This window comes from Passer domesticus, chromosome W (genome assembly GCF_036417665.1).
Source record: "Passer domesticus isolate bPasDom1 chromosome W, bPasDom1.hap1, whole genome shotgun sequence".
Taxonomy (NCBI): Eukaryota; Metazoa; Chordata; class Aves; order Passeriformes; family Passeridae; genus Passer; species Passer domesticus.
Window position 1 is genome coordinate 12,703,528 of NC_087511.1, and position 69,531 is coordinate 12,773,058.

The window sequence follows — 69,531 nt, forward strand, 5'->3', positions numbered from 1 at the left end:
GGGGAGAGGCCATGGCTCATAGCCAGGGCCCGGTGGCCCGGAGTGGCCGGCTGCCTGCTGAAATTCCGCACGTATCAGGATACCTCCCAGATGCAAGGTCCCCCCACAGGCAACTGTGGCTGGTTTGACAGTGCCAAGTGCCTCCTGCAAACTGACATCAGGAACCTGGCCTGGTGACTTTTGCTTCTCTGGGGAAAGGCCATCGTTCGAGTCCAGGGCCCGTTGGCACAGAGTGGCTGGCTGCCTGCTGAAATTCTGTATGGATCAGGATGCCGCCGAGATGCAAGGTGCCCCCATAGGCAACTGTGGTTGGTTTGACAGTGCCAAGTGCCTCCTGCAAACTGACATCAGGAACCTGGCCTGGTGAGTTTTGTTTCCCCGGGGAAAGGCCATCGTTCGTGTCCAGGGCCCGGTGCCCCGGAGAGGCCAACTGCTAGCTGAAATTCCGTACGAATCAGGATAAATCCCAGATGAAAGGTGCCCCCACTGGCAACTGTGGCTGGTTTGACAGTCCCAAGTGCCTCCTGCAAACTGACATCAGGAACCTGGCCTGGTGGGTTTTGTTTCGCTGGGGAAAGGCGATGGTTCATGTCCAGAGCCCGGTGGCCCGGAGAGGCCAACTGCTAGCTGAAATTCCGCACGGATCAGGATGCCGCCGAGATGCAAGGTGGCCCCACAGGCAACTGTGGCTGGTTTGACAGTGCCAAGTGCCTCCTGCAAACTGGCATCAGGAACCTGGCCTCGTGAGTTTTGTTTCTCTGGGGAAAGGCCATCGTTCGTGTCCAGGGCCCAGTGGCCCGGAGTGGCCGGCTGCCGGCTGAAATTCCGCATGGTTCAGGGTGCCGCCGAGATGCAAGGTGCCCCCACAGGCAACTGTGGCTGCTTTGACCGTGCCAAGTGCCTCCTGCAAACTGACATCAGGAACCTGGCCTGGTGAGTTTTGCTTCTCTGGGGAAAGGCCATCGTTCTTGTCCAGGGCCCGGTGGCACAGAGCGGCTGGCTGCCTGCTGAAATTCCGCACGGATCAGGATACCCCCCAGATGAAAGGTGCCCCCACAGGCAACTGTGGCTGGTTTGACAGTGCCAAGTGCCTCCTGCAAACTGACATCAGGAACCTGGCCTGGTGAGTTTTGTTTCTCAGGGGAAAGGCCATCATTTTTGTCCAGGGCCCAGTGGCCCGGAGTGGCCGGCTGCCTGCTGAAATTCCGCACAGATCAGGATGCCTCCCAGATGAAAGGGGCCCCCACAGGCAACTGTGGCTGGTTTGACAGTGCCAAGTGCCTCCTGCAAACTGACATCAGGAACCTGGCCTGGTGAGTTTTGTTTCTCAGGGGAAAGGCCATCGTTCGTGTCCAGGGCCCGGTGACCCGGAGCGGCCAGCTGCTTGCTGAAATTCTGTATGGATCAGGGTGCCGCCGAGATGCAAGGTGCCCCCACAGGCAACTGTGGCTGGTTTGACAGTCCCAAGTGCCTCCTGCAAACTGACGTCAGGACCCTGGCCTGGTGTGTTTTGTTTCTCTGGGGAGAGGCCATGGCTCATAGCCAGGGCCCGGTGGCCCGGAGTGGCCGGCTGCCTGCTGAAATTCCGCACGGATCAGGATACCTCCCAGATGCAAGGTGCCCCCACAGGCAACTGTGGCTGGTTTGACAGTGCCAAGTGCCTCCTGCAAACTGACATCAGGAACCTGGCCTGGTGACTTTTGCTTCTCTGGGGAAAGGCCATCGTTCGAGTCCAGGGCCCGGTGGCACAGAGTGGCTGGCTGCCTGCTGAAATTCTGTATGGATCAGGATGCCGCCGAGATGCAAGGTGCCCCCATAGGCAACTGTGGTTGGTTTGACAGTGCCAAGTGCCTCCTGCAAACTGACATCAGGAACCTGGCCTGGTGAGTTTTGTTTCCCCGGGGAAAGGCCATGGCTCATAGCCAGGGCCCGGTGGCACGGAGTGGCCGGCTGCCTGCTGAAATTCCGTACCGATCAGGATACCTCCCAGATGAAATGTGCCCCCACAGGCAAATGTGGCTGGTTTGACAGTCCCAAGTGCCTCCTGCAAACTGACATCAGGAACCTGGCCTGGTGAGTTTTGTTTCTCTGGGGAAAGGCCATCATTCGTGTCCAGGGCCCGGTGCCCCGGAGAGGCCAACTGCTAGCTGAAATTCCGTACGAATCAGGATAAATCCCAGATGAAAGGTGCCCGCACAGGCAACTGTGGCTGCTTTGACATTGCAAAGTGCCTCCTGCAAACTGACATCAGGAACCTGGCCTGGTGGGTTTTGTTTCGCTGGGGAAAGGCGATGGTTCATGTCCAGAGCCCGGTGGCCCGGAGTGGCCGGCTGCTGCTGAAATTCCGCACGGATCAGGATGCCGCCGAGATGCAAGGTGGCCCCACAGGCAACTGTGGCTGGTTTGACAGTGCCAAGTGCCTCCTGCAAACTGGCATCAGGAACCTGGCCTCGTGAGTTTTGTTTCTCTGGGGAAAGGCCATCGTTCGTGTCCAGGGCCCGGTGGCCCAGAGAGGCCAGCTGCTTGCTGAAATTCCGTACCGATCAGGATGCCGCCGAGATGCAAGGTGCCCCCACAGGCAACTGTGGCTGCTTTGACAGTGCCAAGTGCCTCCTGCAAAGTGACATCAGGAACCTGGCCTGGTGAGTTTTGTTTCGCAGGGGAAAGGCCATCGTTCTTGTCCAGGGCCCGGTGGCCCAGAGTGGCCGGCTGCCTGCTGAAATTCCGCACGGATCAGGATACCTCCCTGGTGCAAGGTGCCCCCACAGGCAACTGTGGCTTGTTTGACAGTGCCAAGTGCCTCCTGCAAACTGACATCAGGAACCTGGCCTGGTGAGTTTTGTTTCATGGGGAAAGGCCATCGTTCGAGTCCAGGGCCCGGTGGCCCGGAGTGGCCGGCTGCCTCCTGAAATTCCGTACCGATCAGGATGCCTCCCAGATGAAAGGTGCCCCCACAGGCAACTGTGGCTGCTTTGACAGTTTCACGTGCCTCCTGCAAACTGACATCAGGAACCTGGCCTGGTGAGTTTTGTTTCTCTGGGGAAAGGCCATCGTTCGTGTCAAGGGCCCGGTGCCCCGGAGAGGCCAACTGCTAGCTGAAATTCCGTACGAATCAGGATAAATCCCAGATGAAAGGTGCCCCCACAGGCAACTGTGGCTGCTTTGACATTGCCAAGTGCCTCCTGCAAACTGACATCAGGAACCTGGCCTGGTGGGTTTTGTTTCGCTGGGGAAAGGCGATGGTTCATGTCCAGAGCCCGGTGGCCCGGAGTGGCCGGCTGCTGCTGAAATTCCGCACTGATCAGGATGCCGCCGAGATGCAAGGTGGCCCCACAGGCAACTGTGGCTGGTTTGACAGTGCCAAGTGCCTCCTGCAAACTGGCATCAGCAACCTGGCCTCGTGAGTTTTGTTTCTCTGGGGAAAGGCCATCGTTCGTGTCCAGGGCCCAGTGGCCCGGAGTGGCCGGCTGCCGGCTGAAATTCCGCATGGTTCAGGGTGCCGCCGAGATGCAAGGTGCCCCCACAGGCAACTGTGGCTGCTTTGACAGTGCCAAGTGCCTCCTGCAATGTGACATCAGGAACCTGGCCTGGTGAGTTTTGCTTCTCTGGGGAAAGGCCATCGTTCTAGTCCAGGGCCCGGTGCCCCGGAGAGGCCAGCTGCTTGCTGAAATTCCGTATGGATCAGGATGCCGCCGAGATACAAGGTGCCCCCACAGGCAATTGTGGCTGGTTAGACAGTGCCAAGTGCCTCCTGCAAACTGACATCAGGAACCTGGCCTGGTGAGTTTTGTTTCTCAGGGGAAAGGCCATCATTTTTGTCCAGGGCCCAGTGGCCCGGAGTGGCCGGCTGCCTGCTGAAATTCCGCACAGATCAGGATGCCTCCCAGATGAAAGGGGCCCCCACAGGCAACTGTGGCTGGTTTGACAGTGCCAAGTGCCTCCTGCAAACTGACGTCAGGACCCTGGCCTGGTGTGTTTTGTTTCTCTGGGGAGAGGCCATGGCTCATAGCCAGGGCCCGGTGGCCCGGAGTGGCCGGCTGCCTGCTGAAATTCCGCACGGATCAGGATACCTCCCAGATGCAAGGTGCCCCCACAGGCAACTGTGGCTGGTTTGACAGTGCCAAGTGCCTCCTGCAAACTGACATCAGGAACCTGGCCTGGTGACTTTTGCTTCTCTGGGGAAAGGCCATCGTTCGAGTCCAGGGCCCGTTGGCACAGAGTGGCTGGCTGCCTGCTGAAATTCTTTATGGATCAGGATGCCGCCGAGATGCAAGGTGCCCCCATAGGCAACTGTGGTTGGTTTGACAGTGCCAAGTGCCTCCTGCAAACTGACATCAGGAACCTGGCCTGGTGAGTTTTGTTTCCCCGGGGAAAGGCCATGGCTCATAGCCAGGGCCCGGTGGCCCGGAGTGGCCGGCTGCCTCCTGAAATTCCGTACGAATCAGGATACCTCCCAGATGAAAGGTGCCCCCACAGGCAACTGTGGCTGGTTTGACAGTTTCACGTGCCTCCTGCAAACTGACATCAGGAACCTGGCCTGGTGAGTTTTGTTTCTCTGGGGAAAGGCCATCGTTCGTGTCCAGGGCCCGGTGCCCCGGAGAGGCCAACTGCTAGCTGAAATTCCGTACGAATCAGGATAAATCCCAGATGAAAGGTGGCCCCACAGGCAACTGTGGCTGGTTTGACAGTCCCAAGTGCCTCCTGCAAACTGACATCAGGAACCTGGCCTGGTGGGTTTTGTTTCGCTGGGGAAAGGCGATGGTTCATGTCCAGAGCCCGGTGGCCCGGAGTGGCCGGCTGCTGCTGAAATTCCGCACGGATCAGGATGCCGCCGAGATGCAAGGTGGCCCCACAGGCAACTGTGGCTGGTTTGACAGTGCCAAGTGCCTCCTGCAAACTGGCATCAGGAACCTGGCCTCGTGAGTTTTGTTTCTCTGGGGAAAGGCCATCGTTCGTGTCCAGGGCCCAGTGGCCCGGAGTGGCCGGCTGCCGGCTGAAATTCCGCATGGTTCAGGGTGCCGCCGAGATGCAAGGTGCCCCCACAGGCAACTGTGGCTGCTTTGACCGTGCCAAGTGCCTCCTGCAATGTGACATCAGGAACCTGGCCTCGTGAGTTTTGTTTCTCTGGGGAAAGGCCATCGTTCGTGTCCAGGGCCCAGTGGCCCGGAGTGGCCGGCTGCCGGCTGAAATTCCGCATGGTTCAGGGTGCCGCAGAGATGCAAGGTGCCCCCACAGGCAACTGTGGCTGCTTTGACAGTGCCAAGTGCCTCCTGCAAACTGACATCAGGAACCTGGCCTGGTGAGTTTTGCTTCTCTGGGGAAAGACCATCGTTCTTGTCCAGGGCCCGGTGGCACAGAGCGGCTGGCTGCCTGCTGAAATTCCGCACGGATTAGGATACCCCCCAGATGCAAGGTGCCCCCACAGGCAACTGTGGCTGGTTTGACAGTGCCAAGTGCCTCCTGCAAACTGACATCAGGATCCTGGCCTGGTGAGTTTCGTTTCTCAGGGGAAAGGCCATCATTTTTGTCCAGGGCCCAGTGGCCCGGAGTGGCCGGCTGCCTGCTGAAATTCCGCACAGATCAGGATGCCTCCCAGATGAAAGGGGCCCCCACAGGCAACTGTGGCTGGTTTGACAGTGCCAAGTGCCTCCTGCAAACTGACATCAGGAACCTGGCCTGGTGAGTTTTGTTTCTCAGGGGAAAGGCCATCGTTCGAGTCCAGGGCCCGGTGCCCCGGAGCGGCCAGCTGCTTGCTGAAATTCTGTATGGATCAGGATGCCGCCGAGATGCAAGGTGCCCCCACAGGCAACTGCGGCTGGTTTGACAGTCCCAAGTGCCTCCTGCAAACTGACGTCAGGACCCTGGCCTGGTGTGTTTTGTTTCTCTGGGGAGAGGCCATGGCTCATAGCCAGGGCCCGGTGGCCCGGAGTGGCCGGCTGCCTGCTGAAATTCCGCACGGATCAGGATACCTCCCAGATGCAAGGTGCCCCCACAGGCAACTGTGGCTGGTTTGACAGTGCCAAGTGCCTCCTGCAAACTGACATCAGGAACCTGGCCTGGTGACTTTTGCTTCTCTGGGGAAAGGCCATCGTTCGAGTCCAGGGCCCGGTGGCACAGAGTGGCTGGCTGCCTGCTGAAATTCTGTATGGATCAGGATGCCGCCGAGATGCAAGGTGCCCCCATAGGCAACTGTGGTTGGTTTGACAGTGCCAAGTGCCTCCTGCAAACTGACATCAGGAACCTGGCCTGGTGAGTTTTGTTTCCCCGGGGAAAGGCCATGGCTCATAGCAAGGGCCCGGTGGCCCGGAGTGGCCGGCTGCCTGCTGAAATTCCGTACCGATCAGGATACCTCCCAGATGAAACGTGCCCCCACAGGCAACTGTGGCTGGTTTGACAGTACCAAGTGCCTCCTGCAAACTGACATCAGGAACCTGGCCTGGTGAGTTTTGTTTCTCTGGGGAAAGGCCATCGTTCGTGTCCAGGGCCCGGTGGCCCGGAGAGGCCAACTGTTAGCTGAAATTCCGTACGAATCAGGATAAATCCCAGATGAAAGGTGCCCCCACAGGCAACTGTGGCTGCTTTGACATTGCAAAGTGCCTCCTGCAAACTGACATCAGGAACCTGGCCTCGTGAGTTTTGTTTCTCTGGGGAAAGGCCATCGTTCGTGTCCAGGGCCCAGTGGCCCGGAGTGGCCGGCTGCCGGCTGAAATTCCGCATGGTTCAGGGTGCCGCCGAGATGCAAGGTGCCCCCACAGGCAACTGTGGCTGCTTTGACCGTGCCAAGTGCCTCCTGCAAACTGATATCAGGAACCTGGCCTGGTGAGTTTTGTTTCTCTGGGGAAAGGCCATCATTTTTGTCCAGGGCCCAGTGGCCCGGAGTGGCCGGCTGCCGGCTGAAATTCCGCATGGTTCAGGGTGCCGCCGAGATGCAAGGTGCCCCCACAGGCAACTGTGGCTGCTTTGACCGTGCCAAGTGCCTCCTGCAAACTGATATCAGGAACCTGGCCTGGTGAGTTTTGTTTTTCTGGGGAAAGGCCATCGTTCGTGTCCAGGGCCCGGTGGCCCAGAGAGGCCAGCTGCTTGCTGAAATTCCGTACCGATCAGGATGCCTCCCAGATGAAAGGTGCCCCCACAGGCAACTGTGGCTGTTTTGACAGTTTCACGTGCCTCCTGCAAACTGACATCAGGAACCTGGCCTGGTGAGTTTTGTTTCTCTGGGGAAAGGCCATCGTTCGTGTCCAGGGCCCGGTGCCCCGGAGAGGCCAACTGCTAGCTGAAATTCCGTACGAATCAGGATAAATCCCAGATGAAAGGTGCCCCCACAGGCAACTGTGGCTGCTTTGACATTGCCAAGTGCCTCCTGCAAACTGACATCAGGAACCTGGCCTCGTGAGTTTTGTTTCTCAGGGGAAAGGCCATCATTTTTGTCCAGGGCCCAGTGGCCCGGAGTGGCCGGCTGCCTGCTGAAATTCCGCACAGATCAGGACGCCTCCCAGATGAAAGGGGCCCCCACAGGCAACTGTGGCTGGTTTGACAGTGCCAAGTGCCTCCTGCAAACTGACATCAGGAACCTGGCCTGGTGAGTTTTGTTTCTCAGGGGAAAGGCCATCGTTCGTGTCGAGGGCCCGGTGACCCGGAGTGGCCGGCTGCCGGCTGAAATTCCGCACCGATCAGGGTGCCACCGAGATGCAAGGTGCCCCCACAGGCAACTGTGGCTGGTTTGACAGTGCCAAGTGCTTCCTGCAAACTGACATCAGGAACCTGGCCTGGTGAGTTTTGTTTCTCTGGGGAAAGGCCATCATTCGTGTCCAGGGCCCGGTGCCCCGGAGAGGCCAACTGCTAGCTGAAATTCCGTACGAATCAGGATAAATCCCAGATGAAAGGTGCCCGCACAGGCAACTGTGGCTGCTTTGACATTGCAAAGTGCCTCCTGCAAACTGACATCAGGAACCTGGCCTGGTGGGTTTTGTTTCGCTGGGGAAAGGCGATGGTTCATGTCCAGAGCCCGGTGGCCCGGAGTGGCCGGCTGCTGCTGAAATTCCGCACGGATCAGGATGCCGCCGAGATGCAAGGTGGCCCCACAGGCAACTGTGGCTGGTTTGACAGTGCCAAGTGCCTCCTGCAAACTGACATCAGGAACCTGGCCTCGTGAGTTTTGTTTCTCTGGGGAAAGGCCATCGTTCGTGTCCAGGGCCCAGTGGCCCGGAGTGGCCGGCTGCCGGCTGAAATTCCGCATGGTTCAGGGTGCCGCCGAGATGCAAGGTGCCCCCACAGGCAACTGTGGCTGCTTTGACCGTGCCAAGTGCCTCCTGCAAACTGACATCAGGAACCTGGCCTGGTGAGTTTTGTTTCTCTGGGGAAAGGCCATCATTTTTGTCCAGGGCCCAGTGGCCCGGAGTGGCCGGCTGCCTGCTGAAATTCCGCACAGATCAGGATGCCTCCCAGATGAAAGGTGCCCCCACAGGCAACTGTGGCTGGTTTGACAGTGCCAAGTGCCTCCTGCAAACTGGCATCAGGAACCTGGCCTCGTGAGTTTTGTTTCTCAGGGGAAAGGCCATCGTTCGTGTCCAGGGCCCAGTGGCCCGGAGTGGCCGGCTGCCGGCTGAAATTCCGCATGGTTCAGGGTGCCGCCGAGATGCAAGGTGCCCCCACAGGCAACTGTGGCTGGTTTGACAGTCCCAAGTGCCTCCTGCAAACTGACGTCAGGACCCTGGCCTGGTGTGTTTTGTTTCTCTGGGGAGAGGCCATGGCTCATAGCCAGGGCCCGGTGGCCCGGAGTGGCCGGCTGCCTGCTGAAATTCCGCACGGATCAGGATACCTCCCAGATGCAAGGTGCCCCCACAGGCAACTGTGGCTGGTTTGACAGTGCCAAGTGCCTCCTGCAAACTGACATCAGGAACCTGGCCTGGTGACTTTTGCTTCTCTGGGGAAAGGCCATCGTTCGAGTCCAGGGCCCGGTGGCACAGAGTGGCTGGCTGCCTGCTGAAATTCTGTATGGATCAGGATGCCGCCGAGATGCAAGGTGCCCCCATAGGCAACTGTGGTTGGTTTGACAGTGCCAAGTGCCTCCTGCAAACTGACATCAGGAACCTGGCCTGGTGAGTTTTGTTTCCCCGGGGAAAGGCCATGGCTCATAGCAAGGGCCCGGTGGCCCGGAGTGGCCGGCTGCCTGCTGAAATTCCGCTCGGATCAGGGTGCCGCCGAGATGCAAGGTGGCCCCACAGGCAGCTGTGGCTGGTTTGACAGTGCCAAGTGCCTCCTGCAAACTGACATCAGGACCCTGGCCTGGTGAGTTTTGTTTCTCTGGGGAAAGGCAATCGTTCGAGTCCAGGACCCGGTGCCCCGGAGAGGCCAACTGTTAGCTAAAATTCCGTACAAATCAGGATAAATCCCAGATGAAAGGTGCCCCCACAGGCAACTGTGGCTGCTTTGACATTGCAAAGTGCCTCCTGCAAACTGACATCAGGAACCTGGCCTCGTGAGTTTTGTTTCTCTGGGGAAAGGCCATCGTTCGTGTCCAGGGCCCAGTGGCCCGGAGTGGCCGGCTGCCGGCTGAAATTCCGCATGGTTCAGGGTGCCGCCGAGATGCAAGGTGCCCCCACAGGCAACTGTGGCTGCTTTGACCGTGCCAAGTGCCTCCTGCAAACTGATATCAGGAACCTGGCCTGGTGAGTTTTGTTTCTCTGGGGAAAGGCCATCATTTTTGTCCAGGGCCCAGTGGCCCGGAGTGGCCGGCTGCCTGCTGAAATTCCGCACGGATCAGGATACCCCCCAGATGAATGGTGCCCCCACAGCCAACTGTGGATGGTTTGACAGTGCCAAGTGCCTCCTGCAAACTGACATCAGGAAACTGGCCTGGTGCGTTTTGTTTCTCAGGGGAAAGGCCATCGTTCGTGTCCAGGGCCCGGTGGCCCAGAGAGGCCAGCTGCTTGCTGAAATTCCGTACCGATCAGGATGCCTCCCAGATGAAAGGTGCCCCCACAGGCAACTGTGGCTGCTTTGACAGTTTCACGTGCCTCCTGCAAACTGACATCAGGAACCTGGCCTGGTGAGTTTTGTTTCTCTGGGGAAAGGCCATCGTTCGTGTCCAGGGCCCGGTGCCCCGGAGAGGCAAACTGCTAGCTGAAATTCCGTACGAATCAGGATAAATCCCAGATGAAAGGTGCCCCCACAGGCAACTGTGGCTGCTTTGACATTGCCAAGTGCCTCCTGCAAACTGACATCAGGAACCTGGCCTCGTGAGTTTTGTTTCTCTGGGGAAAGGCCATCGTTCGTGTCCAGGGCCCAGTGGCCCGGAGTGGCCGGCTGCCGGCTGAAATTCCGCATGGTTCAGGGTGCCGCCGAGATGCAAGGTGCCCCCACAGGCAGCTGTGGCTGCTTTGACAGTGCCAAGTGCCTCCTGCAATGTGACATCAGGAACCTGGCCTGGTGAGTTTTGCTTCTCTGGGGAAAGGCCATCGTTCGAGTCCAGGGCCCGGTGCCCCGGAGAGGCCAGCTGCTTGCTGAAATTCCGTATGGATCAGGATGCCGCCGAGATACAAGGTGACCCCACAGGCAATTGTGGCTGGTTAGACAGTGCCAAGTGCCTCCTGCAAACTGACATCAGGAACCTGGCCTGGTGAGTTTTGTTTCTCAGGGGAAAGGCCATCATTTTTGTCCAGGGCCCAGTGGCCCGGAGTGTCCGGCTGCCTGCTGAAATTCCGCACAGATCAGGACGCCTCCCAGATGAAAGGGGCCCCCACAGGCAACTGTGGCTGGTTTGACAGTGCCAAGTGCCTCCTGCAAACTGACATCAGGAACCTGGCCTGGTGAGTTTTGTTTCTCAGGGGAAAGGCCATCGTTCGTGTCGAGGGCCCGGTGACCCGGAGTGGCCGGCTGCCGGCTGAAATTCCGCACGGATCAGGGTGCCACCGAGATGCAAGGTGCCCCCACAGGCAACTGTGGCTGGTTTGACAGTGCCAAGTGCTTCCTGCAAACTGACATCAGGAACCTGGCCTGGTGAGTTTTGTTTCTCTGGGGAAAGGCCATCATTCGTGTCCAGGGCCCGGTGCCCCGGAGAGGCCAACTGCTAGCTGAAATTCCGTACGAATCAGGATAAATCCCAGATGAAAGGTGCCCGCACTGGCAACTGTGGCTGCTTTGACATTGCAAAGTGCCTCCTGCAAACTGACATCAGGAACCTGGCCTGGTGGGTTTTGTTTCGCTGGGGAAAGGCGATGGTTCATGTCCAGAGCCCGGTGGCCCGGAGTGGCCGGCTGCTGCTGAAATTCCGCACGGATCAGGATGCCGCCGAGATGCAAGGTGGCCCCACAGGCAACTGTGGCTGGTTTGACAGTGCCAAGTGCCTCCTGCAAACTGACATCAGGAACCTGGCCTCGTGAGTTTTGTTTCTCTGGGGAAAGGCCATCGTTCGTGTCCAGGGCCCAGTGGCCCGGAGTGGCCGGCTGCCGGCTGAAATTCCGCATGGTTCAGGGTGCCGCCGAGATGCAAGGTGCCCCCACAGGCAACTGTGGCTGCTTTGACCGTGCCAAGTGCCTCCTGCAAACTGACATCAGGAACCTGGCCTGTTGCGTTTTGTTTCTCTGGGGAAAGGCCATCGTTCGTGTCCAGGGCCCGGTGCCCCGGAGAGGCCAGCTGCTTGCTGAAATTCCGTACCGATCAGGATGCCTCCCAGATGAAAGGTGCCCCCACAGGCAACTGTGGCTGCTTTGACAGTTTCACGTGCCTCCTGCAAACTGACATCAGGAACCTGGCCTGGTGAGTTTTGTTTCTCTGGGGAAAGGCCATCGTTCGTGTCCAGGGCCCGGTGCCCCGGAGAGGCCAACTGCTAGCTGAAATTCCGTACGAATCAGGATAAATCCCAGATGCAAGGTGCCCCCACAGGCAACTGTGGCTGCTTTGACATTGCCAAGTGCCTCCTGCAAACTGACATCAGGAACCTGGCCTGGTGAGTTTTGTTTCTCTGGGGAAAGGCCATCGTTCGTGTCCAGGGCCCAGTGGCCCGGAGTGGCCGGCTGCCGGCTGAAATTCCGCATGGTTCAGGGTGCCGCCGAGATGCAAGGTGCCCCCACAGGCAGCTGTGGCTGCTTTGACAGTGCCAAGTGCCTCCTGCAATGTGACATCAGGAACCTGGCCTGGTGAGTTTTGCTTCTCTGGGGAAAGGCCATCGTTCGAGTCCAGGGCCCGGTGCCCCGGAGAGGCCAGCTGCTTGCTGAAATTCCGTATGGATCAGGATGCCGCCGAGATACAAGGTGCCCCCACAGGCAATTGTGGCTGGTTAGACAGTGCCAAGTGCCTCCTGCAAACTGACATCAGGAACCTGGCCGCGTGAGTTTTGTTTCTCTGGGGAAAGGCCATCGTTCGTGTCCAGGGCCCGGTGGCCCAGAGTGGCCGGCTGCCTGCTGAAATTCCGTACGAATCAGGATAAATCCCAGATGAAAGGTGCCCGCACTGGCAACTGTGGCTGCTTTGACATTGCAAAGTGCCTCCTGCAAACTGACATCAGGAACCTGGCCTGGTGGGTTTTGTTTCGCTGGGGAAAGGCGATGGTTCATGTCCAGAGCCCGGTGGCCCGGAGTGGCCGGCTGCTGCTGAAATTCCGCACGGATCAGGATGCCGCCGAGATGCAAGGTGGCCCCACAGGCAACTGTGGCTGGTTTGACAGTGCCAAGTGCCTCCTGCAAACTGACATCAGGAACCTGGCCTCGTGAGTTTTGTTTCTCTGGGGAAAGGCCATCGTTCGTGTCCAGGGCCCAGTGGCCCGGAGTGGCCGGCTGCCGGCTGAAATTCCGCATGGTTCAGGGTGCCGCCGAGATGCAAGGTGCCCCCACAGGCAACTGTGGCTGCTTTGACCGTGCCAAGTGCCTCCTGCAAACTGACATCAGGAACCTGGCCTGTTGCGTTTTGTTTCTCTGGGGAAAGGCCATCGTTCGTGTCCAGGGCCCGGTGCCCCGGAGAGGCCAGCTGCTTGCTGAAATTCCGTACCGATCAGGATGCCTCCCAGATGAAAGGTGCCCCCACAGGCAACTGTGGCTGCTTTGACAGTTTCACGTGCCTCCTGCAAACTGACATCAGGAACCTGGCCTGGTGAGTTTTGTTTCTCTGGGGAAAGGCCATCGTTCGTGTCCAGGGCCCGGTGCCCCGGAGAGGCCAACTGCTAGCTGAAATTCCGTACGAATCAGGATAAATCCCAGATGCAAGGTGCCCCCACAGGCAACTGTGGCTGCTTTGACATTGCCAAGTGCCTCCTGCAAACTGACATCAGGAACCTGGCCTGGTGAGTTTTGTTTCTCTGGGGAAAGGCCATCGTTCGTGTCCAGGGCCCAGTGGCCCGGAGTGGCCGGCTGCCGGCTGAAATTCCGCATGGTTCAGGGTGCCGCCGAGATGCAAGGTGCCCCCACAGGCAGCTGTGGCTGCTTTGACAGTGCCAAGTGCCTCCTGCAATGTGACATCAGGAACCTGGCCTGGTGAGTTTTGCTTCTCTGGGGAAAGGCCATCGTTCGAGTCCAGGGCCCGGTGCCCCGGAGAGGCCAGCTGCTTGCTGAAATTCCGTATGGATCAGGATGCCGCCGAGATACAAGGTGCCCCCACAGGCAATTGTGGCTGGTTAGACAGTGCCAAGTGCCTCCTGCAAACTGACATCAGGAACCTGGCCGCGTGAGTTTTGTTTCTCTGGGGAAAGGCCATCGTTCGTGTCCAGGACCCAGTGGCCCGGAGTGGCCGGCTGCCTGCTGAAATTCCGCACAGATCAGGATGCCTCCCAGATGAAAGGGGCCCCCACAGGCAACTGTGGCTGGTTTGACAGTGCCAAGTGCCTCCTGCAAACTGACATCAGGAACCTGGCCTGGTGAGTTTTGTTTCTCTGGGGAAAGGCAATCGTTCGTAGCCAGGGCCCGGTGGCCCGGAGTGGCTGGCTGCTTGCTGAAATTCCGCACGGATCAGCATACCCCCCAGATGAAAGGTGCCCCCACAGGCAACTGTGGCTGGTTTGACAGTGCCAAGTGCCTCCTGCAAACTGACATCAGGAACCTGGCCTGGTGAGTTTTGTTTCGCAGGGGAAAGGCCATCGTTCGTGTCCAGGGCCCGGTGGCCCAGAGAGGCCAGCTGCTTGCTGAAATTCCGTACCGATCAGGATGCCGCCGAGATGCAAGGTGCCCCCACAGGCAACTGTGGCTGCTTTGACAGTGCCAAGTGCCTCCTGCAAACTGACATCAGGAACCTGGCCTGGTGAGTTTTGTTTCTCTGGGGAAAGGCCATCGTTCTTGTCCAGGGCCCGGTGGCCCAGAGTGGCCGGCTGCCTGCTGAAATTCCGCACGGATCAGGATACCTCCCTGGTGCAAGGTGCCCCCACAGGCAACTGTGGCTGGTTTGACAGTGCCAAGTGCCTCCTGCAAACTGACATCAGGAACCTGGCCTGGTGAGTTTTGTTTCATGGGGAAAGGCCATCGTTCGAGTCCAGGGCCCGGTGGCCCGGAGTGGCCGGCTGCCTCCTGAAATTCCGTACCGATCAGGATGCCTCCCAGATGAAAGGTGCCCCCACAGGCAACTGTGGCTGCTTTGACAGTTTCACGTGCCTCCTGCAAACTGACATCAGGAACCTGGCCTGGTGAGTTTTGTTTCTCTGGGGAAAGGCCATCGTTCGTGTCCAGGGCCCGGTGCCCCGGAGAGGCCAACTGCTAGCTGAAATTCCGTACGAATCAGGATAAATCCCAGATGAAAGGTGCCCCCACAGGCAACTGTGGCTGCTTTGACATTGCCAAGTGCCGCCTGCAAACTGACATCAGGAACCTGGCCTGGTGGGTTTTGTTTCGCTGGGGAAAGGCGATGGTTCATGTCCAGAGCCCGGTGGCCCGGAGTGGCCGGCTGCTGCTGAAATTCCGCACTGATCAGGATGCCGCCGAGATGCAAGGTGGCCCCACAGGCAACTGTGGCTGGTTTGACAGTGCCAAGTGCCTCCTGCAAACTGGCATCAGCAACCTGGCCTCGTGAGTTTTGTTTCTCTGGGGAAAGGCCATCGTTCGTGTCCAGGGCCCAGTGGCCCGGAGTGGCCGGCTGCCGGCTGAAATTCCGCATGGTTCAGGGTGCCGCCGAGATGCAAGGTGCCCCCACAGGCAACTGTGGCTGCTTTGACAGTGCCAAGTGCCTCCTGCAATGTGACATCAGGAACCTGGCCTGGTGAGTTTTGCTTCTCTGGGGAAAGGCCATCGTTCGTGTCCAGGGCCCGGTGACCCGGAGAGGCCAGCTGCTTGCTGAAATTCCGTATGGATCAGGATGCCGCCGAGATACAAGGTGCCCCCACAGGCAATTGTGGCTGGTTAGACAGTGCCAAGTGCCTCCTGCAAACTGACATCAGGAACCTGGCCTGGTGAGTTTTGTTTCTCAGGGGAAAGGCCATCATTTTTGTCCAGGGCCCAGTGGCCCGGAGTGGCCGGCTGCCTGCTGAAATTCCGCACAGATCAGGATGCCTCCCAGATGAAAGGTGCCCCCACAGGCAACTGTGGCTGGTTTGACAGTGCCAAGTGCCTCCTGCAAACTGACATAAGGAACCTGGCCTGGTGAGTTTTGTTTCTCAGGGGAAAGGCCATCGTTCGTGTCCAGGGCCCGGTGACCCGGAGCGGCCAGCTGCTTGCTGAAATTCTGTATGGATCAGGATGCCGCCGAGATGCAAGGTGCCCCCACAGGCAACTGTGGCTGGTTTGACAGTGCCAAGTGCCTCCTGCAAACTGACATCAGGACCCTGGCCTGGTGTGTTTTGTTTCTCTGGGGAGAGGCCATGGCTCATAGCCAGGGCCCGGTGGCCCGGAGTGGCCGGCTGCCTGCTGAAATTCCGCACGGATCAGGATGCCGCCCAGAGGCAAGGTGCCCCCACAGGCAACTGTGGCTGCTTTGACAGTGCCAAGTGCCTCCTGCAAACTGACATCAGGAACCTGGCCTGGTGACTTTTGCTTCTCTGGGGAAAGGCCATCGTTCGAGTCCAGGGCCCGTTGGCACAGAGTGGCTGGCTGCCTGCTGAAATTCTGTATGTATCAGGATGCCGCCGAGATGCAAGGTGCCCCCATAGGCAACTGTGGTTGGTTTGACAGTGCCAAGTGCCTCCTGCAAACTGACATCAGGAACCTGGCCTGGTGGGTTTTGTTTCGCTGGGGAAAGGCGATGGTTCATGTCCAGAGCCCGGTGGCCCGGAGTGGCCGGCTGCTGCTGAAATTCCGCACGGATCAGGATGCCGCCGAGATGCAAGGTGGCCCCACAGGCAACTGTGGCTGGTTTGACAGTGCCAAGTGCCTCCTGCAAACTGGCATCAGGAACCTGGCCTGGTGAGTTTTGTTTCTCTGGGGAAAGGCCATCGTTCGTGTCCAGGGCCCAGTGGCCCGGAGTGGCCGGCTGCCGGCTGAAATTCCGCATGGTTCAGGGTGCCGCCGAGATGCAAGGTGCCCCCACAGGCAACTGTGGCTGCTTTGACAGTGCCAAGTGCCTCCTGCAAACTGACATCAGGAACCTGGCCTCGTGAGTTTTGTTTCTCTGGGGAAAGGCCATCGTTCGTGTCCAGGGCCCAGTGGCCCGGAGTGGCCGGCTGCCGGCTGAAATTCCGCATGGTTCAGGGTGCCGCCGAGATGCAAGGTGCCCCCACAGGCAACTGTGGCTGCTTTGACAGTGCCAAGTGCCTCCTGCAAACTGACATCAGGAACCTGGCCTGGTGAGTTTTGCTTCTCTGGGGAAAGGCCATCGTTCTTGTCCAGGGCCCGGTGGCACAGAGCGGCTGGCTGCCTGCTGAAATTCCGCACGGATCAGGATACCCCCCAGATGAAAGGTGCCCCCACAGGCAACTGTGGCTGGTTTGACAGGGCCAAGTGCCTCCTGCAAACTGACATCAGGAACCTGGCCTGGTGAGTTTTGTTTCTCAGGGGAAAGGCCATCATTTTTGTCCAGGGCCCAGTGGCCCGGAGTGGCCGGCTGCCTGCTGAAATTCCGCACAGATCAGGATGCCGCCGAGATGCAAGGTGCCCCCATAGGCAACTGTGGTTGGTTTGACAGTGCCAAGTGCCTCCTGCAAACTGACATCAGGAACCTGGCCTGGTGAGTTTTGTTTCTCAGGGGAAAGGCCATCGTTCGTGTCCAGGGCCCGGTGACCCGGAGCGGCCAGCTGCTTGCTGAAATTCTGTATGGATCAGGATGCCGCCGAGATGCAAGGTGCCCCCACAGGCAACTGTGGCTGGTTTGACAGTGCCAAGTGCCTCCTGCAAACTGACATCAGGACCCTGGCCTGGTGTGTTTTGTTTCTCTGGGGAGAGGCCATGGCTCATAGCCAGGGCCCGGTGGCCCGGAGTGGCCGGCTGCCTGCTGAAATTCCGCACGGATCAGGATGCCGCCCAGAGGCAAGGTGCCCCCACAGGCAACTGTGGCTGCTTTGACAGTGCCAAGTGCCTCCTGCAAACTGACATCAGGAACCTGGCCTGGTGACTTTTGCTTCTCTGGGGAAAGGCCATCGTTCGAGTCCAGGGCCCGTTGGCACAGAGTGGCTGGCTGCCTGCTGAAATTCTGTATGTATCAGGATGCCGCCGAGATGCAAGGTGCCCCCATAGGCAACTGTGGTTGGTTTGACAGTGCCAAGTGCCTCCTGCAAACTGGCATCAGGAACCTGGCCTCGTGAGTTTTGTTTCTCTGGGGAAAGGCCATCGTTCGTGTCCAGGGCCCAGTGGCCCGGAGTGGCCGGCTGCCGGCTGAAATTCCGCATGGTTCAGGGTGCCGCCGAGATGCAAGGTGCCCCCACAGGCAACTGTGGCTGCTTTGACCGTGCCAAGTGCCTCCTGCAAACTGACATCAGGAACCTGGCCTCGTGAGTTTTGTTTCTCTGGGGAAAGGCCATCGTTCGTGTCCAGGGCCCAGTGGCCCGGAGTGGCCGGCTGCCGGCTGAAATTCCGCATGGTTCAGGGTGCCGCCGAGATGCAAGGTGCCCCCACAGGCAACTGTGGCTGCTTTGACAGTGCCAAGTGCCTCCTGCAAACTGACATCAGGAACCTGGCCTGGTGAGTTTTGCTTCTCTGGGGAAAGGCCATCGTTCTTGTCCAGGGCCCGGTGGCACAGAGCGGCTGGCTGCCTGCTGAAATTCCGCACGGATCAGGATACCCCCCAGATGAAAGGTGCCCCCACAGGCAACTGTGGCTGGTTTGACAGGGCCAAGTGCCTCCTGCAAACTGACATCAGGAACCTGGCCTGGTGAGTTTTGTTTCTCAGGGGAAAGGCCATCATTTTTGTCCAGGGCCCAGTGGCCCGGAGTGGCCGGCTGCCTGCTGAAATTCCGCACAGATCAGGATGCCGCCGAGATGCAAGGTGCCCCCATAGGCAACTGTGGTTGGTTTGACAGTGCCAAGTGCCTCCTGCAAACTGACATCAGGAACCTGGCCTGGTGAGTTTTGTTTCTCTGGGGAGAGGCCATCGTTCTTGTCCAGGGCCCGGTGGCCCGGAGTGGCCGGCTGCCTGCTGAAATTCCGTACCGATCAGGATACCTCCCAGATGAAAGGTGCCCCCACAGGCAACTGTGGCTGGTTTGACAGTTTCACGTGCCTCCTGCAAACTGACATCAGGAACCTGGCCTGGTGAGTTTTGTTTCTCTGGGGAAAGGCCATCGTTCGTGTCCAGGGCCCGGTGGCCCGGAGAGGCCAACTGTTAGCTGAAATTCCGTACGAATCAGGATAAATCCCAGATGAAAGGTGCCCCCACAGGCAACTGTGGCTGCTTTGACATTGCAAAGTGCCTCCTGCAAGCTGACATCAGGAACCTGGCCTCGTGAGTTTTGTTTCTCTGGGGAAAGGCCATCGTTCGTGTCCAGGGCCCAGTGGCCCGGAGTGGCCGGCTGCCGGCTGAAATTCCGCATGGTTCAGGGTGCCGCCGAGATGCAAGGTGCCCCCACAGGCAACTGTGGCTGCTTTGACCGTGCCAAGTGCCTCCTGCAAACTGACATCAGGAACCTGGCCTGGTGAGTTTTGTTTCTCTGGGGAAAGGCCATCATTTTTGTCCAGGGCCCAGTGGCCCGGAGTGGCCGGCTGCCTGCTGAAATTCCGCACGGATCAGGATACCCCCCAGATGAAAGGTGCCCCCACAGCCAACTGTGGATGGTTTGACAGTGCCAAGTGCCTCCTGCAAACTGACATCAGGAAACTGGCCTGGTGAGTTTTGTTTCTCAGGGGAAAGGCCGTCGTTCGTGTCCAGGGCCCGGTGGCCCAGAGAGGCCAGCTGCTTGCTGAAATTCCGTACCGATCAGGATGCCTCCCAGATGAAAGGTGCCCCCACAGGCAACTGTGGCTGCTTTGACAGTTTCACGTGCCTCCTGCAAACTGACATCAGGAACCTGGCCTGGTGAGTTTTGTTTCTCTGGGGAGAGGCCATCGTTCTTGTCCAGGGCCCGGTGGCCCGGAGTGGCCGGCTGCCTGCTGAAATTCCGTACCGATCAGGATACCTCCCAGATGAAAGGTGCCCCCACAGGCAACTGTGGCTGGTTTGACAGTTTCACGTGCCTCCTGCAAACTGACATCAGGAACCTGGCCTGGTGAGTTTTGTTTCTCTGGGGAAAGGCCATCGTTCGTGTCCAGGGCCCGGTGGCCCGGAGAGGCCAACTGTTAGCTGAAATTCCGTACGAATCAGGATAAATCCCAGATGAAAGGTGCCCCCACAGGCAACTGTGGCTGCTTTGACATTGCAAAGTGCCTCCTGCAAACTGACATCAGGAACCTGGCCTCGTGAGTTTTGTTTCTCTGGGGAAAGGCCATCGTTCGTGTCCAGGGCCCAGTGGCCCGGAGTGGCCGGCTGCCGGCTGAAATTCCGCATGGTTCAGGGTGCCGCCGAGATGCAAGGTGCCCCCACAGGCAACTGTGGCTGCTTTGACCGTGCCAAGTGCCTCCTGCAAACTGACATCAGGAACCTGGCCTGGTGAGTTTTGTTTCTCTGGGGAAAGGCCATCATTTTTGTCCAGGGCCCAGTGGCCCGGAGTGGCCGGCTGCCTGCTGAAATTCCGCACGGATCAGGATACCCCCCAGATGAAAGGTGCCCCCACAGCCAACTGTGGATGGTTTGACAGTGCCAAGTGCCTCCTGCAAACTGACATCAGGAAACTGGCCTGGTGCGTTTTGTTTCTCTGGGGAAAGGCCGTCGTTCGTGTCCAGGGCCCGGTGGCCCAGAGAGGCCAGCTGCTTGCTGAAATTCCGTACCGATCAGGATGCCTCCCAGATGAAAGGTGCCCCCACAGGCAACTGTGGCTGCTTTGACAGTTTCACGTGCCTCCTGCAAACTGACATCAGGAACCTGGCCTGGTGAGTTTTGTTTCTCTGGGGAAAGGCCATCGTTCGTGTCCAGGGCCCGGTGCCCCGGAGAGGCCGGCTGCTTGCTGAAATTCCGTACGAATCAGGATAAATCCCAGATGAAAGGTGCCCCCACAGGCAACTGTGGCTGCTTTGACATTGCCAAGTGCCTCCTGCAAACTGACATCAGGAACCTGGCCTCGTGAGTTTTGTTTCTCTGGGGAAAGGCCATCGTTCGTGTCCAGGGCCCAGTGGCCCGGAGTGGCCGGCTGCCGGCTGAAATTCCGCATGGTTCAGGGTGCCGCCGAGATGCAAGGTGCCCCCACAGGCAGCTGTGGCTGCTTTGACAGTGCCAAGTGCCTCCTGCAATGTGACATCAGGAACCTGGCCTGGTGAGTTTTGCTTCTCTGGGGAAAGGCCATCGTTCGAGTCCAGGGCCCGGTGCCCCGGAGAGGCCAGCTGCTTGCTGAAATTCCGTATGGATCAGGATGCCGCCGAGATACAAGGTGCCCCCACAGGCAATTGTGGCTGGTTAGACAGTGCCAAGTGCCTCCTGCAAACTGACATCAGGAACCTGGCCTGGTGAGTTTTGTTTCTCAGGGGAAAGGCCATCATTTTTGTCCAGGGCCCAGCGGCCCGGACTGGCCGGCTGCCTGCTGAAATTCCGCACAGATCAGGACGCCTCCCAGATGAAAGGGGCCCCCACAGGCAACTGTGGCTGGTTTGACAGTGCCAAGTGCCTCCTGCAAACTGACATCAGGAACCTGGCCTGGTGAGTTTTGTTTCTCAGGGGAAAGGCCATCGCTCGTGTCGAGGGCCCGGTGACCCGGAGTGGCCGGCTGCCGGCTGAAATTCCGCACGGATCAGGGTGCCACCGAGATGCAAGGTGCCCCCACAGGCAACTGTGGCTGGTTTGACAGTGCCAAGTGCTTCCTGCAAACTGACATCAGGAACCTGGCCTGGTGACTTTTGCTTCCCTGGGGAAATGCCATCGTTCGAGTCCAGGGCCCGGTGCCCCGGAGAGGCCAGCTGCTTGCTGAAATTCCGTATGGATCAGGATGCCGCCGAGATACAAGGTGCCCCCACAGGCAACTGTGGCTGGTTAGACAGTGCCAAGTGCCTCCTGCAAAGTGACATCAGGAACCTGGCCGGGTGAGTTTTGTTTCTCAGGGGAAAGGCCATCGTTCTTGTCCAGGGCCCGGTGGCCCAGAGTGGCCGGCTGCCTGCTGAAATTCCGCACGGATCAGGATACCTCCCTGATGCAAGGTGCCCCCACAGGCAACTGTGGCTGGTTTGACAGTACCAAGTGCCTCCTGCAAACTGACATCAGGAACCTGGCCTGGTGAGTTTTGTTTCCCTGGGGAAAGGCCATGGCTCATAGCCAGGGCTCGGTGGCCCGGAGTGGCCGGCTGCCTCCTGAAATTCCGAACGAATCAGGATAAATCCCAGATGAAAGGGGCCCCCACAGGCAACTGTGGCTGGTTTGACAGTGCCAAGTGCCTCCTGCAAACTGACATCAGGAACCTGGCCTGGTGAGTTTTGTTTCTCAGGGGAAAGGCCATCGTTCGTGTCGAGGGCCCGGTGACCCGGAGCGTCCAGCTGCTTGCTGAAATTCTGTATGGATCAGGATGCCGCCGAGATGCAAGGTGCCCCCACAGGCAACTGTGGCTGGTTTGACAGTGCCAAGTGCCTCCTGCAAACTGACGTCAGGACCCTGGCCTGGTGTGTTTTGTTTCTCTGGGGAGAGGCCATGGCTCATAGCCAGGGCCCGGTGGCCCGGAGTGGCCGGCTTCCTGCTGAAATTCCGCACGGATCAGGATACCTCCCAGATGCAAGGTGCCCCCACCGGCAACTGTGGCTGGTTTGACAGTGCCAAGTGCCTCCTGCAAACTGACATCAGGAACCTGGCCTGGTGAGTTTTGTTTCCCCGGGGAAAGGCCATGGCTCATAGCCAGGGCCCGGTGGCCCGGAGTGGACAGCTGCCTGCTGAAATTCCGTACCGATCAGGATACCTCCCAGATGAAAGGTGCCCCCACAGGCAACTGTGGCTGGTTTGACAGTACCAAGTGCCTCCTGCAAACTGACATCAGGAACCTGGCCTGGTGAGTTTTGTTTCTCTGGGGGAAGGCCATGGCTCATAGCCAGGGCTCGGTGGCCCGGAGTGGCCGGCTGCCTGCTGAAATTCCGCACAGATCAGGACGCCTCCCAGATGAAAGGGGCCCCCACAGGCAACTGTGGCTGGTTTGACAGTGCCAAGTGCCTCCTGCAAACTGACATCAGGAACCTGGCCTGGTGAGTTTTGTTTCTCAGGGGAAAGGCCATCGTTCGTGTCCAGGGCCCGGTGACCCGGAGCGGCCAGCTGCTTGCTGAAATTCTGTATGGATCAGGATGCCGCCGAGATGCAAGGTGCCCCCACAGGCAACTGTGGCTGGTTTGACAGTGCCAAGTGCCTCCTGCAAACTGACGTCAGGACCCTGGCCTGGTGTGTTTTGTTTCTCTGGGGAGAGGCCATCGTTCTTGTCCAGGGCCCGGTGGCCCAGAGTGGCCGGCTGCCTGCTGAAATTCCGCACGGATCAGGATACCTCCCAGATGCAAGGTGCCCCCACAGGCAACTGTGGCTGGTTTGACAGTGCCAAGTGCCTCCTGCAAACTGACATCAGGAACCTGGCCTGGTGACTTTTGCTTCTCTGGGGTAAGGCAATCGTTCGTGTCGAGGGCCCGGTGGCACAGAGTGGCTGGCTGCCTGCTGAAATTCTGTATGGATCAGGATGCCGCCGAGATGCAAGGTGCCCCCACAGGCAACTGTGGCTGCTTTGACATTGCAAAGTGCCTCCTGCAAACTGACATCAGGAACCTGGCCTCGTGAGTTTTGTTTCTCTGGGGAAAGGCCATCGTTCGTGTCCAGGGCCCAGTGGCCCGGAGTGGCCGGCTGCCGGCTGAAATTCCGCATGGTTCAGGGTGCCGCCGAGATGCAAGGTGCCCCCACAGGCAACTGTGGCTGCTTTGACCGTGCCAAGTGCCTCCTGCAAACTGACATCAGGAACCTGGCCTGGTGAGTTTTGTTTCTCTGGGGAAAGGCCATCATTTTTGTCCAGGGCCCAGTGGCCCGGAGTGGCCGGCTGCCTGCTGAAATTCCGCACGGATCAGGATACCCCCCAGATGAAAGGTGCCCCCACAGCCAACTGTGGATGGTTTGACAGTGCCAAGTGCCTCCTGCAAACTGACATCAGGAAACTGGCCTGGTGCGTTTTGTTTCTCTGGGGAAAGGCCGTCGTTCGTGTCCAGGGCCCGGTGGCCCAGAGAGGCCAGCTGCTTGCTGAAATTCCGTACCGATCAGGATGCCTCCCAGATGAAAGGTGCCCCCACAGGCAACTGTGGCTGCTTTGACAGTTTCACGTGCCTCCTGCAAACTGACATCAGGAACCTGGCCTGGTGAGTTTTGTTTCTCTGGGGAAAGGCCATCGTTCGTGTCCAGGGCCCGGTGCCCCGGAGAGGCCGGCTGCTTGCTGAAATTCCGTACGAATCAGGATAAATCCCAGATGAAAGGTGCCCCCACAGGCAACTGTGGCTGCTTTGACATTGCCAAGTGCCTCCTGCAAACTGACATCAGGAACCTGGCCTCGTGAGTTTTGTTTCTCTGGGGAAAGGCCATCGTTCGTGTCCAGGGCCCAGTGGCCCGGAGTGGCCGGCTGCCGGCTGAAATTCCGCATGGTTCAGGGTGCCGCCGAGATGCAAGGTGCCCCCACAGGCAGCTGTGGCTGCTTTGACAGTGCCAAGTGCCTCCTGCAATGTGACATCAGGAACCTGGCCTGGTGAGTTTTGCTTCTCTGGGGAAAGGCCATCGTTCGAGTCCAGGGCCCGGTGCCCCGGAGAGGCCAGCTGCTTGCTGAAATTCCGTATGGATCAGGATGCCGCCGAGATACAAGGTGCCCCCACAGGCAATTGTGGCTGGTTAGACAGTGCCAAGTGCCTCCTGCAAACTGACATCAGGAACCTGGCCTGGTGAGTTTTGTTTCTCAGGGGAAAGGCCATCATTTTTGTCCAGGGCCCAGCGGCCCGGACTGGCCGGCTGCCTGCTGAAATTCCGCACAGATCAGGACGCCTCCCAGATGAAAGGGGCCCCCACAGGCAACTGTGGCTGGTTTGACAGTGCCAAGTGCCTCCTGCAAACTGACATCAGGAACCTGGCCTGGTGAGTTTTGTTTCTCAGGGGAAAGGCCATCGCTCGTGTCGAGGGCCCGGTGACCCGGAGTGGCCGGCTGCCGGCTGAAATTCCGCACGGATCAGGGTGCCACCGAGATGCAAGGTGCCCCCACAGGCAACTGTGGCTGGTTTGACAGTGCCAAGTGCTTCCTGCAAACTGACATCAGGAACCTGGCCTGGTGACTTTTGCTTCCCTGGGGAAATGCCATCGTTCGAGTCCAGGGCCCGGTGCCCCGGAGAGGCCAGCTGCTTGCTGAAATTCCGTATGGATCAGGATGCCGCCGAGATACAAGGTGCCCCCACAGGCAACTGTGGCTGGTTAGACAGTGCCAAGTGCCTCCTGCAAAGTGACATCAGGAACCTGGCCGGGTGAGTTTTGTTTCTCAGGGGAAAGGCCATCGTTCTTGTCCAGGGCCCGGTGGCCCAGAGTGGCCGGCTGCCTGCTGAAATTCCGCACGGATCAGGATACCTCCCTGATGCAAGGTGCCCCCACAGGCAACTGTGGCTGGTTTGACAGTACCAAGTGCCTCCTGCAAACTGACATCAGGAACCTGGCCTGGTGAGTTTTGTTTCCCTGGGGAAAGGCCATGGCTCATAGCCAGGGCTCGGTGGCCCGGAGTGGCCGGCTGCCTCCTGAAATTCCGAACGAATCAGGATAAATCCCAGATGAAAGGGGCCCCCACAGGCAACTGTGGCTGGTTTGACAGTGCCAAGTGCCTCCTGCAAACTGACATCAGGAACCTGGCCTGGTGAGTTTTGTTTCTCAGGGGAAAGGCCATCGTTCGTGTCGAGGGCCCGGTGACCCGGAGCGTCCAGCTGCTTGCTGAAATTCTGTATGGATCAGGATGCCGCCGAGATGCAAGGTGCCCCCACAGGCAACTGTGGCTGGTTTGACAGTGCCAAGTGCCTCCTGCAAACTGACGTCAGGACCCTGGCCTGGTGTGTTTTGTTTCTCTGGGGAGAGGCCATGGCTCATAGCCAGGGCCCGGTGGCCCGGAGTGGCCGGCTTCCTGCTGAAATTCCGCACGGATCAGGATACCTCCCAGATGCAAGGTGCCCCCACCGGCAACTGTGGCTGGTTTGACAGTGCCAAGTGCCTCCTGCAAACTGACATCAGGAACCTGGCCTGGTGAGTTTTGTTTCCCCGGGGAAAGGCCATGGCTCATAGCCAGGGCCCGGTGGCCCGGAGTGGACAGCTGCCTGCTGAAATTCCGTACCGATCAGGATACCTCCCAGATGAAAGGTGCCCCCACAGGCAACTGTGGCTGGTTTGACAGTACCAAGTGCCTCCTGCAAACTGACATCAGGAACCTGGCCTGGTGAGTTTTGTTTCTCTGGGGGAAGGCCATGGCTCATAGCCAGGGCTCGGTGGCCCGGAGTGGCCGGCTGCCTGCTGAAATTCCGCAAAGATCAGGACGCCTCCCAGATGAAAGGGGCCCCCACAGGCAACTGTGGCTGGTTTGACAGTGCCAAGTGCCTCCTGCAAACTGACATCAGGAACCTGGCCTGGTGAGTTTTGTTTCTCAGGGGAAAGGCCATCGTTCGTGTCCAGGGCCCGGTGACCCGGAGCGGCCAGCTGCTTGCTGAAATTCTGTATGGATCAGGATGCCGCCGAGATGCAAGGTGCCCCCACAGGCAACTGTGGCTGGTTTGACAGTGCCAAGTGCCTCCTGCAAACTGACGTCAGGACCCTGGCCTGGTGTGTTTTGTTTCTCTGGGGAGAGGCCATCGTTCTTGTCCAGGGCCCGGTGGCCCAGAGTGGCCGGCTGCCTGCTGAAATTCCGCACGGATCAGGATACCTCCCAGATGCAAGGTGCCCCCACAGGCAACTGTGGCTGGTTTGACAGTGCCAAGTGCCTCCTGCAAACTGACATCAGGAACCTGGCCTGGTGACTTTTGCTTCTCTGGGGTAAGGCAATCGTTCGTGTCGAGGGCCCGGTGGCACAGAGTGGCTGGCTGCCTGCTGAAATTCTGTATGGATCAGGATGCCGCCGAGATGCAAGGTGCCCCCACAGGCAACTGTGGCTGGTTTGACAGTGCCAAGTGCCTCCTGCAAACTGACATCAGGAACCTGGCCTGGTGAGTTTTGTTTCCCTGGGGAAAGGCCATGGCTCATAGCCAGGGCTCGGTGGCCCGGAGTGGCCGGCTGCCTCCTGAAATTCCGAACGAATCAGGATAAATCCCAGATGAAAGGTGCCCCCACAGGCAACTGTGGCTGCTTTGACAGTGTCACGTGCCTCCTGCAAACTGACATCAGGAACCTGGCCTGGTGAGTTTTGTTTCTCAGGGGAAAGGCCATCGTTCTTGTCCAGGGCCCGGTGGCACAGAGTGGCTGGCTGCCTGCTGAAATTCCGCACGGATCAGGATACCCCCCAGATGAAAGGTGCCCCCACAGGCAACTGTGGCTGGTTTGACAGCGCCAAGTGCCTCCTGCAAACTGACGTCAGGACCCTGGCCTGGTGTGTTTTGTTTCTCTGGGGAAAGGCCATGGCTCATAGCCAGGGCCCGGTGGCCCGGAGTGGCCGGCTGCCTGCTGAAATTCCGCACGGATCCGGATACCTCCCAGATGCAAGGTGCCCCCACAGGCAACTGTGGCTGGTTTGACAGTGCCAAGTGCCTCCTGAAAACTGACATCAGGAACCTGGCCTGGTGAGTTTTGTTTCTCTGGGGAAAGGCAATCGTTCGTGTCCAGGGCCCAGTGGCCCGGTGTGGCCGGCTGCCGGCTGAAATTCCGCATGGATCAGGGTGCCGCCGAGATGCACGGTGCCCCCACAGGCAATTGTGGCTGGTTTGACAGTGCCAAGTGCCTCCTGCAAACTGACATCAGGAACCTGGCCTGGTGAGTTTTGCTTCTCTGGGGAAAGGCCATCGTTCGAGTCCAGGGCCCGGTGCCCCGGAGAGGCCAGCTGCTTGCTGAAATTCCGTATGGATCAGGATGCCGCCGAGATGCAAGGTGCCCCCACAGGCAACTGTGGCTGGTTTGACAGTGCCAAGTGCCTCCTGCAAACAGACATCAGGAACCTGGCCTGGTGAGTTTTGTTTCTCTGGGGAAAGGCCATCGTTTTTGTCCAGGGCCCAGTGGCCCGGAGTGGCCGGCCGCCTGCTTAAATTCCACACGGATCAGGGTGCCCCCGAGATGCAAGGTGCCCCCACAGGCAACTGTGGCTGCTTTGATAGTGCCAAGTGCCTCCTGCAAACTGACATCAGGAACCTGGCCGGGTGAGTTTTGTTTCTCAGGGGAAAGGCCATCGTTCTTGTCCAGGGCCCGGTGGCCCGGAGTGGCCGGCTGCCTGCTGAAATTCCGCACAGATCAGGATGCCGCTGAGATGCGAGGTGGCCCCACAGGCAACTGTGGCTGGTTTGACAGTGCCAAGTGCCTCCTGCAAACTGACATCAGGAACCTGGCCTGTTGAGTTTTGTTTCCCTGGGGAAAGGCGATGGTTCATATCCAGGGCCCGGTAGCCCGGAGTGTCCGGCTGCCTGCTGAAATTCCGCACGGATCAGGATGCCGCTGAGATGCGAGGTGGCCCCACAGGCAACTGTGGCTGGTTTGACAGTGCCAAGTGCCTCCTGCAAACTGACATCAGGACCATGGCCTGCTGAGTTTTGTTTCTCTGGGGAAAGGCCATCGTTCGTGTCCAGAGCCCAGTGGCCCGGAGTGGCCGGCTGCCTGCTGAAATTCCGCACAGATCAGGATGCCACCGAGATGCAAGGTGCCCCCACAGGCAACTGTGGCTGCTTTGACAGTGTCACGTGCCTCCTGCAAACTGACATCAGGAACCTGGCCTGGTGAGTTTTGTTTCTCAGGGGAAAGGCCGTCGTTCTTGTCCAGGGCCCGGTGGCACAGAGTGGCTGGCTGCCTGATGAAATTCCGCACGGATCAGGATACCCCCCAGATAAAAGGGGCCCCAACAGGCAACTGTGGCTGGTTTGACAGTGCCAAGTGCCTCCTGCAAACTGACATCAGGAACCTGGCCTGGTGAGTTTTGTTTCTCTGGGGAAAGGCCATCGTTCGTGTCCAGGGCCCAGTGCCCCGGAGAGGCCAGCTGCTTGCTGAAATTCCGTACGGATCAGGATGCCGCCGAGATGCAAGGTGCCCCCACAGGCAACTGTGGCTGGTTTGACAGTGCCAAGTGCCTCCTGCAAACTGACATCAGGAACCTGGCCTGGTGAGTTTTGTTTCTCTGGGGAAAGGCCATCGTTTGTGTCCAGGGCCCGGTGCCCCGGAGGGGCCGGCTGCCTGCTGAAATTCCGAACGAATCAGGATACCTCCCAGATGCAAGGAGCCCCCACAGGCAACTGTGGCTGCTTTGACAGTGTCAAGTGCCTCCTGCAAACTGACATCAGGAACCTGGCCTGTTGACTTTTGTTTCGCTGGGGAAAGGCGATGGTTCATGTCCAGAGCACGGTGGCCCGGAGTGTCCGGCTGCCTGCTGCAATTCCGCACGGATCAGGATGCCGCCGAGATGCAAGGTGGCCCCACAGGCAACTGTGGCTGCTTTGACAGTGCCAAGTGCCTCCTGCAAACTGACATCAGGAACCTGGCCTGGTGACTTTTGCTTCTCTGGGGTAAGGCAATCGTTCGTGTCGAGGGCCCGGTGGCACAGAGTGGCTGGCTGCCTGCTGAAATTCTGTATGGATCAGGATGCCGCCGAGATGCAAGGTGCCCCCACAGGCAACTGTGGCTGGTTTGACAGTGCCAAGTGCCTCCTGCAAACTGACATCAGGAACCTGGCCTGGTGAGTTTTGTTTCCCTGGGGAAAGGCCATGGCTCATAGCCAGGGCTCGGTGGCCCGGAGTCGCCGGCTGCCTCCTGAAATTCCGAACGAATCAGGATAAATCCCAGATGAAAGGTGCCCCCACAGGCAACTGTGGCTGCTTTGACAGTGTCACGTGCCTCCTGCAAACTGACATCAGGAACCTGGCCTGGTGAGTTTTGTTTCTCAGGGGAAAGGCCATCGTTCTTGTCCAGGGCCCGGTGGCACAGAGTGGCTGGCTGCCTGCTGAAATTCCGCACGGATCAGGATACCCCCCAGATGAAAGGTGCCCCCACAGGCAACTGTGGCTGGTTTGACAGTGCCAAGTGCCTCCTGCAAACTGACATCAGGAACCTGGCCTGGTGAGTTTTGTTTCTCAGGGGAAAGGCCATCGTTCGTGTCCAGGGCCCGGTGACCCGGAGAGGCCAGCTGCTTGCTGAAATTCTGTATGGATCAGGATGCCGCCGAGATGCAAGGTGCCCCCACAGGCAACTGTGGCTGGTTTGACAGCGCCAAGTGCCTCCTGCAAACTGACGTCAGGACCCTGGCCTGGTGTGTTTTGTTTCTCTGGGGAAAGGCCATGGCTCATAGCCAGGGCCCGGTGGCCCGGAGTGGCCGGCTGCCTGCTGAAATTCCGCACGGATCCGGATACCTCCCAGATGCAAGGTGCCCCCACAGGCAACTGTGGCTGGTTTGACAGTGCCAAGTGCCTCCTGAAAACTGACATCAGGAACCTGGCCTGGTGAGTTTTGTTTCTCTGGGGAAAGGCAATCGTTCGTGTCCAGGGCCCAGTGGCCCGGTGTGGCCGGCTGCCGGCTGAAATTCCGCATGGATCAGGGTGCCGCCGAGATGCACGGTGCCCCCACAGGCAATTGTGGCTGGTTTGACAGTGCCAAGTGCCTCCTGCAAACTGACATCAGGAACCTGGCCTGGTGAGTTTTGCTTCTCTGGGGAAAGGCCATCGTTCGAGTCCAGGGCCCGGTGCCCCGGAGAGGCCAGCTGCTTGCTGAAATTCCGTATGGATCAGGATGCCGCCGAGATGCAAGGTGCCCCCACAGGCAACTGTGGCTGGTTTGACAGTGCCAAGTGCCTCCTGCAAACAGACATCAGGAACCTGGCCTGGTGAGTTTTGTTTCTCTGGGGAAAGGCCATCGTTTTTGTCCAGGGCCCAGTGGCCCGGAGTGGCCGGCCGCCTGCTTAAATTCCACACGGATCAGGGTGCCCCCGAGATGCAAGGTGCCCCCACAGGCAACTGTGGCTGCTTTGATAGTGCCAAGTGCCTCCTGCAAACTGACATCAGGAACCTGGCCGGGTGAGTTTTGTTTCTCAGGGGAAAGGCCATCGTTCTTGTCCAGGGCCCGGTGGCCCGGAGTGGCCGGCTGCCTGCTGAAATTCCGCACAGATCAGGATGCCGCTGAGATGCGAGGTGGCCCCACAGGCAACTGTGGCTGGTTTGACAGTGCCAAGTGCCTCCTGCAAACTGACATCAGGAACCTGGCCTGTTGAGTTTTGTTTCCCTGGGGAAAGGCGATAGTTCATATCCAGGGCCCGGTAGCCCGGAGTGTCCGGCTGCCTGCTGAAATTCCGCACGGATCAGGATGCCGCTGAGATGCGAGGTGGCCCCACAGGCAACTGTGGCTGGTTTGACAGTGCCAAGTGCCTCCTGCAAACTGACATCAGGACCATGGCCTGGTGAGTTTTGTTTCTCTGGGGAAAGGCCATCGTTCGTGTCCAGAGCCCAGTGGCCCGGAGTGGCCGGCTGCCGGCTGAAATTCCGCACGGATCAGGGTGCCGCCGTGATGCAAGGTGCCCCCACAGACAACTTTGGCTGGTTTGACAGTGCCAAGTGCCTCCTGCAAACTGACATCAGGAACCTGGCCTGGTGAGTTTTGCTTCTCTGGGGAAAGGCCATCGTTCGAGTCCAGGGCCCCGTGGCCCGGAGTGGCCGGCTGCCTGCTGAAATTCCGCACAGATCAGGATGCCACCGAGATGCAAGGTGCCCCCACAGGCAACTGTGGCTGCTTTGACAGTGTCACGTGCCTCCTGCAAACTGACATCAGGAACCTGGCCTGGTGAGTTTTGTTTCTCAGGGGAAAGGCCGTCGTTCTTGTCCAGGGCCCGGTGGCACAGAGTGGCTGGCTGCCTGATGAAATTCCGCACGGATCAGGATACCCCCCAGATAAAAGGGGCCCCAACAGGCAACTGTGGCTGGTTTGACAGTGCCAAGTGCCTCCTGCAAACTGACATCAGGAACCTGGCCTGGTGAGTTTTGTTTCTCTGGGGAAAGGCCATCGTTCGTGTCCAGGGCCCAGTGCCCCGGAGAGGCCAGCTGCTTGCTGAAATTCCGTACGGATCAGGATGCCGCCGAGATGCAAGGTGCCCCCACAGGCAACTGTGGCTGGTTTGACAGTGCCAAGTGCCTCCTGCAAACTGACATCAGGAACCTGGCCTGGTGAGTTTTGTTTCTCTGGGGAAAGGCCATCGTTTGTGTCCAGGGCCCGGTGCCCCGGAGGGGCCGGCTGCCTGCTGAAATTCCGAACGAATCAGGATACCTCCCAGATGCAAGGAGCCCCCACAGGCAACTGTGGCTGCTTTGACAGTGTCAAGTGCCTCCTGCAAACTGACATCAGGAACCTGGCCTGTTGACTTTTGTTTCGCTGGGGAAAGGCGATGGTTCATGTCCAGAGCACGGTGGCCCGGAGTGTCCGGCTGCCTGCTGCAATTCCGCACGGATCAGGATGCCGCCGAGATGCAAGGTGGCCCCACAGGCAACTGTGGCTGCTTTGACAGTGCCAAGTGCCTCCTGCAAACTGACATCAGGAACCTGGCCTGGTGACTTTTGTTTCTCTGGGGAAAGGCCATCGTTCGTGTCCAGGGCCCAGTGCCCCGGAGAGGCCAGCTGCTTGCTGAAATTCCGTACGGATCAGGATGCCGCCGCGATGCAAGGTGCCCCCACAGGCAACTGTGGCTGGTTTGACAGTGCCAAGTGCCTCCTGCAAACTGACATCAGGAACCTGGCCTGGTGAGTTTTGTTTCGCTGGGGAAAGGCCATCGTTCGTGTCCAGGGCCCGGTGACCCGGAGAGGCCAGCTGCTTGCTGAAATTCTGTATGGATCAGGATGCCGCCGAGATGCAAGGTGCCCCCACAGGCAACTGTGGCTGCTTTGACAGCGCCAAGTGCCTCCTTCAAACTGACGTCAGGACCCTGGCCTGGTGTGTTTTGTTTCTCTGGGGAAAGGCCATGGCTCATAGCCAGGGCCCGGTGGCCCGGAGTGGCTGGCTGCCTGCTGAAATTCCGCATGGATTAGGAAACCTCCCAGATGCAAGGTGCCCCCACAGGCAACTGTGGCTGGTTTGACAGTGCCAAGTGCCTCCTGCAAACTGGCATCAGGAACCTGCCCTGCTGAGTTTTGTTTCTCTGGGGAATGGCCATCGTTCGTGTCCAGGGCCCAGTGGCCCGGAGTGGCCGGCTGCCGGCTGAAATTCCTCACGGATCAGGGTGCCGCCGAGATGCAAGGTGCCCCCACAGGCAACTGTGGCTGGTTTGACAGTGTCACGTGCCTCCTGCAAACTGACATCAGGAACCTGGCCTGGTGAGTTTTGCTTCTCTGGGGAAAGGCCATCGTTCGAGTCCAGGGCCCGGTGCCCCGTAGAGGCCAGCTGCTTGCTGAAATTCCGTATGGATCAGGATGCCGCAGAGATACAAGGTGCCCCCACAGGCAACTGTGGCTGGTTTGACAGCGCCAAGTGCCTCCTGCAAACTGACGTCACGACGCTGGCCGGGTGGGTTTTGTTTCTCTGGGGAAAGGCCATGGCTCATAGCCAGGGCCCGGTGGCTCGGAGTGGCCGGCTGCCTGCTGAAATTCCGCACGGATCAGGATACCTCCCAGATGCAAGGTGCCCCCACAGGCAACTGTGGCTGGTTTGACAGTGCCAAGTGCCTCCTGCAAACTGACATCAGGAACCTGGCCTGGTGGGTTTTGTTTCTCTGGGGAAAGGCGATGGTTCATGTCCAGAGCCCGGTGGCCCCGAGTGGCCGGCTGCTGCTGAAATTCCGCACGGATCAGGATACCCCCCAGATGCAAGGTGCCCCCACAGGCAACTGTGGCTGGTTTGACACTGCCAAGTGCCTCCTGCAAACTGACATCAGGACCCTGGCCTGGTGAGTTTTGTTTCGCTGGGGAAAGGCCATCGTTTTTGTCCAGGGCCCGGGGGCCCGCAGTGGCCGGCTGCCTGCTGAAATTCCGAACGAATCAGGATACCTCCCAGGAGCAAGGAGCCCCCACAGGCAACTGTGGCTGGTTTGACAGTGCCAAGTGCCTCCTGCAAACTGACATCAGGAACCTGGCCTGTTGAGTTTTGTTTCCCTGGGGAAAGGCGATGGTTCATGTCCAGGGCCCGGTAGCCCGGAGTGTCCGGCTGCCTGCTGAAATTCCGCACGGATCAGGATGCCGCTGAGATGCGAGGTGGCCCCACAGGCAACTGTGGCTGGTTTGACAGTGCCAAGTGCCTCCTGCAAACTGACATCAGGACCATGGCCTGCTGAGTTTTGTTTCTCTGGGGAAAGGCCATCGTTCGTGTCCAGAGCCCAGTGGCCCGGAGTGGCCGGCTGCCGGCTGAAATTCCGCACGGATCAGGGTGCCGCCGTGATGCAAGGTGCCCCCACAGACAACTTTGGCTGGTTTGACAGTGCCAAGTGCCTCCTGCAAACTGACATCAGGAACCTGGCCTGGTGAGTTTTGCTTCTCTGGGGAAAGGCCATCGTTCGAGTCCAGGGCCCCGTGGCCCGGAGTGGCCGGCTGCCTGCTGAAATTCCGCACAGATCAGGATGCCACCGAGATGCAAGGTGCCCCCACAGGCAACTGTGGCTGCTTTGACAGTGTCACGTGCCTCCTGCAAACTGACATCAGGAACCTGGCCTGGTGAGTTTTGTTTCTCAGGGGAAAGGCCGTCGTTCTTGTCCAGGGCCCGGTGGCACAGAGTGGCTGGCTGCCTGATGAAATTCCGCACGGATCAGGATGCCGCCGAGATGCAAGGTGGCCCCACAGGCAACTGTGGCTGGTTTGACAGTGCCAAGTGCCTCCTGCAAACTGGCATCAGGAACCTGGCCTGGTGAGTTTTGTTTCTCTGGGGAAAGGCCATCGTTTGTGTCCAGGGCCCGGTGCCCCGGAGGGGCCGGCTGCCTGCTGAAATTCCGAACGAATCAGGATACCTCCCAGATGCAAGGAGCCCCCACAGGCAACTGTGGCTGCTTTGACAGTGTCAAGTGCCTCCTGCAAACTGACATCAGGAACCTGGCCTGTTGACTTTTGTTTCGCTGGGGAAAGGCGATGGTTCATGTCCAGAGCACGGTGGCCCGGAGTGTCCGGCTGCCTGCTGCAATTCCGCACGGATCAGGATGCCGCCGAGATGCAAGGTGGCCCCACAGGCAACTGTGGCTGCTTTGACAGTGCCAAGTGCCTCCTGCAAACTGACATCAGGAACCTGGCCTGGTGACTTTTGTTTCTCTGGGGAAAGGCCATCGTTCGTGTCCAGGGCCCAGTGCCCCGGAGAGGCCAGCTGCTTGCTGAAATTCCGTACGGATCAGGATGCCGCCGCGATGCAAGGTGCCCCCACAGGCAACTGTGGCTGGTTTGACAGTGCCAAGTGCCTCCTGCAAACTGACATCAGGAACCTGGCCTGGTGAGTTTTGTTTCGCTGGGGAAAGGCCATCGTTCGTGTCCAGGGCCCGGTGACCCGGAGAGGCCAGCTGCTTGCTGAAATTCTGTATGGATCAGGATGCCGCCGAGATGCAAGGTGCCCCCACAGGCAACTGTGGCTGCTTTGACAGCGCCAAGTGCCTCCTTCAAACTGACGTCAGGACCCTGGCCTGGTGTGTTTTGTTTCTCTGGGGAAAGGCCATGGCTCATAGCCAGGGCCCGGTGGCCCGGAGTGGCTGGCTGCCTGCTGAAATTCCGCATGGATTAGGAAACCTCCCAGATGCAAGGTGCCCCCACAGGCAACTGTGGCTGGTTTGACAGTGCCAAGTGCCTCCTGCAAACTGGCATCAGGAACCTGCCCTGCTGAGTTTTGTTTCTCTGGGGAATGGCCATCGTTCGTGTCCAGGGCCCAGTGGCCCGGAGTGGCCGGCTGCCGGCTGAAATTCCTCACGGATCAGGGTGCCGCCGAGATGCAAGGTGCCCCCACAGGCAACTGTGGCTGGTTTGACAGTGTCACGTGCCTCCTGCAAACTGACATCAGGAACCTGGCCTGGTGAGTTTTGCTTCTCTGGGGAAAGGCCATCGTTCGAGTCCAGGGCCCGGTGCCCCGTAGAGGCCAGCTGCTTGCTGAAATTCCGTATGGATCAGGATGCCGCAGAGATACAAGGTGCCCCCACAGGCAACTGTGGCTGGTTTGACAGCGCCAAGTGCCTCCTGCAAACTGACGTCACGACGCTGGCCGGGTGGGTTTTGTTTCTCTGGGGAAAGGCCATGGCTCATAGCCAGGGCCCGGTGGCTCGGAGTGGCCGGCTGCCTGCTGAAATTCCGCACGGATCAGGATACCTCCCAGATGCAAGGTGCCCCCACAGGCAACTGTGGCTGGTTTGACAGTGCCAAGTGCCTCCTGCAAACTGACATCAGGAACCTGGCCTGGTGGGTTTTGTTTCTCTGGGGAAAGGCGATGGTTCATGTCCAGAGCCCGGTGGCCCCGAGTGGCCGGCTGCTGCTGAAATTCCGCACGGATCAGGATACCCCCCAGATGCAAGGTGCCCCCACAGGCAACTGTGGCTGGTTTGACACTGCCAAGTGCCTCCTGCAAACTGACATCAGGACCCTGGCCTGGTGAGTTTTGTTTCGCTGGGGAAAGGCCATCGTTTTTGTCCAGGGCCCGGGGGCCCGCAGTGGCCGGCTGCCTGCTGAAATTCCGAACGAATCAGGATACCTCCCAGGAGCAAGGAGCCCCCACAGGCAACTGTGGCTGGTTTGACAGTGCCAAGTGCCTCCTGCAAACTGACATCAGGAACCTGGCCTGTTGAGTTTTGTTTCCCTGGGGAAAGGCGATGGTTCATGTCCAGGGCCCGGTAGCCCGGAGTGTCCGGCTGCCTGCTGAAATTCCGCACGGATCAGGATGCCGCTGAGATGCGAGGTGGCCCCACAGGCAACTGTGGCTGGTTTGACAGTGCCAAGTGCCTCCTGCAAACTGACATCAGGACCATGGCCTGCTGAGTTTTGTTTCTCTGGGGAAAGGCCATCGTTCGTGTCCAGAGCCCAGTGGCCCGGAGTGGCCGGCTGCCGGCTGAAATTCCGCACGGATCAGGGTGCCGCCGTGATGCAAGGTGCCCCCACAGACAACTTTGGCTGGTTTGACAGTGCCAAGTGCCTCCTGCAAACTGACATCAGGAACCTGGCCTGGTGAGTTTTGCTTCTCTGGGGAAAGGCCATCGTTCGAGTCCAGGGCCCCGTGGCCCGGAGTGGCCGGCTGCCTGCTGAAATTCCGCACAGATCAGGATGCCACCGAGATGCAAGGTGCCCCCACAGGCAACTGTGGCTGCTTTGACAGTGTCACGTGCCTCCTGCAAACTGACATCAGGAACCTGGCCTGGTGAGTTTTGTTTCTCAGGGGAAAGGCCGTCGTTCTTGTCCAGGGCCCGGTGGCACAGAGTGGCTGGCTGCCTGATGAAATTCCGCACGGATCAGGATACCCCCCAGATAAAAGGGGCCCCAACAGGCAACTGTGGCTGGTTTGACAGTGCCAAGTGCCTCCTGCAAACTGACATCAGGAACCTGGCCTGGTGAGTTTTGTTTCTCTGGGGAAAGGCCATCGTTCGTGTCCAGGGCCCAGTGCCCCGGAGAGGCCAGCTGCTTGCTGAAATTCCGTACGGATCAGGATGCCGCCGAGATGCAAGGTGCCCCCACAGGCAACTGTGGCTGGTTTGACAGTGCCAAGTGCCTCCTGCAAACTGACATCAGGAACCTGGCCTGGTGAGTTTTGTTTCTCTGGGGAAAGGCCATCGTTTGTGTCCAGGGCCCGGTGCCCCGGAGGGGCCGGCTGCCTGCTGAAATTCCGAACGAATCAGGATACCTCCCAGATGCAAGGAGCCCCCACAGGCAACTGTGGCTGCTTTGACAGTGTCAAGTGCCTCCTGCAAACTGACATCAGGAACCTGGCCTGTTGACTTTTGTTTCGCTGGGGAAAGGCGATGGTTCATGTCCAGAGCACGGTGGCCCGGAGTGTCCGGCTGCCTGCTGCAATTCCGCACGGATCAGGATGCCGCCGAGATGCAAGGTGGCCCCACAGGCAACTGTGGCTGGTTTGACAGTGCCAAGTGCCTCCTGCAAACTGACATCAGGACCCTGGCCTCGTGAGTTTTGTTTCTCTGGGGAAAGGCCATCGTTCGTGTCCAGGGCCCGGTGGCCCAGAGTGGCCGGCTGCCTGCTGAAATTCCACACGGATCAGGGTGCCCCCGAGATGCAAGGTGCCCCCACAGGCAACTGTGGCTGCTTTGACAGTGCCAAGTGCCTCCTGCAAACTGACATCAGGAACCTGGCCTGGTGACTTTTGTTTCTCTGGGGAAAGGCCATCGTTCGTGTCCAGGGCCCAGTGCCCCGGAGAGGCCAGCTGCTTGCTGAAATTCCGTACGGATCAGGATGCCGCCGCGATGCAAGGTGCCCCCACAGGCAACTGTGGCTGGTTTGACAGTGCCAAGTGCCTCCTGCAAACTGACATCAGGAACCTGGCCTGGTGAGTTTTGTTTCGCTGGGGAAAGGCCATCGTTCGTGTCCAGGGCCCGGTGACCCGGAGAGGCCAGCTGCTTGCTGAAATTCTGTATGGATCAGGATGCCGCCGAGATGCAAGGTGCCCCCACAGGCAACTGTGGCTGGTTTGACAGCGCCAAGTGCCTCCTTCAAACTGACGTCAGGACCCTGGCCTGGTGTGTTTTGTTTCTCTGGGGAAAGGCCATGGCTCATAGCCAGGGCCCGGTGGCCCGGAGTGGCTGGCTGCCTGCTGAAATTCCGCATGGATTAGGAAACCTCCCAGATGCAAGGTGCCCCCACAGGCAACTGTGGCTGGTTTGACAGTGCCAAGTGCCTCCTGCAAACTGGCATCAGGAACCTGGCCTGGTGAGTTTTGTTTCTCTGGGGAATGGCCATCGTTCGTGTCCAGGGCCCAGTGGCCCGGAGTGGCCGGCTGCCGGCTGAAATTCCTCACGGATCAGGGTGCCGCCGAGATGCAAGGTGCCCCCACAGGCAACTGTGGCTGGTTTGACAGTGTCACGTGCCTCCTGCAAACTGACATCAGGAACCTGGCTTGGTGAGTTTTGCTTCTCTGGGGAAAGGCCATCGTTCGAGTCCAGGGCCCGGTGCCCCGTAGAGGCCAGCTGCTTGCTGAAATTCCGTATGGATCAGGATGCCGCAGAGATACAAGGTGCCCCCACAGGCAACTGTGGCTGGTTTGACAGCGCCAAGTGCCTCCTGCAAACTGACGTCACGACGCTGGCCGGGTGGGTTTTGTTTCTCTGGGGAAAGGCCATGGCTCATAGCCAGGGCCCGGTGGCTCGGAGTGGCCGGCTGCCTGCTGAAATTCCGCACGGATCAGGATACCTCCCAGATGCAAGGTGCCCCCACAGGCAACTGTGGCTGGTTTGACAGTGCCAAGTGCCTCCTGCAAACTGACATCAGGAACCTGGCCTGGTGGGTTTTGTTTCTCTGGGGAAAGGCGATGGTTCATGTCCAGAGCCCGGTGGCCCCGAGTGGCCGGCTGCTGCTGAAATTCCGCACGGATCAGGATACCCCCCAGATGCAAGGTGCCCCCACAGGCAACTGTGGCTGGTTTGACAGTGCCAAGTGCCTCCTGCAAACTGACATCAGGACCCTGGCCTGGTGAGTTTTGTTTCGCTGGGGAAAGGCCATCGTTTTTGTCCAGGGCCCAGGGGCCCGCAGTGGCCGGCTGCCTGCTGAAATTCCGAACGAATCAGGATACCTCCCAGGAGCAAGGAGCCCCCACAGGCAACTGTGGCTGGTTTGACAGTGCCAAGTGCTTCCTGCAAACTGACATCAGGAACCTGGCCTGGTGACTTTTGCTTCTCTGGGGAAATGCCATCGTTCGAGTCCAGGGCCCGGTGCCCCGGAGAGGCCAGCTGCTTGCTGAAATTCCGTATGGATCAGGATGCCGCCGAGATACAAGGTGCCCCCACAGGCAACTGTGGCTGGTTAGACAGTGCCAAGTGCCTCCTGCAAAGTGACATCAGGAACCTGGCCGGGTGAGTTTTGTTTCTCAGGGGAAAGGCCATCGTTCTTGTCCAGGGCCCGGTGGCCCAGAGTGGCCGGCTGCCTGCTGAAATTCCGCACGGATCAGGATACCTCCCTGATGCAAGGTGCCCCCACAGGCAACTGTGGCTGGTTTGACAGTACCAAGTGCCTCCTGCAAACTGACATCAGGAACCTGGCCTGGTGAGTTTTGTTTCCCTGGGGAAAGGCCATGGCTCATAGCCAGGGCTCGGTGGCCCGGAGTGGCCGGCTGCCTCCTGAAATTCCGAACGAATCAGGATAAATCCCAGATGAAAGGGGCCCCCACAGGCAACTGTGGCTGGTTTGACAGTGCCAAGTGCCTCCTGCAAACTGACATCAGGAACCTGGCCTGGTGAGTTTTGTTTCTCAGGGGAAAGGCCATCGTTCGTGTCGAGGGCCCGGTGACCCGAAGCGGCCAGCTGCTTGCTGAAATTCTGTATGGATCAGGATGCCGCCGAGATGCAAGGTGCCCCCACAGGCAACTGTGGCTGGTTTGACAGTGCCAAGTGCCTCCTGCAAACTGACGTCAGGACCCTGGCCTGGTGTGTTTTGTTTCTCTGGGGAGAGGCCATGGCTCATAGCCAGGGCCCGGTGGCCCGGAGTGGCCGGCTTCCTGCTGAAATTCCGCACGGATCAGGATACCTCCCAGATGCAAGGTGCCCCCACCGGCAACTGTGGCTGGTTTGACAGTGCCAAGTGCCTCCTGCAAACTGACATCAGGAACCTGGCCTGGTGAGTTTTGTTTCCCCGGGGAAAGGCCATGGCTCATAGCCAGGGCCCGGTGGCCCGGAGTGGCCAGCTGCCTGCTGAAATTCCGTACCGATCAGGATACCTCCCAGATGAAAGGTGCCCCCACAGGCAACTGTGGCTGGTTTGACAGTACCAAGTGCCTCCTGCAAACTGACATCAGGAACCTGGCCTGGTGAGTTTTGTTTCTCTGGGGAAAGGCCATGGCTCATAGCCAGGGCTCGGTGGCCCGGAGTGGCCGGCTGCCTGCTGAAATTCCGCACAGATCAGGACGCCTCCCAGATGAAAGGGGCCCCCACAGGCAACTGTGGCTGGTTTGACAGTGCCAAGTGCCTCCTGCAAACTGACATCAGGAACCTGGCCTGGTGAGTTTTGTTTCTCAGGGGAAAGGCCATCGTTCGTGTCCAGGGCCCGGTGACCCGGAGCGGCCAGCTGCTTGCTGAAATTCTGTATGGATCAGGATGCCGCCGAGATGCAAGGTGCCCCCACAGGCAACTGTGGCTGGTTTGACAGTGCCAAGTGCCTCCTGCAAACTGACGTCAGGACCCTGGCCTGGTGTGTTTTGTTTCTCTGGGGAGAGGCCATCGTTCTTGTCCAGGGCCCGGTGGCCCAGAGTGGCCGGCTGCCTGCTGAAATTCCGCACGGATCAGGATACCTCCCAGATGCAAGGTGCCCCCACAGGCAACTGTGGCTGGTTTGACAGTGCCAAGTGCCTCCTGCAAACTGACATCAGGAACCTGGCCTGGTGACTTTTGCTTCTCTGGGGAAAGGCAATCGTTCGTGTCGAGGGCCCGGTGGCACAGAGTGGCTGGCTGCCTGCTGAAATTCTGTATGGATCAGGATGCCGCCGAGATGCAAGGTGCCCCCACAGGCAACTGTGGCTGGTTTGACAGTGCCAAGTGCCTCCTGCAAACTGACATCAGGAACCTGGCCTGGTGAGTTTTGTTTCCCTGGGGAAAGGCCATGGCTCATAGCCAGGGCTCGGTGGCCCGGAGTGGCCGGCTGCCTCCTGAAATTCCGAACGAATCAGGATAAATCCCAGATGAAAGGTGCCCCCACAGGCAACTGTGGCTGCTTTGACAGTGTCACGTGCCTCCTGCAAACTGACATCAGGAACCTGGCCTGGTGGGTTTTGTTTCGCTGAGGAAAGGCCATCGTCCGTTTCCAGGGCCCAGTGGCCCGGAGTGGCCGGCTGCCGGCTGAAATTCCGCATGGATCAGGGTGCCGCCGAGATGCAAGGTGCCCCCACAGGCAACTGTGGCTGCTTTGACATTGCCAAGTGCCTCCTGCAAAGTGACATCAGGAACCTGGCCTGGTGAGTTTTGTTGCTCTGGGGGAAAGCCATCGATCGTGTCCATAGCCCGGTGGCCCGGAGTGGCCGGCTGCCGGCTGAAATTCCGCACGGATCAGGGTGCCGCCGAGATGTAAGGTGCCCCCACAGGCAACTGTGGCTGGTTGGACAGTGCCAAGTGCCTCCTGCAAACTGACATCAGGAACCTGGCCTGGTGAGTTTTGCTTCTCTGGGGAAAGGCCATCGTTCGAGTCCAGGGCCCGGTGGCACAGAGTGGCTGGCTGCCTGCTGAAATTCCGTACCGATCAGGATGCCGCCGAGATGCAAGGTGCCCCCATAGGCAACTGTGGTTGGTTTGACAGTGCCAAGTGCCTCCTGCAAACTGACATCAGGAACCTGGCCTGGTGAGTTTTGTTTCCCCGGGGAAAGGCCATGGCTCATAGACAGGGCCCGGTGGCCCGGAGTGGCCGGCTGCCTGCTGAAATTCCGCACGGATCAGGATGCCGCCGTGATGCAAGGTGCCCCCACAGGCGACTGTGGCTGGTTTGACAGTGCCAAGTGCCTCCTGCAAACTGACATCAGGAACCTGGCCTGGTGAGTTTTGTTTCTCTGGGGAAAGGCCATCATTTTTGTCCAGGGCCCAGTGGCCCGGAGTGGCCGGCTGCCTGCTGAAATTCCGTACAGATCAGGATATCTCCCAGATGAAAGGGGCCCCCACAGGCAACTGTGGCTGGTTTGACAGTGCCAAGTGCCTCCTGCAAACTGACATCAGGAACCTGGCCTGGTGAGTTTTGTTTCTCAGGGGAAAGGCCATCGTTCTTGTCCAGGGCCCGGTGGCACAGAGTGGCTGGCTGCCTGCTGAAATTCCGCACGGATCAGGATACCCCCCAGATGAAAGGTGCCCCCACAGGCAACTGTGGCTGGTTTGACAGTGCCAAGTGCCTCCTGCAAACTGACATCAGGAACCTGGCCTGGTGAGTTTTGTTTCTCAGGGGAAAGGCCATCGTTCGTGTCCAGGGCCCGGTGACCCGGAGAGGCCAGCTGCTTGCTGAAATTCTGTATGGATCAGGATGCCGCCGAGATGCAAGGTGCCCCCACAGGCAACTGTGGCTGGTTTGACAGCGCCAAGTGCCTCCTGCAAACTGACGTCAGGACCCTGGCCTGGTGTGTTTTGTTTCTCTGGGGAAAGGCCATGGCTCATAGCCAGGGCCCGGTGGCCCGGAGTGGCCGGCTGCCTGCTGAAATTCCGCACGGATCCGGATACCTCCCAGATGCAAGGTGCCCCCACAGGCAACTGTGGCTGGTTTGACAGTGCCAAGTGCCTCCTGAAAACTGACATCAGGAACCTGGCCTGGTGAGTTTTGTTTCTCTGGGGAAAGGCAATCGTTCGTGTCCAGGGCCCAGTGGCCCGGAGTGGCCGGCTGCCGGCTGAAATTCCGCATGGATCAGGGTGCCGCCGAGATGCACGGTGCCCCCACAGGCAATTGTGGCTGGTTTGACAGTGCCAAGTGCCTCCTGCAAACTGACATCAGGAACCTGGCCTGGTGAGTTTTGCTTCTCTGGGGAAAGGCCATCGTTCGAGTCCAGGGCCCGGTGCCCCGGAGAGGCCAGCTGCTTGCTGAAATTCCGTATGGATCAGGATGCCGCCGAGATGCAAGGTGCCCCCACAGGCAACTGTGGCTGGTTTGACAGTGCCAAGTGCCTCCTGCAAACTGACATCAGGAACCTGGCCTGGTGAGTTTTGTTTCTCTGGGGAAAGGCCATCGTTTTTGTCCAGGGCCCAGTGGCCCGGAGTGGCCGGCCGCCTGCTTAAATTCCACACGGATCAGGGTGCCCCCGAGATGCAAGGTGCCCCCACAGGCAACTGTGGCTGCTTTGACAGTGCCAAGTGCCTCCTGCAAACTGACATCAGGAACCTGGCCGGGTGAGTTTTGTTTCTCAGGGGAAAGGCAATCGTTCTTGTCCAGGGCCCGGTGGCCCGGAGTGGCCGGCTGCCTGCTGAAATTCCGCACAGATCAGGATGCCGCTGAGATGCGAGGTGGCCCCACAGGCAACTGTGGCTGGTTTAACAGTGCCAAGTGCCTCCTGCAAACTGACATCAGGAACCGGGCCTGTTGAGTTTTGTTTCCCTGGGGAAAGGCGATGGTTCATGTCCAGGGCCCGGTAGCCCGGAGTGTCCGGCTGCCTGCTGAAATTCCGCACGGATCAGGATGCCGCTGAGATGCGAGGTGGCCCCACAGGCAACTGTGGCTGGTTTGACAGTGCCAAGTGCCTCCTGCAAACTGACATCAGGACCATGGCCTGGTGAGTTTTGTTTCTCTGGGGAAAGGCCATCGTTCGTGTCCAGAGCCCAGTGGCCCGGAGTGGCCGGCTGCCGGCTGAAATTCCGCACGGATCAGGGTGCCGCCGTGATGCAAGGTGCCCCCACAGACAACTTTGGCTGGTTTGACAGTGCCAAGTGCCTCCTGCAAACTGACATCAGGAACCTGGCCTGGTGAGTTTTGCTTCTCTGGGGAAAGGCCATCGTTCGAGTCCAGGGCCCCGTGGCCCGGAGTGGCCGGCTGCCTGCTGAAATTCCGCACAGATCAGGATGCCACCGAGATGCAAGGTGCCCCCACAGGCAACTGTGGCTGCTTTGACAGTGTCACGTGCCTCCTGCAAACTGACATCAGGAACCTGGCCTGGTGAGTTTTGTTTCTCAGGGGAAAGGCTGTCGTTCTTGTCCAGGGCCCGGTGGCACAGAGTGGCTGGCTGCCTGATGAAATTCCGCACGGATCAGGATACCCCCCAGATAAAAGGGGCCCCAACAGGCAACTGTGGCTGGTTTGACAGTGCCAAGTGCCTCCTGCAAACTGACATCAGGAACCTGGCCTGGTGAGTTTTGTTTCTCTGGGGAAAGGCCATCGTTCGTGTCCAGGGCCCAGTGCCCCGGAGAGGCCAGCTGCTTGCTGAAATTCCGTACGGATCAGGATGCCGCCGAGATGCAAGGTGCCCCCACAGGCAACTGTGGCTGGTTTGACAGTGCCAAGTGCCTCCTGCAAACTGACATCAGGAACCTGGCCTGGTGAGTTTTGTTTCTCTGGGGAAAGGCCATCGTTTGTGTCCAGGGCCCGGTGCCCCGGAGGGGCCGGCTGCCTGCTGAAATTCCGAACGAATCAGGATACCTCCCAGATGCAAGGAGCCCCCACAGGCAACTGTGGCTGCTTTGACAGTGTCAAGTGCCTCCTGCAAACTGACATCAGGAACCTGGCCTGTTGACTTTTGTTTCGCTGGGGAAAGGCGATGGTTCATGTCCAGAGCACGGTGGCCCGGAGTGTCCGGCTGCCTGCTGCAATTCCGCACGGATCAGGATGCCGCCGAGATGCAAGGTGGCCCCACAGGCAACTGTGGCTGGTTTGACAGTGCCAAGTGCCTCCTGCAAACTGACATCAGGACCCTGGCCTCGTGAGTTTTGTTTCTCTGGGGAAAGGCCATCGTTCGTGTCCAGGGCCCGGTGGCCCAGAGTGGCCGGCTGCCTGCTGAAATTCCACACGGATCAGGGTGCCCCCGAGATGCAAGGTGCCCCCACAGGCAACTGTGGCTGCTTTGACAGTGCCAAGTGCCTCCTGCAAACTGACATCAGGAACCTGGCCTGGTGACTTTTGTTTCTCTGGGGAATGGCCATCGTTTGTGTCCAGGGCCCAGTGGCCCGGAGTGGCCGGCTGCCGGCTGAAATTCCTCACGGATCAGGGTGCCGCCGAGATGCAAGGTGCCCCCACAGGCAACTGTGGCTGGTTTGACAGTGTCACGTGCCTCCTGCAAACTGACATCAGGAACCTGGCCTGGTGAGTTTTGCTTCTCTGGGGAAAGGCCATCGTTCGAGTCCAGGGCCCGGTGCCCCGTAGAGGCCAGCTGCTTGCTGAAATTCCGTATGGATCAGGATGCCGCAGAGATACAAGGTGCCCCCACAGGCAACTGTGGCTGGTTTGACAGCGCCAAGTGCCTCCTGCAAACTGACGTCACGACGCTGGCCGGGTGGGTTTTGTTTCTCTGGGGAAAGGCCATGGCTCATAGCCAGGGCCCGGTGGCTCGGAGTGGCCGGCTGCCTGCTGAAATTCCGCACGGATCAGGATACCTCCCAGATGCAAGGTTCCCCCACAGGCAACTGTGGCTGGTTTGACAGTGCCAAGTGCCTCCTGCAAACTGACATCAGGAACCTGGCCTGGTGGGTTTTGTTTCTCTGGGGAAAGGCGATGGTTCATGTCCAGAGCCCGGTGGCCCCGAGTGGCCGGCTGCTGCTGAAATTCCGCACGGATCAGGATACCCCCCAGATGCAAGGTGCCCCCACAGGCAACTGTGGCTGGTTTGACACTGCCAAGTGCCTCCTGCAAACTGACATCAGGAACCTGGCCTGGTGAGTTTTGTTTCTCTGGGGAAAGGCCATCGTTTGTGTCCAGGGCCCGGTGCCCCGGAGGGGCCGGCTGCCTGCTGAAATTCCGAACGAATCAGGATACCTCCCAGATGCAAGGAGCCCCCACAGGCAACTGTGGCTGCTTTGACAGTGTCAAGTGCCTCCTGCAAACTGACATCAGGAACCTGGCCTGTTGACTTTTGTTTCGCTGGGGAAAGGCGATGGTTCATGTCCAGAGCACGGTGGCCCGGAGTGTCCGGCTGCCTGCTGCAATTCCGCACGGATCAGGATGCCGCCGAGATGCAAGGTGGCCCCACAGGCAACTGTGGCTGGTTTGACAGTGCCAAGTGCCTCCTGCAAACTGACATCAGGACCCTGGCCTCGTGAGTTTTGTTTCTCTGGGGAAAGGCCATCGTTCGTGTCCAGGGCCCGGTGGCCCAGAGTGGCCGGCTGCCTGCTGAAATTCCACACGGATCAGGGTGCCCCCGAGATGCAAGGTGCCCCCACAGGCAACTGTGGCTGCTTTGACAGTGCCAAGTGCCTCCTGCAAACTGACATCAGGAACCTGGCCTGGTGACTTTTGTTTCTCTGGGGAAAGGCCATCGTTCGTGTCCAGGGCCCAGTGCCCCGGAGAGGCCAGCTGCTTGCTGAAATTCCGTATGGATCAGGATGCCGCCGCGATGCAAGGTGCCCCCACAGGCAACTGTGGCTGGTTTGACAGTGCCAAGTGCCTCCTGCAAACTGACATCAGGAACCTGGCCTGGTGAGTTTTGCTTCTCTGGGGAAAGGCCATCGTTCGAGTCCAGGGCCCGGTGCCCCGTAGAGGCCAGCTGCTTGCTGAAATTCCGTATGGATCAGGATGCCGCAGAGATACAAGGTGCCCCCACAGGCAACTGTGGCTGGTTTGACAGCGCCAAGTGCCTCCTGCAAACTGACGTCACGACGCTGGCCGGGTGGGTTTTGTTTCTCTGGGGAAAGGCCATGGCTCATAGCCAGGGCCCGGTGGCTCGGAGTGGCCGGCTGCCTGCTGAAATTCCGCACGGATCAGGATACCTCCCAGATGCAAGGTGCCCCCACAGGCAACTGTGGCTGGTTTGACAGTGCCAAGTGCCTCCTGCAAACTGACATCAGGAACCTGGCCTGGTGGGTTTTGTTTCTCTGGGGAAAGGCGATGGTTCATGTCCAGAGCCCGGTGGCCCCGAGTGGCCGGCTGCTGCTGAAATTCCGCACGGATCAGGATACCCCCCAGATGCAAGGTGCCCCCACAGGCAACTGTGGCTGGTTTGACACTGCCAAGTGCCTCCTGCAAACTGACATCAGGACCCTGGCCTGGTGAGTTTTGTTTCGCTGGGGAAAGGCCATCGTTTTTGTCCAGGGCCCAGGGGCCCGCAGTGGCCGGCTGCCTGCTGAAATTCCGAACGAATCAGGATACCTCCCAGGAGCAAGGAGCCCCCACAGGCAACTGTGGCTGCTTTGACAGTGTCAAGTCCCTCCTGCAAACTGACATCAGGAACCTGGCCTGGTGAGTTTTGTTTCTCTGGGGAAAGGCCATCGTTCGTGTCCAGGGCCCAGTGCCCCGGAGAGGCCAGCTGCTTGCTGAAATTCCGTACGGATCAGGATGCCACCGAGATGCAAGGTGCCCCCACAGGCAACTGTGGCTGGTTTGACAGTGCCAAGTGCCTCCTGCAAACTGACATCAGGAACCTGGCCTGGTGAGTTTTGTTTCGCTGGGGAAAGGCCATCGTTCGTGTCCATGGCCCAGTGGCCCGGAGGGGCCGGCTGCCTGCTGAAATTCCGAACGAATCAGGATGCCGCTGAGATGCAAGGTGCCCCCACAGGCAACTGTGGCTGGTTTGACAGTGCCAAGTGCCTCCTGCAAACTGACATGAGGACCCTGGCCTGGTGAGTTTTGTTTCTCTGGGGAAAGGCCATCGTTCGTTTCCAGAGCCCAGTGGCCCGGAGTGGCCAGCTGCCTGCTGAAATTCCGCATGGATCAGGATACCTCCCAGATGCAAGGTGCCCCCACAGGCAACTGTGGCTGCTTTGACAGTGTCACGTGCCTCCTGCAAACTGGCATCAGGAACCTGGCCTGGTGAGTTTTGTTTCTCTGGGGAAAGGCCATCGTTCCTGTCCATGGCCCGGTGGCACAGAGTGGCTGGCTTCCTGCTGAAATTCCGCACGGATCAGGATACCCCCCAGATGCAAGGTGCCCCCACAGGCCACTGTGGCTGGTTTGACAGTGGCAAGTGCCTCCTGCAAACTGGCATCAGGAACCTGGCCTGGTGAGTTTTGTTTCTCTGGGGAAAGGCCATCGTTCGTGTCCAGGACCCAGTGGCCCGGAGTGGCCGGCTGCCGGCTGAAATTCTGCACGGATCAGGGTGCCGCCGAGATGCAAGGTGGCCCCACAGGCAACTGTGGCTGGTTTGACAGTGCCATGTGCCTCCTGCAAACTGACATCAGGACGCTGGCCTGGTGAGTTTTGTTTCTCAGGGGAAAGGCAATCGTTCGTGTCCAGGGCCCAGTGGCCCGGAGTGGCCGGCTGCCGGCTGAAATTCCGCGTGGATAAGGGTGCCGCCGAGATGCAAGGTGCCCCCACAGGCAACTGTGGCTGGTTTGACAGTGCCAAGTGCCTCCTGCAAACTGACATCAGGAACCTGGCCTGGTGTGTTTTGTTTCTCTGGGGAAAGGCCATCATTTGTGTCCAGGGCCCAGTGGCCCGGAGTGGCCGGCTGCCTGCTGAAATTCCGCTCAGATCAGGATGCCTCCCAGATGCAAGGTGCCCCCACAGGCAACTGTGGCTGGTTTGACTTTGCCAAGTGCCTCCTGCAAACTGACATCAGGAACCTGGCCGGGTGAGTTTTGTTTCTCAGGGGAAAGGCCATCGTTCGTGTCCAGGGCCCAGTGGCCCGGAGTGGCCGGCTGCCGGCTGAAATTCCGCACGGATCAGGGTGCCGCCGAGATGCAAGGTGCCCCCACAGGCAACTGTGGCTGGTTTAACAGTGTCACGTGCCTCCTGCAAACTGACATCAGGAACCTGGCCTGGTGAGTTTTGCTTCTCTGGGGAAAGGCCATCGTTCGAGTCCAGGGCCCGGTGCCCCGGAGAGGCCAGCTGCTTGCTGAAATTCCGTATGGATCAGGATGCCGCAGAGATACAAGGTGCCCCCACAGGCAACTGTGGCTGGTTTGACAGTGCCAAGTGCCTCCTGCAAACTGACATGAGGACCCTGGCCTGGTGAGTTTTGTTTCTCCGGGGAAAGGCCATCGTTTTTGTCCAGGGCCCAGTGGCCCGCAGTGGCCGGCTGCCTGCTGAAATTCCGCACAGATCAGGATGCCTCCCAGATGAAAGGTGCCCCCACAGGCAACTGTGGCTGGTTTGACAGTGCCAAGTGCCTCCTGCAAACTGACATCAGGACCCTGGCCTGGTGAGTTTTGTTCCTCAGGGGAAAGGCTGCCGTTCGTGTCCAGGGCCCGGTGGCACAGAGTGGCTGGCTTCCTCCTGAAATTCCGCACGGATCAGGATACCCCCCAGATGAAAGGTGCCCCCACAGGCAACTGTGGCTGGTTTGACAGTGCCAAGTGCCTCCTGCAAACTGACATCAGGAACCTGGCCTGGTGAGTTTTGTTTCTCTGGGGAAAGGCCATCGTTCTTGTCCAGGGCCCAGTGCCCCGGAGAGGCCAGCTGCTTGCTGAAATTCCGTACGGATCAGGATGCCGCCGAGATGCAAGGTGCCCCCAAAAGCAACTGTGGCTGGTTTGACAGTGCCAAGTGCCTCCTGCAAACTGACATCAGGAACCAGGCCTGGTGAGTTTTGTTTCGCTGGGGAAAGGCCATCGTTCGTGTCCAGGGCCCGGTGGCCCGGATTGGCCGGCTGCCTGCTGAAATTCCGCACGGATCAGGATGCCGCCGAGATGCAAGGTGCTCCCACAGGCAACTGTGGCTGGTTTGACAGTGCCAAGTGCCTCCTGCAAACTGACATCAGGACCCTGGCCTGGTGAGTTTTGTTTCTCTGGGGAAAGGCAATCGTTCGTGTCCAGGGCCCGGTGCCCCGGAGAGGACAGCTGCTTGCTGAAATTCCGTATGGATCAGGATGCTGCCGAGATGCAAGGTGCCCCCACAGGCAACTGTGGCTGCTTTGACGGTACCAAGTGCCTCCTGCAAACTGACATCAGGACCCTGGCCTGGTGAGTTTTGTTTCTCTGGGGAAAGGCCATCGTTCGTGTCCAGGGCCCGGTGGCACAGAGTGGCTGGCTTCCTGCTGAAATTCCGCACGGATCAGGATACCCCCCAGATGAAAGGTGCCCCCACAGGCAACTGTGGCTGGTTTGACAGTGCCAAGTGCCTCCTGCGAACTGACATCAGGAACCTGGCCTGGTGAGTTTTGTTTCGCTGGGGAAAGGCCATCGTTCGTGTCCAGGGCCCGGTGGCCCGGATTGGCCGGCTGCCTGCTGAAATTCCGCACGGATCAGGATGCCGCCGAGATGCAAGGTGCTCCCACAGGCAACTGTGGCTGGTTTGACAGTGCCAAGTGCCTCCTGCAAACTGACATCAGGACCCTGGCCTGGTGAGTTTTGTTTCTCTGGGGAAAGGCAATCGTTCGAGTCCAGGGCCCGGTGCCCCGGAGAGGACAGCTGCTTGCTGAAATTCCGTATGGATCAGGATGCTGCCGAGATGCAAGGTGCCCCCACAGGCAACTGTGGCTGCTTTGACGGTACCAAGTGCCTCCTGCAAACTGACATCAGGACCCTGGCCTGGTGAGTTTTGTTTCTCTGGGGAAAGGCCATCGTTCGTGTCCAGGGCCCGGTGGCACAGAGTGGCTGGCTTCCTGCTGAAATTCCGCACGGATCAGGATACCCCCCAGATGAAAGGTGCCCCCACAGGCAACTGTGGCTGGTTTGACAGTGCCAAGTGCCTCCTGCGAACTGACATCAGGAACCTGGCCTGGTGAGTTTTGTTTCTCTGGGGAAAGGCCATCGTTCTTGTCCAAGGTCCAGTGCCCCGGAGAGGCCAGCTGCTTGCTGAAATTCCGTACGGATCAGGATGCCGCCGAGATGCAAGGTGCCCCCACAGGCAACTGTGGCTGGTTTGACAGTGCCAAGTGCCTCCTGCAAACTGACATCAGGACCCTGGCCTGGTGAGTTTTGTTTCTCTGGGGAAAGGCAATCGTTCGAGTCCAGGGCCCGGTGCCCCGGAGAGGACAGCTGCTTGCTGAAATTCCGTACGGACCAGGATGCTGCCGAGATGCAAGGTGCCCCCACAGGCAACTGTGGCTGCTTTGACAGTGCCAAGTGCCTCCTGCAAACTGGCATCAGGAACCTGGCCTGGTGAGTTTTGTTTCTCTGGGGAAAGGCCATCGTTCGTGTCCAGGGCCCAGTGGCCCGGAGTGGCCGGCTGCCTGCTGAAATTCCACACGGATCAGGGTGCCCCCGAGATGCAAGGTGGCCCCACAGGCAACTGTGGCTGGTTTGACAGTGCCAAGTGCCTCCTGCAAACTGACATCAGGACCCTGGCCTGGTGAATTTTGTTTCTCTGGGGAAAGGCCATCGTTCGTGTCCAGGGCCCAGTGCCCCGGAGAGGCCAGCTGCCTGCTGAAATTCCGTACGGATCAGGATGCCGCCGCGATGCAAGATGCCCCCACAGGCAACTGTGGCTGGTTTGACAGTGCCAAGTGCCTCCTGCAAACTGACATCAGGAACCTGGCCTGGTGAGTTTTGTTTCGCTGGGGAAAGGCCATCGTTCGTGTCCAGGGCCCGGTGACCCGGAGAGGCCAGCTGCTTGCTGAAATTCTGTATGGATCAGGATGCCGCCGAGATGCAAGGTGCCCCCACAGGCAACTGTGGCTGGTTTGACAGCGCCAAGTGCCTCCTGCAAACTGACGTCAGGACCCTGGCCTGGTGTGTTTTGTTTCTCTGGGGAAAGGCCATGGCTCATAGCCAGGGCCCGGTGGCCCGGAGTGGCTGGCTGCCTGCTGAAATTCCGCATGGATCAGGAAACCTCCCAGATGCAAGGTGCCCCCACAGGCAACTGTGGCTGGTTTGACAGTGTCACGTGCCTCCTGCAAACTGACATCAGGAACCTGGCCTGGTGAGTTTTGTTTCTCTGGGGAAAGGCGATGGTTCATGTCCAGAGCCCGGCGGCCCGGAGTCGCCGGCTGCTGCTGAAATTCCGCACGGATCAGGATGCCGCCGAGATGCAAGGTGCCCCCACAGGCAACTGTGGCTGGTTTGACACTGCCAAGTGCCTCCTGCAAACTGGCATCAGGAACCTGGCCTGGTGAGTTTTGTTTCTCTGGGGAATGGCCATCGTTCGTGTCCAGGGTCCAGTGGCCCGGAGTGGCCGGCTGCCGGCTGAAATTCCTCACGGATCAGGGTGCCGCCGAGATGCAAGGTGCCCCCACAGGCAACTGTGGCTGGTTTGACAGTGTCACGTGCCGCCTGCAAACTGACATCAGGAACCTGGCCTGGTGAGTTTTGCTTCTCTGGGGAAAGGCCATCGTTCGAGTCCAGGGCCCGGTGCCCCGGAGAGGCCAGTTGCTTGCTGAAATTCCGTATGGATCAGGATGCCGCAGAGATACAAGGTGCCCCCACAGGCAACTGTGGCTGGTTTGACAGTGCCAAGTGCCTCCTGCAAACTGACATCAGGAACCTGGCCTGGTGAGTTTTGTTTCTCAGGGGAAAGGCAATCGTTCGTGTCCAGGGCCCGGTGGCCCGGAGGGGCCGGCTGCCTGCTGAAATTCCGAACGAATCAGGATGCCGCTGAGATGCAAGGTGCCCCCACAGGCAACTGTGGCTGGTTTGACAGTGCCAAGTGCCTCCTGCAAACTGACATCAGGACCCTGGCCTGGTGAGTTTTGTTTCTCAGGGGAAAGGCAATCGTTCGTGTCCAGGGCCCAGTGGCCCGGAGTGGCCGGCTGCCGGCTGAAATTCCGCATGGATAAGGGTGCCGCCGAGATGCAAGGTGCCCCCACAGGCAACTGTGGCTGGTTTGACAGTGCCAAGTGCCTCCTGCAAACTGACATCAGGAACCTGGCCTGTTGAGTTTTGTTTCTCTGGGGAAAGGCCATCGTTTGTGTCCAGGGCCCAGTGGCCCGGAGTGGCCGGCTGCCTGCTGAAATTCCGCACAGATCAGGATGCCTCCCAGATGCAAGGTGCCCCCACAGGCAACTGTGGCTGCTTTGACAGTGTCACGTGCCTCCTGCAAACTGGCATCAGGAACCTGGCCTGGTGAGTTTTGTTTTTCTGGGGGAAGGCGATGGTTCATGTCCAGAGCCCGGTGGGCCGGAGTGGCCGGCTGCTGCTGAAATTCCGTACGGATCAGGATGCCGCCGAGATGGAAGGTGCCCCCACAGGCAACTGTGGCTGGTTTGACAGTGCCAAGTGCCTCCTGCAAACTGACATCAGGACCCTGGCCTGGTGAGTTTTGTTTCTCTGGGGAAAGGCAGTCGTTCGAGTCCAGGGCCCGGTGCCCCGGAGAGGACAGCTGCTTGCTGAAATTCCGTACGGACCAGGATGCTGCCGAGATGCAAGGTGCCCCCACAGGCAACTGTGGCTGGTTTGACAGTGCCAAGTGCCTCCTGCAAACTGGCATCAGGAACCTGGCCTGGTGAGTTTTGTTTCTCTGGGGAAAGGCCATCGTTCGTGTCCAGGGCCCAGTGGCCCGGAGTGGCCGGCTGCCGGCTGAAATTCCGCACGGATCAGGGTGCCGCCGAGATGAAAGGTGCCCCCACAGGCAACTGTGGCTGGTTTGACTGTGCCAAGTGCCTCCTGCAAACTGACATCAGGAACCTGGCCGGGTGAGTTTTGTTTCTCAGTGGAAAGGCCATCGTTCGTGTCCATGGCCCGGTGGCACAGAGTGGCTGGCTTCCTGCTGAAATTCCGCACGGATCAGGATACCCCCCAGATGAAAGGTGCCCCCACAGGCAACAGTGGCTGGTTTGACAGTGCCAAGTGCCTCCTGCAAACTGACATCAGGAACCTGGCCTGGTGAGTTTGGTTTCTCTGGGGAAAGGCCATCGTTCTTGTCCAGGGCCCAGTGCCCCGGAGAGGCCAGCTGCTTGCTGAAATTCCGTACGGATCAGGATGCCGCCGAGATGCAAGGTGCCCCCACAGGCAACTGTGGCTGGTTTGACAGTGCCAAGTGCCTCCTGCAAACTGGCATCAGGAACCTGGCCTGGTGAGTTTTGTTTCTCTGGGGAAAGGCCATCGTTCGTGTCCAGGACCCAGTGGCCCGGAGTGGCCGGCTGCCTGCTGAAATTCCGCACGGATCAGGGTGCCGCCGAGATGCAAGGTGGCCCCACAGGCAACTGTGGCTGCTTTGACAGTGCCAAGTGCCTCCTGCAAACTGACATCAGGAACCTGGCCTGGTGAGTTTTGTTTCTCTGGGGAAAGGCCATCGTTCGTGTCCAGGGCCCAGTGGCCGGGAGTGGCCGGCTGCCGGCTGAAATTCCGCACGGATCAGGGTGCCGCCGAGATGCAAGGTGCCCCCACAGGCAAATGTGGCTGGTATGACAGTGTCACGTGCCTCCTGCAAACTGACATCAGGAACCTGGCCTGGTGAGTTTTGCTTCTCTGGGGAAAGGCCATCGTTCGAGTCCAGGGCCCGGTGCCCCGGAGAGGCCAGCTGCTTGCTGAAATTCCGTACAGATCAGGATGCCGCCGCGATGCAAGATGCCCCCACAGGCAACTGTGGCTGGTTTGACAGTGCCAAGTGCCTCCTGCAAACTGACATCAGGACCCTGGCCTGGTGTGTTTTGTTTCTCTGGGGAAAGGCCATGGCTCATAGCCAGGGCCCGGTGGCCCGGAGAGGCCAGCGGCTTGCTGAAATTCCTCACGGATCAGGGTGCCGCCGAGATGCAAGGTGCCCCCACAGGCAACTGTGGCTGGTTTGACAGTGTCACGTGCCTCCTGCAAACTGACATCAGGAACCTGGCCTGGTGAGTTTTGCTTCTCTGGGGAAAGGCCATCGTTCGAGTCCAGGGCCCGGTGCCCCGGAGAGGCCAGCTGCTTGCTGAAATTCCGTATGGATCAGGATGCCGCAGAGATACAAAGTGCCCCCACAGGCAACTGTGGCTGGTTTGACAGTGCCAAGTGCCTCCTGCAAACTGACATCAGGAACCTGGCCTGGTGAGTTTTGTTTCTCAGGGGAAAGGCAATCGTTCGTGTCCAGGGCCCGGTGGCCCGGAGGGGCCGGCTGCCTGCTGAAATTCCGAACGAATCAGGATGCCGCTGAGATGCAAGGTGCCCCCACAGGCAACTGTGGCTGGTTTGACACTGCCAAGTGCCTCCTGCAAACTGGCATCAGGAACCTGGCCTGGTGAGTTTTGTTTCTCTGGGGAATGGCCATCGTTCGTGTCCAGGGTCCAGTGGCCCGGAGTGGCCGGCTGCCGGCTGAAATTCCTCACGGATCAGGGTGCCGCCGAGATGCAAGGTGCCCCCACAGGCAACTGTGGCTGGTTTGACAGTGTCACGTGCCTCCTGCAAACTGACATCAGGAACCTGGACTGGTGAGTTTTGCTTCTCTGGGGAAAGGCCATCGTTCGAGTCCAGGGCCCGGTGCCCCGGAGAGGCCAGTTGCTTGCTGAAATTCCGAACGAATCAGGATGCCGCAGAGATACAAGGTGCCCCCACAGGCAACTGTGGCTGGTTTGACAGTGCCAAGTGCCTCCTGCAAACTGACATCAGGAACCTGGCCTGGTGAGTTTTGTTTCTCAGGGGAAAGGCAATCGTTCGTGTCCAGGGCCCGGTGGCCCGGGGGGGCCGGCTGCCTGCTGAAATTCCGAACGAATCAGGATGCCGCTGAGATGCAAGGTGCCCCCACAGGCAACTGTGGCTGGTTTGACAGTGCCAAGTGCCTCCTGCAAACTGACATCAGGACCCTGGCCTGGTGAGTTTTGTTTCTCAGGGGAAAGGCAATCGTTCGTGTCCAGGGCCCAGTGGCCCGGAGTGGCCGGCTGCCGGCTGAAATTCCGCATGGATAAGGGTGCCGCCGAGATGCAAGGTGCCCCCACAGGCAACTGTGGCTGGTTTGACAGTGCCAAGTGCCTCCTGCAAACTGACATCAGGAACCTGGCCTGTTGAGTTTTGTTTCTCTGGGGAAAGGCCATCGTTTGTGTCCAGGGCCCAGTGGCCCGGAGTGGCCGGCTGCCTGCTGAAATTCCGCACAGATCAGGATGCCTCCCAGAGGCAAGGTGCCCCCACAGGCAACTGTGGCTGCTTTGACAGTGTCACGTGCCTCCTGCAAACTGGCATCAGGAACCTGGCCTGGTGAGTTTTGTTTTTCTGGGGGAAGGCGATGGTTCATGTCCAGAGCCCGGTGGGCCGGAGTGGCCGGCTGCTGCTGAAATTCCGTACGGATCAGGATGCCGCCGAGATGGAAGGTGCCCCCACAGGCAACTGTGGCTGGTTTGACAGTGCCAAGTGCCTCCTGCAAACTGACATCAGGACCCTGGCCTGGTGAGTTTTGTTTCTCTGGGGAAAGGCAATCGTTCGAGTCCAGGGCCCGGTGCCCCGGAGAGGACAGCTGCTTGCTGAAATTCCGTACGGACCAGGATGCTGCCGAGATGCAAGGTGCCCCCACAGGCAACTGTGGCTGGTTTGACAGTGCCAAGTGCCTCCTGCAAACTGGCATCAGGAACCTGGCCTGGTGAGTTTTGTTTCTCTGGGGAAAGGCCATCGTTCGTGTCCAGGGCCCAGTGGCCCGGAGTGGCCGGCTGCCGGCTGAAATTCCGCACGGATCAGGGTGCCGCCGAGATGAAAGGTGCCCCCACAGGCAACTGTGGCTGGTTTGACTGTGCCAAGTGCCTCCTGAAAACTGACATCAGGAACCTGGTCGGGTGAGTTTTGTTTCTCAGTGGAAAGGCCATCGTTCGTGTCCATGGCCCGGTGGCACAGAGTGGCTGGCTTCCTGCTGAAATTCCGCACGGATCAGGATACCCCCCAGATGAAAGGTGCCCCCACAGGCAACAGTGGCTGGTTTGACAGTGCCAAGTGCCTCCTGCAAACTGACATCAGGAACCTGGCCTGGTGAGTTTGGTTTCTCTGGGGAAAGGCCATCGTTCTTGTCCAGGGCCCAGTGCCCCGGAGAGGCCAGCTGCTTGCTGAAATTCCGTACGGATCAGGATGCCGCCGAGATGCAAGGTGCCCCCACAGGCAACTGTGGCTGGTTTGACAGTGCCAAGTGCCTCCTGCAAACTGACATCAGGAACCTGGCCTGGTGAGTTTTGTTTCGCTGGGGAAAGGCCATCGTTCGTGTCCAGGGCCCGGTGACCCGGAGAGGCCAGCTGCTTGCTGAAATTCTGTATGGATCAGGATGCCGCCGAGATGCAAGGTGCCCCCACAGGCAACTGTGGCTGGTTTGACAGCGCCAAGTGCCTCCTGCAAACTGACGTCAGGACCCTGGCCTGGTGTGTTTTGTTTCTCTGGGGAAAGGCCATGGCTCATAGCCAGGGCCCGGTGGCCCGGAGAGGCCAGCTGCTTGCTGAAATTCCTCACGGATCAGGGTGCCGCCGAGATGCAAGGTGCCCCCACAGGCAACTGTGGCTGGTTTGACAGTGTCACGTGCCTCCTGCAAACTGACATCAGGAACCTGGCCTGGTGAGTTTTGTTTCTCAGGGGAAAGGCAATCGTTCGTGTCCAGGGCCCGGTGGCCCGGAGGGGCCGGCTGCCTGCTGAAATTCCGAACGAATCAGGATGCCGCTGAGATGCAAGGTGCCCCCACAGGCAACTGTGGCTGGTTTGACAGTGCCACGTGCCTCCTGCAAACTGACATCAGGACCCTGGCCTGGTGAGTTTTGTTTCTCAGGGGAAAGGCAATCGTTCGTGTCCAGGGCCCAGTGGCCCGGAGTGGCCGGCTGCCGGCTGAAATTCCGTATGGATCAGGATGCCGCCGAGATACAAGGTGCCCCCACAGGCAACTGTGGCTGGTTTGACAGTGCCAAGTGCCTCCTGCAAACTGACATCAGGAACCTGGCCTGGTGAGTTTGGTTTCTCTGGGGAAAGGCCATCGTTCTTGTCCAGGGCCCAGTGCCCCGGAGAGGCCAGCTGCTTGCTGAAATTCCGTACGGATCAGGATGCCGCCGAGATGCAAGGTGCCCCCACAGGCAACTGTGGCTGGTTTGACAGTGCCAAGTGCCTCCTGCAAACTGGCATCAGGAACCTGGCCTGGTGAGTTTGGTTTCTCTGGGGAAAGGCCATCGTTCTTGTCCAGGGCCCAGTGCCCCGGAGAGGCCAGCTGCTTGCTGAAATTCCGTACGGATCAGGATGCCGCCGAGATGCAAGGTGCCCCCACAGGCAACTGTGGCTGGTTTGACAGTGCCAAGTGCCTCCTGCAAACTGACATCAGGACCCTGGCCTGGTGAGTTTTGTTTCTCAGGGGAAAGGCAATCGTTCGTGTCCAGGGCCCGGTGGCCCGGAGGGGCCGGCTGCCTGCTGAAATTCCGAACGAATCAGGATGCCGCTGAGATGCAAGGTGCCCCCACAGGCAACTGTGGCTGGTTTGACAGTGCCACGTGCCTCCTGCAAACTGACATCAGGACCCTGGCCTGGTGAGTTTTGTTTCTCAGGGGAAAGGCAATCGTTCGTGTCCAGGGCCCAGTGGCCCGGAGTGGCCGGCTGCCGGCTGAAATTCCGTATGGATCAGGATGCCGCCGAGATACAAGGTGCCCCCACAGGCAACTGTGGCTGGTTTGACAGTGCCAAGTGCCTCCTGCAAACTGACATCAGGAACCTGGCCTGGTGAGTTTGGTTTCTCTGGGGAAAGGCCATCGTTCTTGTCCAGGGCCCAGTGCCCCGGAGAGGCCAGCTGCTTGCTGAAATTCCGTACGGATCAGGATGCCGCCGAGATGCAAGGTGCCCCCACAGGCAACTGTGGCTGGTTTGACAGTGCCAAGTGCCTCCTGCAAACTGGCATCAGGAACCTGGCCTGGTGAGTTTTGTTTCTCTGGGGAAAGGCCATCGTTCGTGTCCAGGACCCAGTGGCCCGGAGTGGCCGGCTGCCTGCTGAAATTCCGCACGGATCAGGGTGCCGCCGAGATGCAAGGTGGCCCCACAGGCAACTGTGGCTGCTTTGACAGTGCCAAGTGCCTCCTGCAAACTGACATCAGGAACCTGGCCTGGTGAGTTTTGTTTCTCTGGGGAAAGGCCATCGTTCGTGTCCAGGGCCCAGTGGCCCGGAGTGGCCGGCTGCCGGCTGAAATTCCGCACGGATCAGGGTGCCGCCGAGATGCAAGGTGCCCCCACAGGCAAATGTGGCTGGTATGACAGTGTCACGTGCCTCCTGCAAACTGACATCAGGAACCTGGCCTGGTGAGTTTTGTTTCTCTGGGGAAAGGCCATCATTTGTGTCCAGGGCCCAGTGGCCCGGAGTGGCCGGCTGCCTGCTGAAATTCCGCTCAGATCAGGATGCCTCCCAGATGCAAGGTGCCCCCACAGGCAACTGTGGCTGGTTTGACTTTGCCAAGTGCCTCCTGCAAACTGACATCAGGAACCTGGCCGGGTGAGTTTTGTTTCTCAGGGGAAAGGCCATCGTTCGTGTCCAGGGCCCAGTGGCCCGGAGTGGCCGGCTGCCGGCTGAAATTCCGCACGGATCAGGGTGCCGCCGAGATGCAAGGTGCCCCCACAGGCAACTGTGGCTGGTTTAACAGTGTCACGTGCCTCCTGCAAACTGACATCAGGAACCTGGCCTGGTGAGTTTTGCTTCTCTGGGGAAAGGCCATCGTTCGAGTCCAGGGCCCGGTGCCCCGGAGAGGCCAGCTGCTTGCTGAAATTCCGTATGGATCAGGATGCCGCAGAGATACAAGGTGCCCCCACAGGCAACTGTGGCTGGTTTGACAGTGCCAAGTGCCTCCTGCAAACTGACATGAGGACCCTGGCCTGGTGAGTTTTGTTTCTCCGGGGAAAGGCCATCGTTTTTGTCCAGGGCCCAGTGGCCCGCAGTGGCCGGCTGCCTGCTGAAATTCCGCACAGATCAGGATGCCTCCCAGATGAAAGGTGCCCCCACAGGCAACTGTGGCTGGTTTGACAGTGCCAAGTGCCTCCTGCAAACTGACATCAGGACCCTGGCCTGGTGAGTTTTGTTCCTCAGGGGAAAGGCTGCCGTTCGTGTCCAGGGCCCGGTGGCACAGAGTGGCTGGCTTCCTCCTGAAATTCCGCACGGATCAGGATACCCCCCAGATGAAAGGTGCCCCCACAGGCAACTGTGGCTGGTTTGACAGTGCCAAGTGCCTCCTGCAAACTGACATCAGGAACCTGGCCTGGTGAGTTTTGTTTCTCTGGGGAAAGGCCATCGTTCTTGTCCAGGGCCCAGTGCCCCGGAGAGGCCAGCTGCTTGCTGAAATTCCGTACGGATCAGGATGCCGCCGAGATGCAAGGTGCCCCCAAAAGCAACTGTGGCTGGTTTGACAGTGCCAAGTGCCTCCTGCAAACTGACATCAGGAACCAGGCCTGGTGAGTTTTGTTTCGCTGGGGAAAGGCCATCGTTCGTGTCCAGGGCCCGGTGGCCCGGATTGGCCGGCTGCCTGCTGAAATTCCGCACGGATCAGGATGCCGCCGAGATGCAAGGTGCTCCCACAGGCAACTGTGGCTGGTTTGACAGTGCCAAGTGCCTCCTGCAAACTGACATCAGGACCCTGGCCTGGTGAGTTTTGTTTCTCTGGGGAAAGGCAATCGTTCGAGTCCAGGGCCCGGTGCCCCGGAGAGGACAGCTGCTTGCTGAAATTCCGTATGGATCAGGATGCTGCCGAGATGCAAGGTGCCCCCACAGGCAACTGTGGCTGCTTTGACGGTACCAAGTGCCTCCTGCAAACTGACATCAGGACCCTGGCCTGGTGAGTTTTGTTTCTCTGGGGAAAGGCCATCGTTCGTGTCCAGGGCCCGGTGGCACAGAGTGGCTGGCTTCCTGCTGAAATTCCGCACGGATCAGGATACCCCCCAGATGAAAGGTGCCCCCACAGGCAACTGTGGCTGGTTTGACAGTGCCAAGTGCCTCCTGCGAACTGACATCAGGAACCTGGCCTGGTGAGTTTTGTTTCGCTGGGGAAAGGCCATCGTTCGTGTCCAGGGCCCGGTGGCCCGGATTGGCCGGCTGCCTGCTGAAATTCCGCACGGATCAGGATGCCGCCGAGATGCAAGGTGCTCCCACAGGCAACTGTGGCTGGTTTGACAGTGCCAAGTGCCTCCTGCAAACTGACATCAGGACCCTGGCCTGGTGAGTTTTGTTTCTCTGGGGAAAGGCAATCGTTCGAGTCCAGGGCCCGGTGCCCCGGAGAGGACAGCTGCTTGCTGAAATTCCGTATGGATCAGGATGCTGCCGAGATGCAAGGTGCCCCCACAGGCAACTGTGGCTGCTTTGACGGTACCAAGTGCCTCCTGCAAACTGACATCAGGACCCTGGCCTGGTGAGTTTTGTTTCTCTGGGGAAAGGCCATCGTTCGTGTCCAGGGCCCGGTGGCACAGAGTGGCTGGCTTCCTGCTGAAATTCCGCACGGATCAGGATACCCCCCAGATGAAAGGTGCCCCCACAGGCAACTGTGGCTGGTTTGACAGTGCCAAGTGCCTCCTGCGAACTGACATCAGGAACCTGGCCTGGTGAGTTTTGTTTCTCTGGGGAAAGGCCATCGTTCTTGTCCAAGGTCCAGTGCCCCGGAGAGGCCAGCTGCTTGCTGAAATTCCGTACGGATCAGGATGCCGCCGAGATGCAAGGTGCCCCCACAGGCAACTGTGGCTGGTTTGACAGTGCCAAGTGCCTCCTGCAAACTGACATCAGGACCCTGGCCTGGTGAGTTTTGTTTCTCTGGGGAAAGGCAATCGTTCGAGTCCAGGGCCCGGTGCCCCGGAGAGGACAGCTGCTTGCTGAAATTCCGTACGGACCAGGATGCTGCCGAGATGCAAGGTGCCCCCACAGGCAACTGTGGCTGCTTTGACAGTGCCAAGTGCCTCCTGCAAACTGGCATCAGGAACCTGGCCTGGTGAGTTTTGTTTCTCTGGGGAAAGGCCATCGTTCGTGTCCAGGGCCCAGTGGCCCGGAGTGGCCGGCTGCCTGCTGAAATTCCACACGGATCAGGGTGCCCCCGAGATGCAAGGTGGCCCCACAGGCAACTGTGGCTGGTTTGACAGTGCCAAGTGCCTCCTGCAAACTGACATCAGGACCCTGGCCTGGTGAATTTTGTTTCTCTGGGGAAAGGCCATCGTTCGTGTCCAGGGCCCGGTGGCACAGAGTGGCTGGCTTCCTGCTGAAATTCCGCACGGATCAGGATACCCCCCAGATGAAAGGTGCCCCCACAGGCAACTGTGGCTGGTTTGACAGTGCCAAGTGCCTCCTGCGAACTGACATCAGGAACCTGGCCTGGTGAGTTTTGTTTCTCTGGGGAAAGGCCATCGTTCTTGTCCAAGGTCCAGTGCCCCGGAGAGGCCAGCTGCTTGCTGAAATTCCGTACGGATCAGGATGCCGCCGAGATGCAAGGTGCCCCCACAGGCAACTGTGGCTGGTTTGACAGTGCCAAGTGCCTCCTGCAAACTGACATCAGGACCCTGGCCTGGTGAGTTTTGTTTCTCTGGGGAAAGGCAATCGTTCGAGTCCAGGGCCCGGTGCCCCGGAGAGGACAGCTGCTTGCTGAAATTCCGTACGGACCAGGATGCTGCCGAGATGCAAGGTGCCCCCACAGGCAACTGTGGCTGCTTTGACAGTGCCAAGTGCCTCCTGCAAACTGGCATCAGGAACCTGGCCTGGTGAGTTTTGTTTCTCTGGGGAAAGGCCATCGTTCGTGTCCAGGGCCCAGTGGCCCGGAGTGGCCGGCTGCCTGCTGAAATTCCACACGGATCAGGGTGCCCCCGAGATGCAAGGTGGCCCCACAGGCAACTGTGGCTGGTTTGACAGTGCCAAGTGCCTCCTGCAAACTGACATCAGGACCCTGGCCTGGTGAATTTTGTTTCTCTGGGGAAAGGCCATCGTTCGTGTCCAGGGCCCAGTGCCCCGGAGAGGCCAGCTGCCTGCTGAAATTCCGTACGGATCAGGATGCCGCCGCGATGCAAGATGCCCCCACAGGCAACTGTGGCTGGTTTGACAGTGCCAAGTGCCTCCTGCAAACTGACATCAGGAACCTGGCCTGGTGAGTTTTGTTTCGCTGGGGAAAGGCCATCGTTCGTGTCCAGGGCCCGGTGACCCGGAGAGGCCAGCTGCTTGCTGAAATTCTGTATGGATCAGGATGCCGCCGAGATGCAAGGTGCCCCCACAGGCAACTGTGGCTGGTTTGACAGCGCCAAGTGCCTCCTGCAAACTGACGTCAGGACCCTGGCCTGGTGTGTTTTGTTTCTCTGGGGAAAGGCCATGGCTCATAGCCAGGGCCCGGTGGCCCGGAGTGGCTGGCTGCCTGCTGAAATTCCGCATGGATCAGGAAACCTCCCAGATGCAAGGTGCCCCCACAGGCAACTGTGGCTGGTTTGACAGTGTCACGTGCCTCCTGCAAACTGACATCAGGAACCTGGCCTGGTGAGTTTTGTTTCTCTGGGGAAAGGCGATGGTTCATGTCCAGAGCCCGGCGGCCCGGAGTCGCCGGCTGCTGCTGAAATTCCGCACGGATCAGGATGCCGCCGAGATGCAAGGTGCCCCCACAGGCAACTGTGGCTGGTTTGACACTGCCAAGTGCCTCCTGCAAACTGGCATCAGGAACCTGGCCTGGTGAGTTTTGTTTCTCTGGGGAATGGCCATCGTTCGTGTCCAGGGTCCAGTGGCCCGGAGTGGCCGGCTGCCGGCTGAAATTCCTCACGGATCAGGGTGCCGCCGAGATGCAAGGTGCCCCCACAGGCAACTGTGGCTGGTTTGACAGTGTCACGTGCCGCCTGCAAACTGACATCAGGAACCTGGCCTGGTGAGTTTTGCTTCTCTGGGGAAAGGCCATCGTTCGAGTCCAGGGCCCGGTGCCCCGGAGAGGCCAGTTGCTTGCTGAAATTCCGTATGGATCAGGATGCCGCAGAGATACAAGGTGCCCCCACAGGCAACTGTGGCTGGTTTGACAGTGCCAAGTGCCTCCTGCAAACTGACATCAGGAACCTGGCCTGGTGAGTTTTGTTTCTCAGGGGAAAGGCAATCGTTCGTGTCCAGGGCCCGGTGGCCCGGAGGGGCCGGCTGCCTGCTGAAATTCCGAACGAATCAGGATGCCGCTGAGATGCAAGGTGCCCCCACAGGCAACTGTGGCTGGTTTGACAGTGCCAAGTGCCTCCTGCAAACTGACATCAGGACCCTGGCCTGGTGAGTTTTGTTTCTCAGGGGAAAGGCAATCGTTCGTGTCCAGGGCCCAGTGGCCCGGAGTGGCCGGCTGCCGGCTGAAATTCCGCATGGATAAGGGTGCCGCCGAGATGCAAGGTGCCCCCACAGGCAACTGTGGCTGGTTTGACAGTGCCAAGTGCCTCCTGCAAACTGACATCAGGAACCTGGCCTGTTGAGTTTTGTTTCTCTGGGGAAAGGCCATCGTTTGTGTCCAGGGCCCAGTGGCCCGGAGTGGCCGGCTGCCTGCTGAAATTCCGCACAGATCAGGATGCCTCCCAGATGCAAGGTGCCCCCACAGGCAACTGTGGCTGCTTTGACAGTGTCACGTGCCTCCTGCAAACTGGCATCAGGAACCTGGCCTGGTGAGTTTTGTTTTTCTGGGGGAAGGCGATGGTTCATGTCCAGAGCCCGGTGGGCCGGAGTGGCCGGCTGCTGCTGAAATTCCGTACGGATCAGGATGCCGCCGAGATGGAAGGTGCCCCCACAGGCAACTGTGGCTGGTTTGACAGTGCCAAGTGCCTCCTGCAAACTGACATCAGGACCCTGGCCTGGTGAGTTTTGTTTCTCTGGGGAAAGGCAGTCGTTCGAGTCCAGGGCCCGGTGCCCCGGAGAGGACAGCTGCTTGCTGAAATTCCGTACGGATCAGGGTGCCGCCGAGATGAAAGGTGCCCCCACAGGCAACTGTGGCTGGTTTGACTGTGCCAAGTGCCTCCTGCAAACTGACATCAGGAACTTGGCCGGGTGAGTTTTGTTTCTCAGTGGAAAGGCCATCGTTCGTGTCCATGGCCCGGTGGCACAGAGTGGCTGGCTTCCTGCTGAAATTCCGCACGGATCAGGATACCCCCCAGATGAAAGGTGCCCCCACAGGCAACAGTGGCTGGTTTGACAGTGCCAAGTGCCTCCTGCAAACTGACATCAGGAACCTGGCCTGGTGAGTTTGGTTTCTCTGGGGAAAGGCCATCGTTCTTGTCCAGGGCCCAGTGCCCCGGAGAGGCCAGCTGCTTGCTGAAATTCCGTACGGATCAGGATGCCGCCGAGATGCAAGGTGCCCCCACAGGCAACTGTGGCTGGTTTGACAGTGCCAAGTGCCTCCTGCAAACTGGCATCAGGAACCTGGCCTGGTGAGTTTTGTTTCTCTGGGGAAAGGCCATCGTTCGTGTCCAGGACCCAGTGGCCCGGAGTGGCCGGCTGCCTGCTGAAATTCCGCACGGATCAGGGTGCCGCCGAGATGCAAGGTGGCCCCACAGGCAACTGTGGCTGCTTTGACAGTGCCAAGTGCCTCCTGCAAACTGACATCAGGAACCTGGCCTGGTGAGTTTTGTTTCTCTGGGGAAAGGCCATCGTTCGTGTCCAGGGCCCAGTGGCCGGGAGTGGCCGGCTGCCGGCTGAAATTCCGCACGGATCAGGGTGCCGCCGAGATGCAAGGTGCCCCCACAGGCAAATGTGGCTGGTATGACAGTGTCACGTGCCTCCTGCAAACTGACATCAGGAACCTGGCCTGGTGAGTTTTGCTTCTCTGGGGAAAGGCCATCGTTCGAGTCCAGGGCCCGGTGCCCCGGAGAGGCCAGCTGCTTGCTGAAATTCCGTACAGATCAGGATGCCGCCGCGATGCAAGATGCCCCCACAGGCAACTGTGGCTGGTTTGACAGTGCCAAGTGCCTCCTGCAAACTGACATCAGGACCCTGGCCTGGTGTGTTTTGTTTCTCTGGGGAAAGGCCATGGCTCATAGCCAGGGCCCGGTGGCCCGGAGAGGCCAGCGGCTTGCTGAAATTCCTCACGGATCAGGGTGCCGCCGAGATGCAAGGTGCCCCCACAGGCAACTGTGGCTGGTTTGACAGTGTCACGTGCCTCCTGCAAACTGACATCAGGAACCTGGCCTGGTGAGTTTTGCTTCTCTGGGGAAAGGCCATCGTTCGAGTCCAGGGCCCGGTGCCCCGGAGAGGCCAGCTGCTTGCTGAAATTCCGTATGGATCAGGATGCCGCAGAGATACAAAGTGCCCCCACAGGCAACTGTGGCTGGTTTGACAGTGCCAAGTGCCTCCTGCAAACTGACATCAGGAACCTGGCCTGGTGAGTTTTGTTTCTCAGGGGAAAGGCAATCGTTCGTGTCCAGGGCCCGGTGGCCCGGAGGGGCCGGCTGCCTGCTGAAATTCCGAACGAATCAGGATGCCGCTGAGATGCAAGGTGCCCCCACAGGCAACTGTGGCTGGTTTGACACTGCCAAGTGCCTCCTGCAAACTGGCATCAGGAACCTGGCCTGGTGAGTTTTGTTTCTCTGGGGAATGGCCATCGTTCGTGTCCAGGGTCCAGTGGCCCGGAGTGGCCGGCTGCCGGCTGAAATTCCTCACGGATCAGGGTGCCGCCGAGATGCAAGGTGCCCCCACAGGCAACTGTGGCTGGTTTGACAGTGTCACGTGCCTCCTGCAAACTGACATCAGGAACCTGGACTGGTGAGTTTTGCTTCTCTGGGGAAAGGCCATCGTTCGAGTCCAGGGCCCGGTGCCCCGGAGAGGCCAGTTGCTTGCTGAAATTCCGAACGAATCAGGATGCCGCAGAGATACAAGGTGCCCCCACAGGCAACTGTGGCTGGTTTGACAGTGCCAAGTGCCTCCTGCAAACTGACATCAGGAACCTGGCCTGGTGAGTTTTGTTTCTCAGGGGAAAGGCAATCGTTCGTGTCCAGGGCCCGGTGGCCCGGGGGGGCCGGCTGCCTGCTGAAATTCCGAACGAATCAGGATGCCGCTGAGATGCAAGGTGCCCCCACAGGCAACTGTGGCTGGTTTGACAGTGCCAAGTGCCTCCTGCAAACTGACATCAGGACCCTGGCCTGGTGAGTTTTGTTTCTCAGGGGAAAGGCAATCGTTCGTGTCCAGGGCCCAGTGGCCCGGAGTGGCCGGCTGCCGGCTGAAATTCCGCATGGATAAGGGTGCCGCCGAGATGCAAGGTGCCCCCACAGGCAACTGTGGCTGGTTTGACAGTGCCAAGTGCCTCCTGCAAACTGACATCAGGAACCTGGCCTGTTGAGTTTTGTTTCTCTGGGGAAAGGCCATCGTTTGTGTCCAGGGCCCAGTGGCCCGGAGTGGCCGGCTGCCTGCTGAAATTCCGCACAGATCAGGATGCCTCCCAGAGGCAAGGTGCCCCCACAGGCAACTGTGGCTGCTTTGACAGTGTCACGTGCCTCCTGCAAACTGGCATCAGGAACCTGGCCTGGTGAGTTTTGTTTTTCTGGGGGAAGGCGATGGTTCATGTCCAGAGCCCGGTGGGCCGGAGTGGCCGGCTGCTGCTGAAATTCCGTACGGATCAGGATGCCGCCGAGATGGAAGGTGCCCCCACAGGCAACTGTGGCTGGTTTGACAGTGCCAAGTGCCTCCTGCAAACTGACATCAGGACCCTGGCCTGGTGAGTTTTGTTTCTCTGGGGAAAGGCAATCGTTCGAGTCCAGGGCCCGGTGCCCCGGAGAGGACAGCTGCTTGCTGAAATTCCGTACGGACCAGGATGCTGCCGAGATGCAAGGTGCCCCCACAGGCAACTGTGGCTGGTTTGACAGTGCCAAGTGCCTCCTGCAAACTGGCATCAGGAACCTGGCCTGGTGAGTTTTGTTTCTCTGGGGAAAGGCCATCGTTCGTGTCCAGGGCCCAGTGGCCCGGAGTGGCCGGCTGCCGGCTGAAATTCCGCACGGATCAGGGTGCCGCCGAGATGAAAGGTGCCCCCACAGGCAACTGTGGCTGGTTTGACTGTGCCAAGTGCCTCCTGCAAACTGACATCAGGAACCTGGTCGGGTGAGTTTTGTTTCTCAGTGGAAAGGCCATCGTTCGTGTCCATGGCCCGGTGGCACAGAGTGGCTGGCTTCCTGCTGAAATTCCGCACGGATCAGGATACCCCCCAGATGAAAGGTGCCCCCACAGGCAACAGTGGCTGGTTTGACAGTGCCAAGTGCCTCCTGCAAACTGACATCAGGAACCTGGCCTGGTGAGTTTGGTTTCTCTGGGGAAAGGCCATCGTTCTTGTCCAGGGCCCAGTGCCCCGGAGAGGCCAGCTGCTTGCTGAAATTCCGTACGGATCAGGATGCCGCCGAGATGCAAGGTGCCCCCACAGGCAACTGTGGCTGGTTTGACAGTGCCAAGTGCCTCCTGCAAACTGGCATCAGGAACCTGGCCTGGTGAGTTTTGTTTCTCTGGGGAAAGGCCATCATTCGTGTCCAGGACCCAGTGGCCCGGAGTGGCCGGCTGCCTGCTGAAATTCCGCACGGATCAGGGTGCCGCCGAGATGCAAGGTGGCCCCACAGGCAACTGTGGCTGCTTTGACAGTGCCAAGTGCCTCCTGCAAACTGACATCAGGAACCTGGCCTGGTGAGTTTTGTTTCTCTGGGGAAAGGCCATCGTTCGTGTCCAGGGCCCAGTGGCCCGGAGTGGCCGGCTGCCGGCTGAAATTCCGCACGGATCAGGGTGCCGCCGAGATGCAAGGTGCCCCCACAGGCAAATGTGGCTGGTATGACAGTGTCACGTGCCTCCTGCAAACTGACATCAGGAACCTGGCCTGGTGAGTTTTGCTTCTCTGGGGAAAGGCCATCGTTCGAGTCCAGGGCCCGGTGCCCCGGAGAGGCCAGCTGCTTGCTGAAATTCCGTACAGATCAGGATGCCGCCGCGATGCAAGATGCCCCCACAGGCAACTGTGGCTGGTTTGACAGTGCCAAGTGCCTCCTGCAAACTGACATCAGGAACCTGGCCTGGTGAGTTTTGTTTCGCTGGGGAAAGGCCATCGTTCGTGTCCAGGGCCCGGTGACCCGGAGAGGCCAGCTGCTTGCTGAAATTCTGTATGGATCAGGATGCCGCCGAGATGCAAGGTGCCCCCACAGGCAACTGTGGCTGGTTTGACAGCGCCAAGTGCCTCCTGCAAACTGACGTCAGGACCCTGGCCTGGTGTGTTTTGTTTCTCTGGGGAAAGGCCATGGCTCATAGCCAGGGCCCGGTGGCCCGGAGAGGCCAGCTGCTTGCTGAAATTCCTCACGGATCAGGGTGCCGCCGAGATGCAAGGTGCCCCCACAGGCAACTGTGGCTGGTTTGACAGTGTCACGTGCCTCCTGCAAACTGACATCAGGAACCTGGCCTGGTGAGTTTTGTTTCTCAGGGGAAAGGCAATCGTTCGTGTCCAGGGCCCGGTGGCCCGGAGGGGCCGGCTGCCTGCTGAAATTCCGAACGAATCAGGATGCCGCTGAGATGCAAGGTGCCCCCACAGGCAACTGTGGCTGGTTTGACAGTGCCACGTGCCTCCTGCAAACTGACATCAGGACCCTGGCCTGGTGAGTTTTGTTTCTCAGGGGAAAGGCAA